The sequence below is a fragment of the Lactuca virosa genome, chromosome 6, assembly GCF_052849685.1.
Source record: "Lactuca virosa cultivar CGN04683 chromosome 6, Lactuca_virosa_CGN04683_v6, whole genome shotgun sequence".
In the NCBI taxonomy this organism is placed as follows: Eukaryota; Viridiplantae; Streptophyta; class Magnoliopsida; order Asterales; family Asteraceae; genus Lactuca; species Lactuca virosa.
This window is the reverse complement of record NC_136431.1, coordinates 183,206,564-183,278,652: the sequence shown is the minus strand read 5'-3', so window position 1 is coordinate 183,278,652 and position 72,089 is coordinate 183,206,564. Positions and strand designations below refer to the sequence as shown.

The following is a 72,089-nucleotide window of genomic DNA, read 5'->3' as shown; positions in this document are numbered from 1 at the left end:
AAAAACTATTAAATGAAATTGTACGTATTCTTTAAGATTGAAAGATTCAAAGTGTTATAATAAAAAATTATTCTTTAATAATGAGAACCACAAGAATGGAAATTGAATTCTGGAAGTATTTTAAAAAATCTTAATTTATATTTTAAATTTTGAAATTTGAAATTTGAATTTTATTAATTAATTGTATTTAGTTGCCTAAAATGTAGACAATTATTATTTATATCTCTTAATGAAATGTCATATTTTCCATTATAATTAACTAAGTGTAATAATGTAATAAACGCTAGTCTATATTAATATAGCGTACCTCAGATCACATCCTTTCATTCTTTTAAATCTAATGGTCACAATATAGTCATACATTAACAAAATACATGTGCTTCACATTTGATCCTATATATATATATATATATATATATATATATATATATATATATATATATCTTCTTTAATAAATAAAAATAATTTTGTCACATGTTATTCTCTCATGCATTATGTCACATGTTATTTAGTCATAATTTTAAGATATTTATTTTCCACTTGTTATTTATTTTATTTTTTATTTTTCAATATATCATTAATTTAATTTCCATAAATTAAACATACCATAATAATTATATTAATTTCAAATTTCAATTTTCAATTTTCAATTTTCAAACTTCAATTTTAATTTTAGATAAATTTACAGTTTAAACCTTCGTATTTAAAATTTTGTTATAATTAACATGTTTAATACACGGGTCTGATAACTAAACACATAATTTTTTTTGCATGTTTTTTTTCATAGTTTTGACTTATTTCAAATTTCAAATTCAAATAAACTTCCCATTTAATTATTCGTATTTAACATTTTGTTTTAATCAACCCGTATAATATACGGGTCTTACAACTACTATATATATATATATATATATATATATATATATATATATATATATATACACACACACACATAAACATTTTTACCATTTAATCTACACAAAATACAAACATTTTACTCTCAAAATGTTTTCTAATAACCTGAATGATCCCGACTCTTCCAATCCAATTACACTATTCGGTTATGATTCGTCATCACCACCATCTCACCGGCCACAAATCGATTCATGAATTTACTCTCAAAACCAAATGTTTGTAGATGGTGTTACAACGCAGTTTTATAGGGGTATGGGTGGAAGTCCATATTATCGGACGCATGACCAATGTAACTCAAAATGGGCTAATGTGAACAAACTCATAATGGATTGGAACAAAATTTACACAAACTTTGAAAAACAATGGGTTAGCGGGGAAATTATGTAAGTTTGTTGAAAAAAACGCACACGACATTCCAAGATGACATGCTAAAGCCTTTTAAATTCATGCATGTTTGGGATGTTGTCAAAAAAAGTATTAGGTGGAAGAAATTTGGAACATATGAAGACATTTCAAATCATCCAAAAAGAAGCAAAACATCTTCATATTCGAGCTCACAACATATGTCATCGGATAGTCACATCGGCGTCGATCTTAATGATGACAACAATGACATTGAAGAAATACATCCATCTCCTCGTCCTATGGGAAAGGACAAAGTAAAAGCTAAAGGAAAAGTAAAAGCGACATCTTCAAATTCGTCGGTCGAAACCGGACGGTCAACAAATTTGAAGAAATGATGGTGCAAATGGCACAATTGAATACAACTATCGAGAAACATATTGTCGAAACCGTCTGACTCATGGAAATATTTTTTTATTTTGAAAAAAAAATTGTTAATATGCAAAAACATCACCACACCCTATTTTAAAAAAGGCAAAAATGGCAAACGATTATGTGGTGCCTATGTGCATACTTTTTTGGTAGACAAAAACATCACTATACTCTGTCATTGTATCATGACAAGTGTGAAAAATTGAATTAGATTGAGTTATAGGGAAAAAGAGATCAATTTATTTTTTAATAAAATAATTGGGTTGGCTTGTCTACTAATGGTCATGTGGATAGTCCTATGTGAATATACGGTAAAAACTACCACACACAATTCTTGATTGTCGGTAATAATAATTTTGATTATGTAATTCATATATAAATTTTGCTTAAAGAACTATTAGTTCGTCTATTAATATTACCAAACAAATGATGCGATACTGAATTTATATTTTTATTTGTAATTTAAAAAATAATTAATATAGAATTATTTTAAGTTATTTTTACTATTAATCAAATACCTAAAAATGGACTTTTCTATAGCAAATGAATAATTATTTGTAAGAATACGCCACTGAAAACGTAAAAATGTCCAACCATTCCACGTTGAAAGTGATCGAATAACTATTTGTAGTTACTTAATTTAATAATCAATAAATTATATAAAAATTATGGCATCAAGAATATGCCACTTAAAACGTAAAAATGTCCAACCATTCCAACTTAGTATTGGAACTCATTTACTCATGAGCGACCGAAGACTATTCACAATTTATTGTTTTAATAGACAAATATATTACAATATTTTGTTTTCTATCAAACTTTTATTTATTATTTTATTGTCCAAAATCGACCACTCATATTAGTTTGTTTAACAAGAAATGAATTAAATCAACATAAATAATGTCGTGTTCATGAAAGATTAGATTATATTAGATACGTGAACTCATCATTCTATAAGAAGATATTATATATTTTAAATTGACCCATTACCAAAAAAAAAAAATCATTTTTTATCCATTTTCTTATAAATTAATCACATTTGACTATATGTTATTTTATACGCTAAAAAATGAGATGTTAGTAAGTAGTATGATCATCTCTAACCCTTAACATTATTTTTTTATACTATACATATAATTATAGCGTAAAAGATAGCGTAATACTAAAGTGCTCAAACTCATTACATTATATTTAACACTAAAAAGAATATTCTAGGTATAGTGTTCTTTATTCAACACTATATTTAATGTTACACTAAAATCCAACACTATATAAGTGTTAGGTATAGTGTACGGTTAGAGTGTTATAATGTAATTTATTATGTAAAAGTGGTTCCACGCTCCCTCATGTTACCACAATGCCCACATAGGCGTCACCTCACCATTTACCACAAAAGTGTGGTTTTTTACCACACTCAAGGACTGGTGTCGCACTTTTTTTTTAATAAATAAAAACTTTAGTTTTAATTAAAAAGATAGTATTTCATTAATTAAAAAAAAACATAACATCATATTAAAAAAATCCTAAAAACTTAGAAAAAATTATACAAATCTTAAACCTACAAACAAAAACACACACACACACACCAAACGATTAAAAAAAATCCTAGTTAGCATAACTTTTTTGACATCGGCTTTCATTACCAAATGTAACGCCTGGTTCATGGTATGTATTTAAAATCATAATTTAAGCACTTTTATAGAGAAATTCAGCGAGTTGGGAGCCCCAGACTCGTCAAGTAGAGATGATTTGGGAGGTGGGTTAAGAAACCTACTCGACAAGTTGGGAGGCCTCAACTCGACGAGTAGGCTGGCAGAAATGAAACCCTAACTTCCAGGGTTTTGTACCCTATTTAAAGGCCTTAATGTTTCATTGTGGCCTCCCTCATCGTCTCTTCAGTCCATAGAAAACCCTAATCGTGCCTCTTTCCCCATTTTGTGTGTGAGAGAGCCTAAAGAGTGTTCTTTGGTGCTTTTCTTGAAGGAGTGTGAAGTTGGTGGTGCAAGGTTGAAGGGAGAAGCTTTAGATCCAGGATTTCCAGTGTTGTTGCTACCATTTGGAGGTATAAAGTCGATACCTTGACTATTTATTTGCTAGATCTCTTCTTTGAGAAGTTTATGGCCTTTAGTAGCTTATTTTGGAGTCATTCATGGATTTGAACATGTTATGAAGTTATCACTTCAGATCTATACATTTAATGGCCTATTGAGACTTAAAGTTGCCAGCTTTATCAAGTCTTGGCCCTCCTCCATGCCCTAGGTCCCTTATGAAGCTTAGTTTTAGTGTTTTTAGCCTCTTGATACCATACATGGACGTAAAGTTAGCAACTTTACGTGGTATCTCAGCCCAAGGGGACCAGATCTATGGTTTGGAGGCATTAGACTCGCTTGGAAGTGACTGAATGAGTTAAGACTAAGGAAAACTCGACGATTTGTTTACCTAACTCGACGAGTTGGATCGCGGTCCCCCGACCTTTATGATTACTGAGCAAACTCGGCGAGTTGGCTAGGGTTTTCTCGGTTTTTCTGAAGACTGAAGGAACTCGACGAGCTTATGGATACACTCGATGATTTGGGTCAACATGGATTGTTGACCTTGACTTTGACCATGGTTGACCAAGTTTGACTTCTGGGGGCAGTTTGGGTATTTCGGGATTTTGATGGATTGATCACTTGGTGAATGTAGGCATTGAGTAGAGAGCTGATATACGGAATCAGGCCTTAGCAAGTTCTGTGCAGCTTTTGAGGTGAGTTACCTTCCTGTAGAAGTGGGTCGAAGGCACCGATGACAGCCCACTAGTAGTTGATTATAGTAGAGATGATTGTCTTTGTAATAATTGTCTGAAATGCCACTATTTGTTATGCTTTATGTGCTAGTATACTATGATATTATGTGATAGTGGTAGGAGGGGTGGATTAGACCCCATAACCGGTTGAGATAAACCAGAGGGTAGGTCGGGCACCCAGATATGCCTGACAGTATGGTTATGATATGTTATTATATGGTAGTGGTATGGGTGAAATAGAACCCGTAACTGGTTGGGATAAACCGGAGGGTAGGTAGGGCACCCTGGTATGCCTGGCAGGGTAGGTCGGGCACCCATATATGCCTAACAGGGGTAGGTCGTGCACCCCGGTATGCCTGACATGGGTAGGTTGAGCACCCAGGTATGCTCAGCAGGATAGGTCGGTCACCTAGATATGTATGACAGTATGTTTATTGTATGGTATGTGGTATGATAGGGGAACTCACTAAGCTTTGTGCTTACGGTTTTCAGTTTTGGTTTCAGGTACTTCTTCTTCGAAAGGAAAGGAGTCGGCATGATTGCAGCGCATGACACCATGATTTCCGCACATGAGATCTTTGGGAGTTATACTCTGATGTTGTTTTATTATGACATGTTTTGATTATTGACATATTGGTTTTGACATGGGATGACACTATGGATGTTTTAGACTATTGCTTTTATAATTAATTAAAAATGAAATTTTTGGTCTTGAATTTTGGGATGTTACACCAAAGCAATTTCAAGGTCCTCCCTGGTCAGCTGTTATGTGTTCATTGTTAGTTTTTTTAAGTCGCTTTCCCTTTGTTTCCGAACCTCTCTTTCGGAAGCAATTTGCAAAATTTTGTTCAGTCTATCTTTTATACCCTTCATATCGTCCCCGATGTCTTTCAAATCATTCGAATTCGATGATTTGCCTTTGCCTTTGTTTTTTGTTTTGTCACTTCCCATTAGTCGGGAAGGTGGTGAACTTTGGACCAGCTCATCTTCATTGAGGTTGAAACCAACACGACCATCAGATGTAGTGTGTTCGGATTCAGATGCTTTTGACCGTTTTGACCCACTCTCGATATGGCTGTCAGATGTTTTGTTTAATTGTCATTTTTTGTAGTCTTTGACGAGATTCCAAACTTCAACAAACTTGAAAGGCTTCTTTTTTTCTTTTTGGTAGACTTTTAAAGCCTTCTGTAAAATCACGACATCGCTTTCGTCGTTTCTCCATTGTCGTTTCATGTTGTTATGCAAAATCACTATACAACATGACTTCCTTGTTCATCTTCCCCCATTTTGAGTAAACTTGGTCTTTTGTATGATACTCGGGATGGTTCATTCCTTTGTGGAACATATGTTTAACTCGCATCCAAAAACAGTCGTGTTTTTGGTCTTTGCCCATCTTCGCATCTTCAAAGATATTGATCCATGCTTGTGGCAATACTAAACATTTGTCATCTTCCCAATTTTAGCCGACGCCTTTTGTTTTCTTTTAGTTGGTGCTCGAGTGGGTTGAGTTTCTTGAACGAATTCTGGTTTAGAATCAGAAATGGGTGTTTATGGTTGTGATTGTGTTTGTTGAACAAACTCGGGTTAGGACAAAAAATCAAATGGATTAAATTTTGGATCGGGTTGTGGTGCTCTTTGTGTTTGTGGTTGTGTTGGTCGTTGTGGAAAATATGGTATCATACCAACATAATAATTAAACGGGAGCGAATAAATCGGTTGATCCATCGTAGGTCTAGCCGGTGTAGTGTTTCTAGCGGATGTTTTTTGGTTGTTTAGGTTGTTGGAAGAAGACATTTTACAAAAATTTTGAAGTGAATTTGGTAAAAGATGGAGAGGATTGAGAGAGATTTGTTTAAAAAAAATAGAAGGTATACACACACACAAACACATATATTTGAATTTTGACCGTTCCCAACAGTCACATACCAATGGCCAATCAAAATACATGGGAATGTGTGTGTGTGTGTGGGGGGGGGGTCCCCTGTCTATGTGGCAAAAATTATGGCCTAGCCGCATCCATTCCCCATAGTCTAACCCTTACATCATGAGTTATTACCGTTAAAAAAATGTTATTGCCGTTAAAAGAAAAATAAAAGGTAAAAAGTCAACTATGAGTAATTAGGGTATCATCACTAAATTTTATAATTTTTAATAGATTGTCATATTAATGTTATAGGTTTATTATTTGATTTTTATAATACCATAAACTTTATAAATTCAATGATATGTAATTTTTTTAATATATTTTTTTCATATTAAACAATTTAATAACCATTAAATTCCAGGTATATTAAATATCAGTTTAACATCTTACTATGATCCATCAATTATATATTCTAACTATCTTAACAATTTCATTAAAATGAATTTGTTAATAAAAAAAATCATCTAAACAAAAGTATTTATCAACAATTTTAAACTTTACAAAATAATGCAACATGTGTTATGCTACCATTACTTACAAAAAGTTTGCATTATATTAAATGAGATAATGACTTAAAAGGGTAATATATTTTTTTATTTGTACATATTTGGTCACTGAGTTTTTTCTGTCCACATTTACCCCTTCAACTTGTTAAACTGTACACATTCAGTCCTTATGACCGGTTACTCCAGGTTAGCCGGGAAAAATGACTTAATAGGGTAATATATTTCTCATTTTGTACACATTTAGTCCTTATTATTTTTGTACACATTTAGTCCTTAATATTTTTTGTTTAGAAATACGTCCTTTTTGTTTTTGTACTCATTCAGTACTTATGAATGATTTCTTTAGTTTTTTCTCACGACATCTTACGTGGGACAATCATTGATGAGGTGTTTGGGGTTGTTGATGCTTATGTTCATTGCGATCACGACTGCTTAGTTGCGTAGGTCTTGTGGTTTGGCTTATGTCTTATGTTCTAATTGTCATAACTTCTTCATACGATATCAGATTTTAACAATTTTTATATCTACGTGATTGTTTTTTAAGTCTACTACAACTTTCGTTAAGATTACTCTCGTTAAAATGTAATATATTTTTACTTACGATTTTATAAAAAAAAACATCCATATATGCATTCATAAAAAGCGTATGGGTATAAAGATCATTAGTAAAAATATATTACTTTTTAACGGGAGTAATCTAAATGAAAGTTGTAGTAGACTAAAATACAAATGCATGGATAAAAATATCGTTAGAATCTGAAATCATATGAAGAAGTTATGACGTTTAGAACACATGACATAAACAACCAAGTAGTCGAGATCGCGATAGACATAAGCATCAAAAGCCCCATACACCTCATTAATGATTGTCCCACGTAAGATGTCGTGAAAAAAACCTTAAGAAATCATTCATAAGTATTGAATTAGTACAAAAACAAAAATGACTTATTTTGCAATATATATATATATATATATATATATATATATATATATATTAAGGACTAAATGTGTACAAAAATATTAAGGATTAAATGTGTACAAAGTGAGAAATATATTACCCTATTAAGTCATTTTTACCGGATAACCTGGAGTAGCCGGTAATAAGGACTGAATATGTACAGTTTAACAAGTTGAAGGGGTAAATGTGGATGAAAAAAACTCAGTGACCAAATATGTACAAATCGAAAAAATATATTACCCTTTTAAGTTACTAAATAAATTTGCAATACCAGAGTTGCCATGATTGATGTTGTTATGGCTTTGATTTTTTTTACTAAACTAGCGGAAAAACCCGGGCTTCGCCCCGAGCCGTTTTTGTGTTTTTTATAAAAAAAATGTAAAAGTTTTGAATGTAAGGACCAAAAGTGTCAAAATGGCTAAAGAATTAAAGGGGTTGGAATTAGCAAGTTTTTAGAAAAGGGACCAAAGTTGTCAATTCCTTAAAGTTTTGTGGCCAAACTTTGAATATGAAAAGGTTCCTAAAAAATATAAAATTTTTGATTGAAATGACCAAAAATGTCAAAATGGCTAAAAATGAGGGGCAAAGTTGACAAAAAAACATGCAAGTTTACTATTCATAAGGGAACAAAGTTTTAATATATATATATATATATATATATATATATATATATTGTAACGTCCGTAGATCCGGGCAAGTCAATTTAGAGATAATAAGGGTCGAAAACGACTTTTCGACAAAAGATCAAGTTGTAGAATACGTCTCAAGGTTTCCGTACATATAAAGAACGCCGAAATCCGAGTTATAACGAAGAAGTTATGACTCGTCGAAGTTTTACGGCAGAACCGGCATGGCACCGGTAGACGTAAATAGTGAATTTACGATAGAGCGACTTTTAGCCTTAGCGATCTAAACGAAAGTCGTAGAAAACGTTAAACCGAGAACATACAAAAAAAGTACGCCCAAATCTGACTTCGTATGAGGAAGTTATGAATTTTCTAAGATTTGGCATAGCAGTGCACGACCCGAAACTCGAATTTTAGATCGAACGGTTTTTGGCCTACGCGACCTAAAGGAGAATTGAAGATCTCATTAATAGGAACTCAACGGTAAAAAGACAGACGAAAACGGAGTCCGTGTGTAGAAGTTATGAATTTTACACGGACATTTAACAGTATAATCTCCTCGTACTGTTAAATTTATGATCGGTCGAGAATTACCGACAGAGTCAAAATGAAAGTTGTAGATCTTATTTTTAGCTACGCGTGGATATAAAGAACGTCAAAAACGGAGGTCGTATGTGAAAGTTACGAATTTTAGAAGTCGGAAGTGTGCTGTGCGAAAATGGGTAATGTGGCACAATCTTGGTCATTGCTTTCTCCCCAAGTCTTGCCACTAGATGGTGACATGTGGCACCAAGTTCAACCATTTTTCACCCTATAAATAGAACCTCTCCCACCCTCATTTTCTTCACATCTTTCTCATTCTTTCTTCTCTTTACTCTCTCTCTAGATACTCTCTCTAGCCCCGAAACCCCCCCCCCCCCCCGAAAAGCCTAGGGAACCTCCCTAGCACGAGGCGGAAGCCCCGGAGTGCTCGACGGCTCCAAGAAGAAGAGCTTTTCGGCTCGGGAATGCTGCTCCAATCAAAGCCCGGTTTTCTATAAACTCGTTGTAAGTGAGCTACGCCTACGCTATTTTTAATATATCGTTTATTTAATTATAGTAGCGTTATTAGGAACTTATAATAAGTACTTGGGCTTATATTATGGGTTATATAAGTATTGTTTAACGCTTATATAATAGTAATAATAGCTAGACTATTAATTAGTCTCGGAGAATAATAGACTAAACTCTAGTGGTAATAATACTAGGTTTCGTCGAAGGAAATTATTTTTAAGAAGCGAAGCGCTGTCTGAGTTCGGATTCACCACCTTTTCAAGTGAGTGCATAGTTACTTTCATCTTACACATAGATATGAAATATTTTAAATAAATTACGTGCTATGTGTGCATATTATCTGTATACTTGCTATCTATGCTGGATGAACGATTTTATACATGTTTTAAATGATTTAAACTGTATATATATATATATATATATATATATATATATATATATATATATATATTTACGAGAATATGTTGGGTAAAACATGGGTAGATGTAATAGATGGAATATGAGTTGGATGATGAGTTGAGAGGTGTTATAGACCACGAGGTAAGTGTGAGAGGTGGACGATGTGAGAAGCTTTTCCCAAATGATGGCCCCGTCATCTAGCAGGGTATGGATGACAACCACGGACTATTCTAGACAGTCTAGTGGAACACTGACAGGCTCGCAACCTGTAGGTGTTGTGAACGATGTGTTCACCGGTGTACTCTAAAAACTCATTGACATGTATTGCGAGTGGACTCTCGAAAACGATACTGTCAATAAACGAGATAACCCTAGCAGCTGTGCTCGAAGGACAATACTGGTAGCTGCGCCTCACATAGAATGTCACAATTCTGGCAGCTGCGCCTAAGTGATAGAACTAGCAGTTGTGCTTGACAGCTGTGTCATTCACAACGATGGACTTCGTGCCGATTCCTTAGGATGATCCTTAGGAATGAATGAACGAGGAATAATTGATTCTTAGGGTAGATCCTTAAGAGTAAAGAAGATAATGGGGATGGGTAATTGGGTTGATTGTTTGATGTTTAAACATAATAATTATATTATTGTGGGTTGAAAACCCTATGTACTCACCAGGTTTCCCAACCTGACCCACTCAGTTTATTTGTATCACAGGTGTCGATATGAAGTTACATTACACTGAGAGATTTAAAAGAGATGTAGATCACTAGTGTAAACGAATGTAAGTTCTGTTTATGCTTATGTTTCTGTATTAACGATGACATCCCAAATGTTTTAAAATGAATAAAAATACATTTCTTCGGAAATTCTTTGATAACGTATTTATCATGTTTTTCTGGGAACAAATTCCGCAAGATATTTATTAAAAGAAGTACTCTGATTTTTATAAAGCATAAACAAAATCGGTCTTTTCTGGCCATGAAAATGGGGATGTCACACACACACACACACATATATATATATATATATATATATATATATATATATATATATAGAGAGAGAGAGAGAGAGAGAGAGAGAGAGAGGAATGATCATTTGAGAACCTATAGTTTCCCGAGAACCCGAAAACTAAAAGTGGAGCGTTAGATCAAAAATTTTAATGGCCTTGATCAACGATGGCATATGTGTAATTATCAACAACTCCAATGGTATCTTAGACATTTTAGAAATAATTTGAGGGGTATATTGGGAATGAAATTTATTATTGCCTAATAATTAATAATTAGCTTAATTAATATAATTATTAAAAACCCATACTTTCTCTCTCTATTCCTCACCAGATCTATCTTTCTCTCACTATCTATCTCTCACGTCGTCACAAATCTACATCTTCGGTTAATCGGAGTACACTGCCATCGCCGATCTCATTTTGCTTTGCTCTGTCGATTAAAGACCTAAACGGAGTAGTGCCCCCTGTCGATCATACATCCGATCGAATATCCAATTGGATAAGACGATCATCTGTCGATTGAATATTTGTTTTCGGTGTTTCCCATCAACATCCTTCTTCTATGTTGTTGGATCCTACAATGATGCATCATCTCCTTCCCGACATACCGATAAGGTTTTATTTTAATTTTATCAAAATTTTCTTAATCGTTGAATAATGAATGTTTTACCCCTTGAAATTCGTGAACGATGTAAAATTTTAATATAATTTGATTTTGTTTATTTATAATGCCTTTTGATTTAATTTGATTCCATTCATCGGCAATGGCTTTTTATTTTAGTTTAATCAAAAGTGCTTAATCGATGGACAATTGTTATTGGATGATTTAGGATTTGGTTTAAATACTTGTTTTTTGGTTTTATTATAACAATTTTGTTTGATAATCTGCATTACTTGAAGCTAATGAATTCATATGATCGTAAAATTTTCATTAATGTTCCTCTTTTACTGTAAGCATGTAGATTAAATATATATTTTTTGTGTAAACACTATTCTTTTTTTGCATCCAAAACGTATATCTCTCAATCCCTCTTTAATCATGTTGTTGTTATTACCTTTGTATTGATATACAGGGCATGTATAGAGTTATCCATGTGATAATTGGAGTGTTGGTTGTATTTTGATGGAACTTTGCTCAGCAAGTAGAGTAAAAGCTTGGGTTTTATTTGATATAGACAAAATTGCAAGAATGGTCCCTGTGGTATGTCACAACTAGCAACTTTGGTCCAAAATGGGTTTGGCCCACAAGAATGGTCCAATAGTTTCGTTTTGTTGCGAGTTTGGTCCAATTTCCTATCAACTTTTTTAAAATGACGGATTTGCCCTTTATTATTTTATTTTCCATTTTTCTTTTATTACAACAATTAAAGAACAATTAAAAATAAAACAAAAATAATATACCCTCTCTCTCTCTCTCTCTCCACCGTATCCCCCCACAGTTTTTTTTCTTTTTACCCAAGAACAGTTCATCTTCTTCATCTCTTCCTTCTTAATCAAGACGGTTTGTGCATACCAGATTCCGGTGTTCTTGGATCTAATCTCCATGACTCCATCATCGCCTCTCAAAAATTCATAAAGCAGTGATGAAAACCCAGGAAATCGACTTCATGGATGTTTCTTAAAATTTCTGAAAAATATCAAGGGGTGAGTTTCTGAAAATCGACTCCATGGATGTTTCCAAGGTGGGTTTTTTTGGATATCTAATCTATGTCACCGCCGCTCAGGACATCGTCAATGTATCTCCATCTGATGGCCTTCATCAGCTGCCTAGCAGCCCCGTGAAGATCTGAAAGAGCACTGCCATAGTTGTCCTTTTCCGATTACCCCTCTCACCGTCGATCTGAAACCCTTGTCGGTGTTTCAAGGCCCTTCACCACCACCTGAAGCGATTTCTACTATGAAACCTAAACCTAAAATTACTGGTTGTAACCCACCATTGCTGTTCAGAAGAAAATCAAAGTTGTAAACCAAAATAACAACCCAAATCCAAAAACAAAATCTTAAACCAACTGTTTGTGAATATAAACAAATCGAGACAGTAAGATCAATATCAACACCAAAAGCAAAACAGTAACAGTCGAATTGGGTTTTAAGACCCTTTCTTAAAAACTCACAAGTGCTCCTAAAAAAACTCCTAATGAAGCGGTCGAGTTCTACGCACCTTCCTCTGCCTCCATCTTAAACCCAAAAAGAAACCACCAGTCGCCATCGCTACCTGCTCCATCTTGAAGAAAAGGTGAATTCTAACTCCTCCACCTTAGACAACAACCCTGCTTTCTCAGCGTTCCTCAAGACTTCGAAGAACAGCCTAACCCCAAACCACTCCTTTTTCCAACTTTAATCATACTTGTTCACCTGCAATTCACATAATCATACTCGAATTCTAAATCAAAAGGCGAAAACAATTTGAATCTAGTAGAAACATGCGATTGGGTATTTGGGGATTTAGGAATCGAGTAAAATGTGGGAGATCTGGGGGAGTTTGGTGAGGTTTTTGATGGATATGACGGATGGATTTGCAATCTGGATTTTAATTTAATTATGTTTGAGAGAGATAGAGAGAGAGAGAAAGAGAGAGAGAGAGATTTTATTTTTGTTTTATTTTTAATTGTTTTTTAATTGTTGTAATAAAAGAAAAATGGAAAATAAAATAATAAAGGGCAAATCCGTCATTTTAAAAAAGTTCATAGGAAATTGGACCAAACTCGCAACAAAACGAAAATTTTGGACCATCCTTGCGAGCCAAACTCATTTTGGACCAAAGTTGCTAGTTTTGACATACCACAAGGACCATTCTTGCAATTTTGTCTTTGATATATGATATAAAAAATTAATTTCCTAGGGAAGCAAATACGCTCAAAATCCGTTTCCTTCAAACTTAGATATTTTATGATGTTTTCCCCAAAAATCAATTGCATCACCGATTGATTTGAATCTCCCAATCAGAACCTTTGTTTACCATCGGTTGTTGCATCAGGTCTTCATTAGGTTTTATTAAAGAGTTCACTGATATGTGTTATTCTTCATCTAAATTTATACAGTGAAGATATCCTACAATCAATGAAGACTTCCAATCTAGTGACCTGTGAATTACTCCGATATGTTTAAAGGTTGAGAGTGAGAGAATGTGATGTTCAAAAATTGAAGATTTTAAAAGTATGTTAGTTTCTTCATTTTTATATATGAATTCTTCTTTGATTGTGACAGATACTGCTTATTTGTGTTTAAGTTTCTTAATCTAGAGATTTTCCTCCACCAGAAGTTGCCTAAACAAAGGTTTTTATTTTTCTGCATTTCTTCGGTTTTTTAGATCAGATTTCACATTTTCTTTTTTGCATTACAAAAATTAAGTTGACAATCTATATGCTTATTATATGCTTGTTCGTATACTGAGTTATTTATCAGATTCAATATAGTACGTGATATTAAAATTACTTAGAGTTTAGAAGGTTTCTTATTAAGAAGAACATTTTCGTGAAAATATAAAATTCTAGTGCTCTTTTCCTTCATGTATGGCCTTATGAATATTTTTATTCTCTTTAAAATGGACTGTTCTGGTGAAAATATAGTCAATTTGTATTTAAAGTGTCAGGTTTTCTGAAGTGCACGCAAGTTGCTCGATGAAAGTCCTGAACCAGATTTAGTTGCGTTGCTTTAATATCAAGGTATATTGGCTTAATACAAGTATACAACTTTGCATTCCTTTGTTCGTTTTATAATAATCCATGATATTTTCTTAGGATTTTACTGGAGTTCTAGCTGTAGTTGACCTTGCTTGTATATAAGATGCTATGAACAGACTCAATGGTGACTCCAAGAAGATCAACCCATTGGTAAGTAATATTCTAATTATCCACTTCACATATTTTTTAAAGCATCAACAGTTTTTAATTCATTCAAATCTTCATATTTCCCAGGTGCCGGTAGACCTTGTGATTGACCATTCAGTTCAAGTTGATGTTTCAAGAAGTGCAAATTTTGTTCAAGCAAACATGTACCTTGAATTTTAACACAACGATGAACGCTTTTCCTTTCTGAAATGGGGATAACATGCTTTTGACAACATCTTTTTCTAGTATTGTTCACCAGGTAAATATTTACACATTAAAACCACACCACAGATGAACCTTGCAAATAATCACTGTAATAAGCATAAAATGTTCAAAAATACAATGAAATGACAGTGAATATTGATAAATTGCAAATAATCATTGTAATTTCATGTTCAACGTCGTCATCGGAATTGAATTCTATTGCTATAGTTATTTGATTTTTTTGTGAAAACTTTGATGCTTGTTTATTTAACAAAACATGATTTCATCTAGTTAATTCATTCGTGTTTTTCTGATAAGTAAAATAACTTGGCAAATTGGCATTTGACAATTCTCTACACCGTGGCCTAAAATTTAATGGAACATACATTAATTTTGAATATAATATCTGAAGTTGATAGAAAACATTCGATTTCAAGGTCTATATATGAATTATATGTAACCTTGCGATTGAAATTTAGAATGGATTCAAAGGCTTATACCTTTGTTGAAATTAAGATATTAGTTTTTATAGATCTAGCGATGGCATATATGGCAGTATCTTCATTATGTTTGGGTGCTTTGTGATTTTTTAGGATAAATCACCCTTTTTCATCAACATAAAATAGAATAGACATATTGTTTGAGGTCAACATTTTAGAATCACTCATTTTCATTATAAAACTCCATATTTTTATATCATATGTTTTAGATGATGATCATATATTCATAATATCATCTCAAATGATCTTTTCTCAGGTATTTGTTAGAACATAAAGATTTATCACTTCATCATTATGTATAATGATTAACTTGAATTCTTTTTGTTCACGACATAACAACTTTTGAGCACTTGAATTACACAAAGAAAAAGTAATTTCTAAATTAATTTTTTTTGTTCTTTGTTTCCAGTAAATTCAACTTGGAATTCCTTTCCTGAAACCAGTTCAAAAGATTCCACCAATGTGGAATAGACTTTCATGGCCATGATTGCTTCCATCAAAGGTACTCAGTATTTTCATTTTTTCTTTTTTATTAAAGACCAAAATGCTCTCATTACATATATAGAAATAAATAAAAATAAAAAAATTTTGTTTTATGCATTTACAATAAACAAAATATAAATAAATATAAATAAAGATTTCATTTTTAGTATTGAATTCCATTCCGCCCAACCAAAATTTCACATTCCGGTTTCAATTCCAATTCCAATCTTGAATTTTCATATCTACATTTGTAGTATTCATATCATAACAATTTTCCAATCTTTAATTTACCTATTTACCACCCTTAAATTCACAAGTGAATGATATATATGTAATTTACATATGAATCACATGTAATTCACAAGTACATCACAAGTGATTCACACATGAATTACATGTGATTCACATGTAATTCACATGTAAATCACAAGTGAATCACATATGAGTTACATGTGATTCATATGTAATTTACATATGAATCACATGCAATTCACAAGTAAATCACAAGTGATTTCCATATGAATTACATGTAATTCACATGTAAATAAAAAATGAATCACATATGAGTTACATGTGATTCATATGTAATTTACATATGAATCACATGTAACTCATATGTGATTCATTTTTTACATATGAATCACATGTAATTCACAAGTAAATCATAAGTGATTCACATATGAATTACATGTGATTCACATGTAAATCACATGTAATTCACATGTAAATCACAAGTGAATCACATATGAGTTACATGTGATTCATATGTAATTTACATATGAATCACATGTAATTCACAAGTAAATCACAAGTGATTCACATATGAATTACATGTCATTCACTAATGATATACATGTGATTCACATGTAAATCACAAGTGATTCACATATGAATTACATGTCATTCACTAATGAATTACATGTGATTCACAAGTGAATCACATATGAGTTACATGTGATTCATATGTAATTTACATATGAATCATATGTAATTCACAAGTAAATCACAAGTGATTAACATATGAATTATATGTGATTCACATGTAAATCACATGTCATTCACATGTAAATCACGAGTGAATTACATATGAGTTACATATGAATTACAAATGATTCACATTGAATTAAATGTGATTCACATGTATATCACAAGTGAATCACATAAGAATTACATGTAAATCACATGTAATTCACATATGAATTACATGTGATTCACATGTAAATCACATGTAATTCACATATGATTCACATGTAAATCACAAGTGAATCACATATGATTCACATTAGTGTTCTTAGATTAATCAATTTTTTTTAATTTTCTTATAGATTTTGAAGAACCTGTGGAAAATATTGAAGAGGTGAAAAGTGAAAAATTGAAGAAAATATGGAAATCTTGATATGAAGAAATGATCATACTATAAATCTTTGTAGTTTTTATATTTTTTTATATTTTATTTTGTATTGAATAAAATAATTGTAGTATTATGTTTATAGATTGATTAATAAAAAATGAGGTTTTTTATGATTTAGTTACGAATATTATAGTATAAGAAATATGTATATATGCATTTGAAAAAATATGCATATATATATATATATATATATATATATATATATATATATATATATATATATATATATATATATACCTAAAACATTGATTTTTTTGTTAAAAAAAATTAGAGTTTTTTTTAAATATATTCTAGTTTTTTTTTTAATTTATTGATTCTTAAAAATTTTACTTTAAAAAAAATACAGTTTTTTAAAAAAATTGCAGTTTTTTGGAAAAAATTACAGTTTTTTTGAAAAAAAAAATGCAATTTTTTTTTTAAAAAATGCAACTTTTTTAAATAAAAATTGTTGTTTTTTTTTTAATTTTGCAGTTTTTTAAAAAAATATTTTTTTCATTTTTTTTAAATTCTTGTTTTCTGAAAAAAATTAAAAAAAATTCCATTTTATTTAAAAAAAATAAAAAATTATTATTTTTTTTTTAAATCCGAAATTTGATTTATTATGTTAATTTTTAAAACTTTTTATTAATATTTTCAATAACAAAAAAAAAATTAAACATTAAATGAGATCGGTAAGATGACGATCATGCCCTTAATGAGTTAATTTTGATCTAACGTTCCACCTTTAGTTCCCAGGTTCTCGGGAAACTATGAGTTCTCAACGGATCTCACCCATATATATATATATATATATATATATATATATATATATATATATATATATATATATATATATATATATCAAAAAGGATAATTTAACTATTTAATAAAAAAACAATTGTATCGTAAATCTTCTGTATTGGACAATGCAAGCACAACGGGAAGAAAATACATCGTGCCTCATCTTCGGTCACAAGTCACCTCCATGTTCGACCACTGCTCCAACCGGCCACTCCACCTTCGGCCACACCAGACGACAACAACTCCACCTCCTTCCACTCCTTCGGCCGACGATTTCATCTTAAGTTCGATTTTTTGACTCCATCTCAGCTTCGGTTTTTACACATTCAACTTCGAGTTATGCCTTTTTTGGTTTATTGAATACATATTTTTGAACTTTCATCTTCATATCTTCATTCTACCATGTTTTTATTTGATTAAGTAATAATTTTGTACTTTCTAGTCTGCGTTTGTGAGCTACGAGCGAATTTTTCATTGAAATTGCTTAGGTTAGATTTATGAATATATCGTGTGTTGGTTATAATAAGTAGAGGATTCTGATTTAATATTTTGCTTAGGTTAGATTTCAGAGTATTTTGATTTGGAATTTTGTTTACTAATGTTGTTTTCTTATTGCTTCAATGTTGATGGAGATGCATATACCCTTATGTTCTTGCAAAACAAGTAGTTTCGATGTCAAAATCAAATGTACATTCCTTGAGATCTTTTAATCAGGAGAATGGTATATTTGAGTTGATAACTCAAAGAGGAAGAATATGTATGTAGTTAATTTGGAGCAAAAAAGTTGCACATATGGTAAGTGGGAAGTATTTCAATATCATTGTTCTCATATCTTAAATGCATATAGCAAACTTTCTTTGAATAGTTGACAATATGTTAAATATTATTCAATTGTAAAGCATGTAGCAAACTTCCTTTGGTATATTGATGTGACTTTATATCTTTTTTTATATAGATATAGTGGGTTATCAAATTAAGTTATTCCGAATGTTTTTTTTTTTTTTGGAAAAAAACAATTGTTGGTTTTATACGTAAAATAATATACCTATGAATTGGTTTTAATTTAAGATGGTGTTTGTTGGTTTAGATTTAAAAAATTGTTTGTTGGTTTTTGTAAGCAACTATTGTTATTTTAGATTGAAAAAACTTATTGATTATAATGGTTTGTTTGTAAAAAAATGATATACATTATTAGCAAAATTTTACAAAAAAGACAAAAAAGTCATATTAAAAAATGTAAAAATAATTAAAAACTATAAATTTTAAAAATATATATAAAAATTTAAACTATATTTATATGTGGTAAATATTTTTGAAATTATATCTATCATATAATTTTTTTTTAAAACATCATTTTGTAAAAAACTCTTGTCATGTTATTCATTATGTTTATGCACGCCTCCAATTTGCCAAGCATATTTGCTACATCATGGACGCATCCATGATAAAGGAAACCGAATATGCTAAAAAGGGTGGACACTTATTACAAGGCTTAAAGACTTTACGAAATTTATTAAACATGTTTTACAAGATTGAGCTAAACAATGACTAATAAATCACTTAATTTCATGCACATGCCATAATGCGTACTGACATCTTATGCAAGTCTCGGTCACACAAGCAATATTCATTCGTAAATGCATCATTTAATTTGAAAAATACTATACATGAAACATCTGAAATGACTTGTACTCGCCTCCTTGTCATTCTTCACCACAAATGGTTGTTCTCTATCCTTGAAATCATTTTCGGTAGCATTCCTGTGTCTATGCAAAATAAATATGTAGTACAAAGCTAGGCTAAACAATTAAACAAAAAATAACACTAAATACGAGTTAGCATCCACACGACGTTACCATGCCGACAATATGACTTTATCACCGCGTACCTTGACTCTCAACATCCAAAGAACTTGAATTACATGTGTTTCCAAAAAAGAGAAATGAAATAAAAATAAAATTGTATTTTGTGTTCCTAAATGAGAGATAAATGAAAATAAAATTAAATATTTTATTCATTTCTCTCTAAATCCTTTCAAAGTGGAAGAAAAGTTTTTATTCCTTTTATTTCCACTTCATTTCTTTAATGAAACTCATAAACATCCATTTATTTTATTTTCTTCTCATTTTCATCAATTTCTTTTCTTTTTTCTCGTTAAATTGAACTCGGGAATATGGTGTTAGTGTTTGGGGGGCAAACTAGAAACTAAAAGATCTACTTTATTAGAAAATTTTCAACTTGGGTTTAGTTTGCAAAATTTAGGACTTGGCAGACTAGTTTCGCAAAATGACTTGTACATAAGCTTTAAGATACCTTAGTGAATTCAAATCTATTGAATATGAGTTAATATATGTAGTCTCTAAATCCTAATTTTATTCTAGTTGTGATTCTATAACTTTGATCGAATTGTGATTGAAATTAGTGATTCTAATGACGACTTACCATTGGAATGGAATGAAATGGTTTTCAAACAGAGTTAAAACTTCAAATATGAAACACCCCTCGTAGGGACTAGTAGTGATTTAGTAATTTCATGAAAATCCTTTTCTTATTTTTTAACCAATGCAAAATATATGGTCCCGATTACAAAACAAAGTTTAAAATATCAAGTTTTAAAGAACGAGGGTTTTCAAGTAAAATATCATAACATGAATTAACCAAATCATACATGCATAACCTTCAAAAATATCCAAACATACAATATGAGTCTTCAATCTCTAATTTGCAAGTACATGTCAAAATAATGGGCTAAGGCGTTAAGCTTTGGGAGCCTAGTGAGTAATACTATAATCTAACTATGAATGGAATTGAGAATGTCGTGACCCAATTCCTAAGATGGACTCCAAAATACATTTTCATTTTTTTATACTTTTTCATTGTATCATAAACCATCTCGAAAACATTTCAACACAGTAGCGGTAAAAGTATATATTTAGTATAAGTTCATAGATGAAACAATACATATGCAAATGCTACTAACCTAAAATCGATCCATTACTCTCTAATAAGTCCCTTTCAACTAAAAGTCTAATGGTCAGACAAATACCAAATAAGCTACCCATTTATGATCATTGTCTGTGGCTAGCCGCATCCTCTAAATTAGGGTTTAGGATAGACATGTGACCATTAAACATGCCTTTTATGGAATGAGGTTGCAAAGCTCATCCTTAAGCTTTTACTTCAACAAAGAGTGATGATTCTCCCATAAACCAAGATGCTAGATCCTTCAATAAGGAATTTCACCCTTTACTTGTAATGAGTCACACACTGTTGAAATATTTCACGCTGTAACAACCCGATTTCGTGGATGTGGAAACTTGAGGATTTAGTGCAAGTTGAAAGGCCTACTCGACGAGTTGGTTGGCCCCAACTCGTCGTGTAGGAGTTGATTAGGACACGTGGGTTAGGAAGCCTACTCGTCGAGTTGGAGGGATGGACTCGACGAGTTGAGGCTGTGTGTTGAAACCTTAATTTCTCGGATGTGCAACCTATTTAAAGGACCTTAAGTCCTTTACCCCGCCTCTCTTAACACCTTCCATGTCCAGAGAGTAACCCTAGCAAGCTAAGTGTGTGTGTGAGGCCAAAAGTGTGTTTTTGGAGCATTCCTTGAAGAGGCTTGAGGACCTAGAGGCTTGGAACGAGGGAAAGCTTGTAGATCCAACATCTACATCATGTTGGCATCTAGTGGGAGGTAAAAAGTCTCTACCTTGGCTTTCCATTCCTTATATCTCTTCTTATGTGAGTTTATGGGCTTTTTGGTGCAAAACGAGGGCCATTCTCGAGTTAAGCTTGCCCAGAGGGTATGCGTTTCAGATCTGGACTTCTCTAGGTCCCATGTGCATAAAGCTTCAAGCTTTATGAAGCTTTAACCCGTCTTCATGTCCTAAACCCCTTCTTGAGCTTAATTTTGGGTGATTTAGCCTTGGGAGGCCTTACATGATCGTAAAGTTAGCAACTTTACATGGTAACTCCATCCTAGGAGGTTGGATCTGGAGTTTGAATCATTGGAATCGACTAGAATGAGTGTAATGAGAAAGGGAATGAGGAACTCGACGAGTTGGGCATCCAACTCAAAGAGTTGAGTTGGGTTTTCCCGTTTTTGGTTTCAGAGTGAACTCGACGAGTTGATGAGACAACTCGACGAGTGGTTAGGGTTTTCCCCGGTCTTCTGGACTCGATGAGTTGGCTAGCAACTCGGCGAGTTGACTCGGGTTTTCGTGATTTTTGAGTACCGAGGACTCGACGAGTTCATGAGTTGCATTCGACGAGTTGAGTCAACATGGACTATTGACTTGAGTGTTGACTTTCATTGACTTTTAGGGTTGGGTCAAGTTGTGGACTTTGGAGAGTATGGAGGGGTAAAATGGTCTTTCACCCTTTTCGGAGATTTAGTAGAGGAGTTAGCTTAACGTTTTATATAATTGTTAAGTAGAGATGATTGTGATATGTGTAGGCGGAGTCTAGACCAGCAGTTCGAGTGTGGGATATATTGCTTTACTCCACGAGATGAGTCTTCTCACTATACTTACCCGAGTGGTAATCATTGTGCGACCGGAGGGTCTTATGTGCTTATACTGAGTTGTGTGATATCATGCATTTTGTCTTTGTGATTTATGTTGTATATTACTCCTGTGCCTTATTGAGTTATTTTGTTCTTGTGAGACCGGAGGGTCTTCACTGAGATACCGGACAGGAGGATCCGACCCAAGCTGTGAGACCAGAGGGTCTTCACTGAGACACATGACCGGAGGGTCCTTATCGAGATATAGCCATGAGAGGCTAATTATTTGCATGTGGTATTTCGGGGAACTCACTAAGCTTCATGCTTACCGTGTTGTGTGATATGTGTTTCAAGTATTTTTTAGGATCGCAGAAAGGTGCCGACTTGATTGTACACGCCAGCTAGAGATCATGATTTTGAGGATTTTGGGATTTTATAAAACATTGTTGACTTGTGTTTTGACAACTTATACATTTTGTGGTTTTTGGGAAAAGTGATATTGAGTTTATGTGATTTTAAAAATGAAAATTTTATTTGAAATTTTACAGTGTTACACACACTTTCTTCTGGTCAAACTTAACATGAATTCATTTTGGGTAAGTTTTGTATGTTTCTATTTTTTGCTGGGTATATTGTGTAACTTATGCAGGTTTGTCGGGTTTTAACGCGGTTCCTGGGTTGCTCCATGGAGCTTCTGCTGATTCGTTTATCCGATAGTATTTATTGTGTATTTGGAGCTCATTTGTGTAACTCACTCATGTCATCTCTCTGATAGAACTCTCTTGTTTTTAATTAGGGTTTGGTCATATCAGGGTTTGTACAGATTTAAGGATTGTTCTTTTGTGAAGTTCATTCTTCTATTTCTTGTGTTCATATTGATGGGTTTTAGGTACAACAAATAAACTAGAAAAACAATTCCTAAGTTCACATGCAACCTACTTTGGATCTATGTTTTAACTATTGAACATACAACTTTGAATTGCAAAAACTAGAACCCTAGAGGAGAGAGGTTAATTTCGAAATTAACAAACTAGGGTTTAGGGTTTACATACCTTTCAATTGTTATAGCAAACAATTGATATTCCCTTGATCTTGATCTTGATCTTCTTGGAAGCTTTAGCACCACAAGTGTAATGCCTCTAATGGAATCACACCCAATGACTAGCAAGAAGGAAAGTAGAAGAGAGAGGGGAGAGGGAGTATGCAAAATCTCGGCCTTAGGGTTTCTTCAAAAGAAAGAGTGACCAAAAACATGAACCAGGAGGCTCCTTATATAGCTGAGGGATCTAGGGTTTAAGGGAAACCCTAGTTATCCTTTGCTTAGGGCCTAAGCAAACCCAAGGGCCTTATCCAAGCCCCTATGGACGAAATTATTAGGGTTTCCCCTAAAGATTTCGTCCACCCTCTTCCAAGGGGGTTCTAGAGCCTTCCACTCAACTATTAGATAATTGCAAACTAGTCCCTGCACCTTATAATTAATTCTTTTAACCCCAAAATCAATTCTGATTAATTTCTGGCTAACAATTAATTAAACATAATGATTTCTAATTAATATATTAATCCATTAACATATTAATAAATCATTTATATATATATATTAATTTATTAATCTTATAAATTAATATCTCTCCTTTCATAATTTCCTTGTCCAGTTGCTAGGTTGAGGGCAACCCAAAAGGACTGTGCTGCTATCAATTCAAGTACATACCAATTATAGTTATGGGCTTAGACACCTAATCCAACAGTCTCCCACTTGGATAAGTCTGTAACTATAATTGCTAGTATGCCTTCTAAATTTGACCAACAAATTGTAGCTTCCAAAAAGCTGCTGCTGAACTCTGACCCAGTCAGTTACGTGTCCTAAGATAAGTGATCATATAACCCTTCGTTCTGCTTGATATCGCCAGACAAAAGACATGGAATGTAATCAATCTGTTTGTCCAGAATCTATGTTTCCCGATTCCTGATTTGTGATGATGTAGGACTTCTAATCGAACACATCAATTTAGTCCTGGCTGGGCCCAGCACATAAGTCAACACCAAATCATCGAGGGGCCCACATATATCGCTTTTCCTGTTAGGGCAAAAGGAACGAATAAACGTTGACTCATATGCTTGTATCTTTTACTCATCAAATTATGCATGACAATACGTTTTATAACACCAAGTTACTGATGCGTTTTCGTATCACCAATACACAACCGACTTGTAAATTACAACTCATATATCTTCGTTTCAAGATTATAAGATATTATCGTCTCAGTATTACTCGTGATGAATTCCATGAAGTAATACTCTGAGCGAGGGTTTATCCAATACTCAAATCTCAATTTCTGAGTACTCATGAACGTTGCAGCAATTCTATTGCCATGTCTATCCTTAGACAATCTGCAATCCAATTCATGACAGTCTTAATTCACTACTTACTTCCAAGAGTACGAGCGACTGTGGAGTTTGAATAATCTCATTATTCAGGAAGTAAAACATGCAAAATTGAAACACAATAATAAACAATTGACAAAAGGTAGTAGCCAAACTTATAAATAATACTTTATTATTTAATCACCAAAAGTCAATTACATTTACTTTGTTACAAGTTTCAAAAACTAATCTAACTACTAAAACTAATATCATCTTTCAGTCCTATGCTCCGAGCATGCTGAATATGCTTAGCCCTACTCAGACCCTTTGTGAGAGGATCTGTTGGGTTATCTTCACATGACACCCTCTTTACTATAAGATGGCCTTCTTCTACTCTATGTCTGATGAAATGGTACTTTCTGTCGATATGTCTGGTCTTACCATGATCTCTTGGTTCCTTTGTCAAGGCAACCGCTCCTTCATTATCACAGAACAGTTCCATAGGCTCCTGGATGGTTGGAACAACTCCGAGATCCCCGATGAAGTTCCTCAACCAAGCTGCTTCTTTCGACGCTTCACTTGCTGCTATGTACTCTGATTCACAAGTAGAATCAGCCACCGTATTTTGCTTGGAACTCTTCCAAGTAACTGCTCCTCCATTCAGTAAAAACACCCAGCCTGACTGAGAACGGAAGTTATCTCTATCCGTCTGAAAGCTGGCATCACTGTAACCATCTACTCTCAAAGTATTACTGCCACCAAGCACAAGGACCCAGTCCTTTGTCCTTCGCAAATACTTGAGTATATTCTTAACTGCTACCCAATGAGCTCTACCTGGGTTTCCCTGATAGCGACTGACCATGCTCAAAGCAAATGCCACATCAGGGCGAGTACATGTCATAACGTACATGATCGATCCGACAGCGGAAGCATAAGGTACACGACTCATGTCATCTATTTCAACATCTGTACTCGGGCATTGAGTCTTACTCAATTTGGTATTGCTCTGGATAGGTAGCTCTCCCTTCTTGGAGTTTTCCATACTAAACCTCTTTAGTACCTTATCCAAGTATGTGCTCTGACTAAGTCCAATTAGTCTCTTCTTTCTATCTCTCAATATTCTAATCCCAAGAATATAGGCAGCTTCTCCAAGGTCTTTCATGGCAAAACACTTTCCAAGCCAAGACTTAACTTCTTTCAAGGTTGGAACGTCGTTACCAATGAGTAATATGTCATCGACATATAACACCAGAAAAGTTACTATACTCCCACTAGCCTTGATATACACACAAAACTCATCTTCACTTCTAGAGAAACCAAACTCTTTGACTTTCTCATGGAAGCAAAGATTCCAACTGCGAGATGCTTGTTTCAATCCATAAATGGATTTCTCAAGCTTGCACACTCTATTGGGGAACTTTGCATCAACAAAACCCTCTGGCTGACTCATGTAAACATATTCAGCCAACTTCCCATTAAGGAAAGCAGTTTTGACATCCATTTGCCAGATTTCATAATCATGAAAGGCAGCTATGGCGAGCAATATCCTAATAGATTTAATCTTAGCCACTGGCGAGAAGGTCTCATCATAGTCAACCCCTGGGGTTTGAGTGAAACCTTTTGCAACCAGTCGAGCCTTGAATGTGTGCACATTTCCATCCATGTCTGTCTTCTTCTTGAAGATCCATTTGCACCCAACTGTCTTGCGACCTGGTGCACTATCAACCAAATTCCAAACTTGGTTGTCATACATGGACTTAATCTCGCTGTCCATTGCCTCTTTCCACTTGGAAGCCTCTGGGCCTGCCATTGCTTCCTTATAAGTGACTGGTTCATCTAAGTTTACCAGTGTTCTGTCACTTATGAATGTGTCACCATCTGAAGTAATATGAAAACCATACAACTCAGGTGGCACACTCACCCTAGTGGATCTTCTAAGAGGTAATGAGTTATCAATTGGTTCAACAGGAACTGTTTCCTCTGGTTGAGTGCTAGTGTCATCTAAGGTTCCCTCATTGGCTGACTCTTGAATTTCTTCAAGGTCAATAGTGCTCCCACTGTCCTCTTTGAATATGAGCTCTCTTTCAAGAAAGACTCCTCTTCGTGCTACAAAGACCACGTTCTCACTAGGCCTGTAGAACAAATATCCAAAAGACTGCTTTGGGTAACCAATGAAAACACATTTCTCACTTCTAGCTGCTAGCTTGTCGTGAGTCTCTCGTCTTACGAAAGCTTCACAACCCCAGACTTTAATATGTGCTAACGAGGGAACTTTCCCTGTCCACATTTCGTGAGGTGTTTTGGCAACCTTCTTTGTAGGGACAAGATTGAGGATGTGAGCGGCTGTCTCTAAGGCATACCCCCAGAAGTGAATAGGAAGCGAAGCCCGACTCATCATAGAACGAACCATGTCTAACAAGGTTCGATTGCGCCTCTCAGCTACACCATTTAACTGTGGTGTCCTAGGAGGAGTCAATTGTGAGACTATCCCACATTCTTTCAGATAGTCGTTAAACTCGATACTAAGATACTCCCCGCCTCTATCGGATCTAAGTATCTTTATCTTTCTGCCCAATTGATTTTCGACTTCATGCTTAAACTCTTTGAACTTTTCAAAAGTTTCTGACTTATGCTTGATCAAGTAGATATATCCATATCTGCTATAATCGTCAGTGAAAGTCACATAGAATCGATTAGCATCTCTTGTAGTTGATCTGAAGGGCCCACACACATCCGTGTGTATGAGATCCAACAGACCTTCACCTCTTTCACAAGACCCTGTGAATGGTGATTTTGTCATCTTTCCCAAAAGACAAGATTCACACATATCATCTGACTTTAGGTCAAATGATTCCAACACTCCATCCTTTTGGAGTTGGGCTATGCGTTTCTTGTTGATGTGTCCAAGACGACAATGCCACAAGCATGCCTTGTCTACACTATTAGACAAGTCAATATTAAGTACACTATTTCCTAGGCTATCAACACAAGTCACTGTTTCATACACACCATTACAAGGTAAAGCTTCAAACATAAAAACACCATTCTTATAAACAGAAATTGAACCATTCAAATCATTAAAAGAATATGTAAAACCTTGTCTGAACAATGCATGAAATGAAATAATGTTTCTCGTCATCTCAGACGAATAGCAACAATTTATTAAATCTAATCTAACATCATTACTAAGCAGAAGCTGATAAACTCCGATCTTGGTTACTGGTGAAGACTTTCTGTTTCCCATGATCAGGTTTATCCTTCCTCGCTCTATCTCCTCACTTTCCTTTAGGCCCTGCAAATCAGAACAGATATGAAAACCACATCCTGTATCAAGGACCCATGAACGAGAAGATAATGAGTTATTAGCAGAAATAGTGTAAATACCTGCCGAAGATGGCTTCACTTTGCCATCCTTGATATCTTGCAGATATTGTGGGCAAGATCTCTTCCAATGCCCCTTTTGGTTGCAGTAAAAGCAAACTGCCTCTTTTGGATCAGAAACATGGGGAGTGGAACCATTAGGCTTAGCCTTTGGGCCATTACTAGATGACCCAGCTTGAGCCTTGCTCTTCCAGTTTTGCTTGGGAGGACCTTTCCTCTTTTTCCCCTTTCCCTGTCCAATAGCCAAAACAGGGGCACTCGTAGGTGTGGAGGGTATACTTTTACCCTTCATCCCTGCCTCAGCTGTCTGCAACAAGTTGTGCAATTGGGCCAAGGTCTGCTCAGTATTGTTCAAATGGTAAGTTAGAATAAACTGACCATAACATTCAGGAAGTGAGTTCAAGACCATGTCAATGGCCAATTCCTCATCAAAGTGAATATTGAGCTTGACCAAACGCTCTATGTAGCGTTGCATTCTTTGCACATGTGACACTACCGACTCCCCATCCTTCATCTTGCAATCCATGAGTGACTTGACTACTTCGAACTTTTCTTGACGAGCTCGCTTATGGTACTTTTCCATAAGGTCCTTGTTCATCTCGAAAGGCCAGTAGTCCTCATAGTACCTCTGCAGTTCTGGGGACATAGTTGCCACCATGATGCATGCCACTTTGGTAGCATCATCGTAATGTTTCTTGTAGGCAGCAAGATCTTCAGGAGTAGCTTCATTCTCATCAAGCTCTTTGAGCTCCTTTTCAAGAACATATTCTTTGTTCTCGAAACGAAGAGCCATCTTGATGTTGCGCATCCAATCGTTATAGTTTGAGCCATCCATAACGACTTTGGAGCATATATTGAGCAAGGAGAAGTTCTGGTTGGAGGAGGATGAAGTAGAAGTGTTTCCAGGAGTAGACATCTGAAAAGAAAGAAAGTTTTAGTTAGATTTCAAGATACCTTAATAGAATAACCCAAAGATATAATATCAAGGTTAGGATCCAACTATGAAGATTCACAACTTAGAAATGGGATGCCGAGATCCAAGTGCAAACTTCATAAAGGTAGGCGAATGACGATTCACCAATTCCACCATTAGACGAAACAAACGAAGTGAAATTCCTAATTCTTTTGAGATACATTGAAACTATTCAATGGCATGTTTTAATCTCAGATTATGCTCTTCTATTTGTGACTGGGATGCCGAGGATCACAAACAAGATGTGAATAACCATGCAAATGTGCTTGGTAACCTCATTGTCTTTATCATTAACTATTGATGTGCTGGTAAACCACACACGCTCCATCAAAATGACAATTATGAGATACCCATTACTACTCTTTATTAGTGCCTTTTAGTGTGCTGGTTAACCACACACGCTCCACTAACGACCAATAAAGCATAATGTGCAATTTCATGGATTAGCATACTTTTCACATTTTTCCTAAAGTAACTAGAGTTGGGATTTTGAAAATAATGTTCTAGTACTTTCTTTAATATCATTATACTTTTAATGAGAAGTAGTTGTCCTATCAAATCCGTTCTGCTAACGACCCTCCACTAATCAAGGAAGCGGTGGGTGAGAGTGGACACCCATTCAACTACCATTTTATAGGCAGTTTCCTTATACCCCCTTATAGATTAGCTTCGTGAATGAGGCATACTAGCGATTTGACTGACCATATTCTTATACATATAATATTAAACCTTTAATTATAATATATATAAGGTGTGTTTTAAAACTTTTTAAAACTTCAAGGGTTTATATAAATTTCGAAATTTAAGCTATTAAATTCAAATTTAAATAAACCAATTAACTAGATTTAATATTTATCTATTAATTAACTATTAATCAAATTATTAAATCTTGTAAGGATTATCTAATTAAATTAATCAATTAATTTAATCCTAATCCTTATCCCTCTAATTTCGAAAAATAGGGTAAGGATAATTATCCAATTAATCTAATTAAGTAACAATTATCCAAAAACAAGAAACCCTAAAACTTCTAAGCAAATTTCGAAATTTACAAGGGAGGAGGCTAGGGTTTTCAAAACCCTAACCCTAATTTCGATTAGGGTTCTTTGGAGGCTAGGGTTTTCGAAAAAACCCTTTGATCCAAAACCCTAGAAATCGAAAATTTGGCCTTTAGGGTTTAATAGCTATAAACCCTAATTTGCAATTCAACAATTGTAGCAATTCAATTTAAAACAACAATGGCTCTGATACCACTGATGGGTTTTAGGTACAACAAATAAACTAGAAAAATAATTCCTAAGTTCACATGCAACCTACTTTGGATCTATGTTTTAACTATTGAACATACAACTTTGAATTGCAAAAACTAGAACCCTAGAGGAGAGAGGCTAATTTCGAAATTAACAAACTAGGGTTTAGGGTTTACATACCTTTCAATTGTTATAGCAAACAATTGATATTCCCTTGATCTTGATCTTGATCTTCTTGGAAGCTTTAGCACCACAAGTGTAATGCCTCTAATGGAATCACACCCAATGACTAGCAAAAAGGAAAGTAGAAGAGAGAGGGGAGAGGGAGTATGCAAAATCTCGGCCTTAGGGTTTCTTCAAAAGAAAGAGTGACCAAAAACATGAACCAGGAGGCTCCTTATATAGCTGAGGGATCTAGGGTTTAAGGGAAACCCTAGTTATCCTTTGCTTAGGGCCTAAGCAAACCCAAGGGCCTTATCCAAGCCCCTATGGACGAAATTATTAGGGTTTCCCCTAAAGATTTCGTCCACCCTCTTCCAAGGGGGTTCTAGAGCCTTCCACTCAACTATTAGATAATTGCAAACTAGTCCCTGCACCTTATAATTAATTCTTTTAACCCCAAAATCAATTCTGATTAATTTCTGGCTAACAATTAATTAAACATAATGATTTCTAATTAATATATTAATCCATTAACATATTAATAAATCATTTATATATATATATTAATTTATTAATCTTATAAATTAATATCTCTCCTTTCATAATTTCCTTGTCCAGTTGCTAGGTTGAGGGCAACCCAAAAGGACTGTGCTGCTATCAATTCAAGTACATACCAATTATAGTTATGGGCTTAGACACCTAATCCAACACATATGAGTGTGAGAGTTATGTAGTAATGTTTTCCTTTGTATGTTGAAGTATAATCGAACTGGTTTATAGTGAATAAACTGTTCAAGTTAGGAATCTCTCACGCTTTTACTTTCTTTACATGGTATATGAGCTCTTATGCTCTGATTCTTCTTCTCCGACGCTCATTGGTGGTTTTTCTCTCCGATCGTCGACATAAAAAGGTTTTTTTTTCTAATCCTTTGCTTGTTTCCTGTTAGTTCATTACAGTATATGTTCGATCTAGAGTTTCTCTTTGAAATCTATAGAATAATTACATAAACTATGATTTATTCGGCTATTCGTTTCGATCTAGGGTTTCCGCTTCTTTCTTCACAATCGAAACAGATATCTGAGGTTTTTTACTTAAGATCTTGGTACTGCGAGTTCTTTTGTGTTCTTGTAGTGTAATCGTTTGCTGCTTGTGGTGTATATTTCATCTGTTGGAGCTTCATCGGCTGGATTTTAGTCGATTAATCTCCTTGTCTGAAATAACTCTCTAGGGGTCGGATTTTATCATCGATAAACCCAAGTATGGAACGGACAAAGAGAGTCGACTCTTCATCGTGTCTGATCGTCGGCTCTGTGAGGATTTTATTGTTCCTTTTTTCATCTCTTTATGATATTTCTTTAGGAGATCTTAGTTGTCTTGTGTACACTAGTTATTTTTTGCTTTCTCCTATATTTGATTGCTGGTTGTTTTTCTTTGACTCTGTATTGGTTGTCATGGGCCCCAAGAAACATGGTGACCATCTGGACTTAAGATCAATATAAGTGTCTGTTTTGTTTTGTGCTCCGCCTGCCTGTTATCTGTGGTTCTTGTTTGTTGTTTGTGTTTAATTTGTTCTCATGGCTGGTCCTACTAAAACTCTTGGTGGAAGTGGAAAGGATGATCAAAATAACTTTGATGATCCTCTCTACGTTCATCCTTCTGATAATGTTTTCATAACTATTGTTACAATGAAATTAACTGGTAATGAAAACTTTAGGTTGTGGAAAAGTTCTATGTCTAGAGCTCTTAGGACCAGAAATAAACTTGGATTTGTTGATGGAACTTTAAAAAAGAATGACGTTGATGAAGCTAAAAATATCTAAATGGGATAGGTCTAATGTTGTTGTTTGTTCTTGGCTTCTGTCTTCTCTTTCTGATTCCATCTATCAAAGTCAAGCTTATTTCGATGTTGTTGAGGACGTTTGGAAAAATCTTTTTGAAACTTATTATAAATATGATGGATCTGTTGTTTTTAATATTCACCAACATATTAATTCTCTTAAACAAAATGGAATTTCGTTGTAAGATTACTTTAATAAGCTTGATTCCTTATGGAAGGAATTTGATGGTCTTACTAGTTTAACTGAGTGTACCTGTGAGGCGTCAATTAAACTCAAAGATCATTCTAATCTCATGAAACTAATGCAGTTTCTTAGTGGTCTTGATGACTCTTATAATCAAGTCAAGAGCCACATTTTACTCATGGAACCATTACCTAATGTCAAAACTGCTTTTTCGATAATCAAGCAACTGCTAGTGCTAATATGGCAGGTACTTACTTGTTTCAAGCTTTTAATTCTTCCATTAACTGTCAAAAGTGGATTTTTGATTCATGAGCCAATCAACATATGATTGCCTCTGAATCCCTTCTACATGACACTATGGATGTGTCTAAATTGGATCTTCTTGTTAGTCATCCTAATGGTACTTCTGCCAAAATTGAAAAAATTGGTAATATGAACTTGTCTGGTTCCTTAACTTTGGTTGATGTCTTTCTTGTTCCGGATTTTAATGTAAGTTTGTTATTTGATCATAAAGTATGCAAAGATAGTAACCGTGAGGTCATTTTTAATGAGCATAACTGTAAAATTCAAGGTTTACAATCAAAGGATATGGTGGGGAATGGTAGAGAATCTGGAGGTCTCTATTACCTAAATAGTGTGCCTTCAGGTAATTTTCTAGGATTAGTAGTGCTTCCTCTATTTGTTGTGTTTCTAAACTTACCTAGCATAACAGACTTGGTCACCCCTCTGATCAAGCTTTAGTTTCTTCAAAAAACAAACTTAAATTTGGCAATGAAGTTCTTCCTCCTTGTGATATATTTCATAAATCTAAGCAAACCAGAGCGTCCTTTCCTATTAGTTAACATGTCACATCTAAACTTGGTGAGTTAATTCATCTAGATGTATGGGGTCCTCATAGAGTGACCACCATAGAAGGATTTAGATATTTCTTGACCATTATGGATGACTTCACTAGAGCTACTTGGGTCTACTTGTTGAAGTCAAAGGATAAAGTTTATGATTGTGTTCTTGTTTTCTTTAACATTCTTTTTAATCAGTTTGAAGTTAAAATTAAAGTTGTTAGGTCAGATAATGGAACTGGATTTTTAAATCATAAAATGAGACAATTATTTGAGTCAAAAGGAATTTTACATCAAACTTCTTGTGTTCATACACCACAACAAAATGGAGTTGTGTAGAGAAAAAACAAACATATTTTAAATGTTGCTAGGTCTTGGATGTTTCAGTCTGGTTTACCTATTAAATACTGGGGAGAAGCTATTTTAACTTCTGTTTTTTATTAATAGAACACCTACATTTGTTTTAAAGGATGCTTCTCCTTATGAGCTTGTTTATAAAACTTCTCCTACTTTTGATAAACTTAGAGTATTTGGTTGTTTGTGCTTTACAACCAAATTGAATAATTTTGATAAATTTTCTAAGAGAGATGATAAATGTATATTTTTTGGTTATTCTTCTGATAAAAATGGCTATAGAGTTCTTAGTCTTGATTCAATTCTTACTTTTGTTTCCAGGGATGTGAAATTTTATGAATCTGTGTTTCCTTTCAAGCTAAAGTCTTCATCTTTGACTGATAAATCCAATGTCCCTTTATGTTCTAGTGATCTTTTTTCATATGATGAGTCATTGTATTCTAGTTCTCTTCTTGATAACACTAGTTTAGATGACTTGATAAGTGTCCATCACTTGGATGGTGCTAGTACAGATTACAACTTGGATAAGACTAGTCCCTTTGATGTCAGCAACCATACTGGCGAGGCACATGTGCCTCCTTCTGGTGAGACGTTTCCAAGTTCTTCTACTTTAACCGAGGAAAGTGGTCAAGTTAATACTATTCCTTTTGAGGGTCAGTCTACTAGGGTCACTAGGTTTGGACGTGATGTACACATGCCAGTTAGATTTAGTGACTATGTTGTGGAGGAAAGGCACAAATATGGAATTGAACGTTATTTTAACTATTATGTTCTTAATAATGGAAATCTATGTTTTGTTTCTAATCTTAATTAAACCACTGAACCCAAAACTTATAGTGAGGCTGCTTTAGATCTAAACTGGATAAAAGCAATGAATGAGGAAACAGAGGCCTGTTATAGGAATAATACTTGGGAAGTCACTGATCTTCCTAAAGGAAGAAAGGCTATTCGATGTCGTTAGATTTATAAAATCTAATATAAGTCTAATGGTGAAATAGGAAGGTATAAATCTAGGTTAGTAGCAAAAGGATACAGTCAAAGGGAAGGAATAGATTATGAGGAGACATTTTCTCATGTGGCTAAGATTGTCACTGTTAGAATTGTTTTATCCTTAACTATTCATCTTTCTAGGCCTTTGTATCAGCTTGACATAAATAATGTTTTTTATATGATGATTTGTCTAAAAGTGTTTATATGCAACTTCTTGAAGGATATTATTCTAAGGGTGATATCAGAGTTTGTAAGCTAATAAAATCTCTTTATGGGCTTAAACAAGCTCTTAGGAAGTGGAATGAAAAGTTATGTTATTCTCTTTCAACTTTTGGGTTTAAGCAAAGTATTAATGATTATTCATTGTTTGTCAGGAATTTTGAAAGTACTGTTGTGGTTTTGTTAGTTTATGTTGAGGACATCATTATCAATGTAAATTGGAATGTGGAATTGGAAAATGATAAGAAGTTTTTGAAATCATAGTTTTTGATTAAGGATTTAAGAGAACTAAAATATTTTTTGGGAATTGAAGTTATTAAGACTGATAAAGAAATTTATCTCAATCAAAGGAAGTATTGTTTAGAGTTGTTGCACGAATTTGGAATGCTTGCTTGTAAACCTGTTCAAACTCCCCTTAAAGCTAATTTGGTTATTAAGAGAGAATGTGATTTAGACAATTATGATTATGTGGTGAATATAACTGAATTCTGCCAATTAATAGGAAAATTGATTTATTAGACTATGACTCGTCCAAATATTTCATATGTTATTCAAAATTTAAGTCAATATATGCATAAACCATACAAGTCACATTTGAATATTGCATTTAGACTTTTGAGCTATCTAAAAGATAGTCCAGGTAAGGGTGTTCATATAACAAAGAATCGTTATCTTGATCTTATTGGTTTTGTGGATGCTGATTGAGCTAAATGCCTCTTCAGTCGAAGATTTGTAACTGGATATCTTGTTTATTTTAGTGGTTCTCTTGTGTCTTGGAAAAGCAAGAAACAAAGTATTGTTTCTCGTTCTGCCACTGAATCAGAGTATAGAGCTTTAGGATTTGTGACTTATGAAGTGATCCGGATTCTGAAGTTGTTATTTGATTTGGGCAAAAAAAATTTAACTCATGTGAATATTTTCTATGATAATGAGTCAGCCATTAAGTTGACGTTAAATCCTGTGTTTCACGAAAAACCAAATATTTTGAAGTCGGCCTTCATTTTGTTCGGGAAAAAAATTGGAAATGGTGTTTTAAAAGTAAATAAAATTGAATCCTTACGTCAAAATGCGGACAATCTGACCAAAACACTTGGAAGTGCTCAACATGAGTATATTTATGGTCGACTTGGTTTAGTTGATGCGTTTAAAGAATAAAGGTTTTTTTTGTATGAATTAATGTTCATTTTGTGTGTGTGTGTGTGTTGGGGGGGGGGGGGTTGAAATAATTCATACTTTCTTATGGTAAAACTTAACATTAATTTATTTTGGGTAAGTTTTGTATGTTTCTATTTTTTGTTGGGTATATTGTGTAACTTATGCAGGTTTGTCGGGTTTTAACGCGGGTCCTGGGTTGCTCCATGGAGCTTTTGCTGATTCGTTTACCCGATAGTATTTATTGTGTATTTGGAGCTCATTTGTGTAACTCACTCGTGTCATCTCTATGATAGAACTCTCTCGTTTGTAATTAGGGTTTGTACAGATTTAAAGATTGTTCTTCTGTGAAGTTCATTCTTCTGTTTCTTGTGTTCATATGAGTGTCAGAGTTATGTAGTGGACTTTTCCTTTGTATATTGATGTATAATCGAATTGGTTTATAGTGAATAAATTGTTCAAGTTGGGAATCTCTTGCGTTTTTACTTTCTTTACACACACATGCCATAAGGCTACGTAACATGCAAGTTATATAAGTATAACTGTATAAGTAACACTTTTAAAACATTTCAATAAATAGTTTTAAGGGACATGTATTCTAGATATATACTCACCTTAATCAATTCTAGGCTTATAATACATTCTTCCTTCTTCAAAAATTGGTTAAAAATTCAAACATCATCTATAGATAGTATTAAAAAAACCATAAATATTTGACCTATTAAGAAAACAAACACCCCTTAAATATGAAATTTCGAACTCTTATCATCGTTATATATTGTTTATTCAATTCTCTAAACTTTGCTTAGTGCACCTTGCCATTTTATTTGGAGCCTTTACCCTTCCCTACTTTTATTTATATCATAACACTCCATGTAAACTTAACATCACATATTATTTTCCACTTACAATTAAACATTATAAAATAAGCTCTCAAAATATTCTTCATGAAACAGACATCCCAATATCCCTTCCACCATCCTCTTTGAACATCCTCCAATTACCAATGAAAAAAAAACCCTAATTTGATTTGGTGTTTTTGACTAATTCAAGCATATGTAATGGAGGATTAAAAAAATTAAATCCAGAACACAAACTTATAAAATTAATAAAAAAGTAGGAGCACAATTCACACCATTGTGGCAATGTTTTCGTGCATCATATTATAATTAGAATGCTTATTTGATGTCTACATCAAACATAATATTGATAATAAACTCACGTGACCGGCAACTTCAATATTAGGTTGTATGTTATTATTTGATGAAAATACAAAATGTGTTTTTATTATTCAATTGAATTACTTATAAATGATAAAAAAAAACATAAAAAAAATAAGTCAAATCAAATCCTTTAACTTAACATTTTAAAACAAAGGTAGAATACATAAAAACACACATTATTTGTTACCTATTGATTTTTAACAAATTTATGGTAAGAACTTATTTCTCGATTCCATTTAAATGATGCAATAATTAAATACGTTATGGCTCATGATTTGACATAAATTTGACCTCTTATAACATATTAGAAGACAAAATTTGATAATAAAAAAAACCATATTATATTTCTATCTAGTTTTACATCTTGATAACAAATGACATGTAACACCTTTGTCGTGGGTCATAATTGTTATATCATTTAAACTAAACTAATTAATAGGATTATTTTTTAAATCAATAGGTAAAAAATATTATATTTCATTTTCTAGACAAACAGAAATGATATATTATTTAGCAAAGTGTATTTTTCTGTAAATTGCAGTTAAAATACTGATATTCTTGTTTATATTATCCAAATAATATTATATCATCTATTTCAAATTTTGTGAAATTTTAAAAACAGAATTTGTCCCTCTTTAGTCTTTACACACACAGTGATTACATGAGCAGAGTGTCACACATGGCGACAAAGGGCCCAACTTGCCCAATGGCTATCGCCCCTGTAACCTAATCCCCCTTTTAATCCATCCATTGACTCCCAAATTCCCAGTTCAGACGTTCCTTTACGCTTTAGGGTTTTTCTTCTCTCTCCAAAATTTCTTTTACAATCCTAAATTTTCAACTACTCGATTGCTTTTAAAGAAAATAATCGGAGACCGATTCAAATCTTAAGCAATCCTTCTTCGCCATCGGAAGTCAAGTCACAATTGATAATTCTCTTTTTCTCTTATGCAACTACAGTCAAAGTGCTCGTGGAACCCTAATTAAGCGCTTAGGGTTTCTGTATAACAAAGGATTTTGTTTGGTGTTGAAGTCGATTTGATCCAAAGGTGTGTTCATTTCATTTCCTCGCTTTGATTTATCGGTTTCAATTTTTGAAGTTGTCAAGTTGAAAAATTGGGAATTACGTGTGGAATTGAAATCGCCTGAGATTCTTAGGGTTTTTTGTGTTTGAAAATCGGATCAAAATGGATAATTCTGATTATTCGAGGAATCGGAACAATGAGCATTTAGGTGTTAACAAAATTGGGAAAGCGATCAGGAAAAGTCCATTACACCAACCAAGTTTCGCGAATCCGGCGAGACAACAACCTCAACCTCAAGTATACAACATCAACAAGAACGATTTTCAGAGTATTGTTCAGCAGCTCACCGGTTCACCTTCCCGGAATTCTCAGGAGCCACTTCCGAGACCTCCGCAGAACTCACCTAAACCACCTAGCATGCGGTTGCAAAGAATCCGGCCATCACCATTAGCTCCGCTTAATGTAAACCGCCCTAGAATGCCCATTCCCATTCATCATATGGGACAAGATCAGATGTCTCGCTCCCAGATGCCTCCGCTTCGTCCACCAAATGGTGCAGTGCTTGGCGCGCCTCCTTATAATGGTAATTATGCTAGACCTGCCCACCATGGTCAACAACGGCCACCACCAGGTATGCCACAACCACCACCCATGGCTTCCGGTGATCATACAGGGTGGGCAAACACCGCCGAGTCTCCTATCTCTGCTTATATGCGTTACCTTCAGCATTCCATCATAGATTCAACTCAAGGTCAAGGTCAAGGAAATCAACAACAACAACAACCCCCTCACCCTCAATACCAACAAAATCCTCAAGGTCAACATCAGCAACCGGGATTGCTTCCGTATCCACTTCCATCTCCTCGGATGAACAATGGAGCTCCTCCTCTTCCATCTCCCCGGATGAACGGACCTCCACCTCTTCCGTCACCAAGAATGAACATGAACGGTCCTCCACCACTTTTACCATCACCAACTTCTCAGTTTCTTCTTCCATCTCCATCTGGTTACTTAAACTTATTGTCTCCTCGATCACCATACCCTTTACTTTCTCCTGGTTATCAGCATCCTCCACCATTAACACCGAATTTTTCATTCTCACCCATGACTCAACCAGGAGTGTTAGGACCTGGACCACCACCTCCACCTTCTCCTGGCATGGGGTTTCCATCTCCAGGTTTTTTCTCAATTCAAAGTCCAAGATGGAGGGATTAGATAAGATAAGATGGATGATAACAGCAGAAAAATGCTAACTGTGTATGGATTCATCGTTACAGCAACTTAACTTAAGGTACACTGGCTGTGAAATAGTCTTTTTCTAAGTGTTTTTTTTGCTTTTTTTTTTCTTCTGTTTATAAACTTTGAATGTTTGTTTAGAATATATAGTTGGCTGTAAAAGAGTATTCATCTGTGTATTTCTTGAACAAGTTTTTTTCTAATTAGGTGTCCAGAATCTAGATGCTTGACCAGAAAATGTAGTCTGGTCATCAAACATTGAATTTGTCATGTAGGTTGTATGTTGGGAGATTCATTTCTGTTTTCAATACCATTAAAATGTACTCAAATTGCAGCTCATATTTTTTCTGTTTAATGTTTATGATTATACATTTATTTATTTATTTATATCATATGCTTTAATGGATTTGAAAACTACAAAGTTTTTATACTTTTTAGTTCGTTTAAGGATATGATGATTTCATATGGATTAATATCAGTTTGCTGGTGGTTGATGATGGTTTTGTAGTAATGGCTCCACTCACCATGGTGTTCAGAGTTGCATGTAGTCTTATGATGGAATTTGACAATTTGTGTTTGTTATCGGCATGATTCTAGAATTCTTGGGTCCACTCTATTGTAAAAAATTTGTATGCAAAATCCAAATTTACAAATTTGGATGACGAGAATGCTTGCTACTGACATGATTGTATGTTAATTGGTATGTGGAGCTTTGAGAGTAGCTCGAAAGAGAGTGTTAGGTTTGTTCTCTTGATAACGGAGTGATTCTGACATTTATTGGGTATGTTTGTTGTCCAGTTACAACGAACTAAGATTGTAATTCATGCTATTTTTTTTAGAACGGCGGAAATATATAAAAACTCTAGCAAGACACTATAGAAGAAAAAATTACGAAGTAGCTAATTGGGGATTACACAATCAATGATCCTAAAGCATATTACAATTCTTAGGCCTATTGCAAATAAAAATAAATAAAAAAGGGACACTATATCATCAAAAAGTGAATATCTCAGAGAAGTTCTTAGGCCTATTGCAAATAAAAATAAATAAAAAAAGGGACACTATATCATCAAAAAGTGAATATCTCATAGGCTTCTCTGCTCCAAAAACTAGATTGTTCCTAAAATTTCAAATAGACCAAAATATGACAATAACCACCGCATCGAAATACATCTTATTAACTTGTTAAGAGCTGACATACTAGAAGAATCAACCCACAAAATGAAATCAAAAACCATGAAAGTAGATGGTAACGAGAGTCCCCACCAAACAACAGTTTGTTAAGAGTTGACATACTAGAAGAATCAGCTCACAAGATGAAATCTGAAACCGTAGAAGTAGATGGTAACGAGAGTCCCCACCAAACATCAGCTTGTTAAGAGTTGACATACTAGAAGAACCAGCCCACAAAATGAAATCAAAAACTATGAAAGTAGATGGTAATGAGAGTCCCCACCAAACATCAGTTTGTTAAGAGTTGACATACTAGAAGAATAAGCCCACAAAATGAAATCAAAAATGGTGAAAGTAGATGGTAAAGAGAGTCCCCACCAAACAACAACTTGTTAAGAGCTGACATACTAGAAGAATCAGCCTACAAAATGAAATAAAAAACCGTGGAAGTAGATGGTAACGAGAGTCCCTACCAAACAACAGTTTGTTAAGAGCAGAAGAATCAGCTCACAAAATGAAATAAGAAACCATGAAAGTAGATGGTAACCAGAGTTCCCATCAAACACCAATTTGATGTTATAAAGTGGAAAGATTCGAGCAAGTAGTAAACAAATGACTAAAACTCCCGATACAATTACAAACAGAGCATAATCCAGACTTCAAGTCAATGTCTTTGTCTATTAAGTTCAACCTTGTAGAAATTGTCACTTCGAATATGCCATAAATTAGTTTAGTTGAAACTAAACAATTCCATCTTGTTGGGGACCAATAAATATAAGAATAATCGAATCCAAAAAATATCTAATCAAAGCAACAAGTAAAAGTAGAATCACCCGATGTCTCCAGCTCCCATAAATACCTATCTCTAGCAAAAGAAAAGGAATGCTCTCTAAGCCTAATAAGCAAAGCCTCCCATTGAGTATTTTCAACTATCCTCTCGAAACCTTCTAAAGGCTGAAAGAAACATATGCTCATAATTTCTGTTAACCACCAAGGCTAGAGATATGTATCTATGGGACGGAAACATTTTGTTGTTGGTTGCATGTTTATTCTAGTGGTAGGCTGTGGTGGATTACGAAGTATTTTTGGTTTTGGTTTTAAGGTAGTGAGTGTGGGCAACATGTTAAAGGGTACCCAAAAGTTGTCACCTCACATGTCATGTCATATATGGTGTTATAACAATAAGTAAGGAAATGAACATGTTATAACACCTACTAATTTCCATGTCATTATTTTTTTCGATTTATTTTTTATTTTTTCAATTTTATTTATTTATTTTATTTATTTTATTTTTTTTCAATTTCTTTTTTGTTTTTTTGATTTATGTTATAATATTTATAAACAAATATTATCTAACAAAACATGCTATTTAATTAAACCCTAAATTAAACATAACATTAAAAAACTAAAAATAACATTACACAAAAAAAAAAAAAAAACATCGAACGCCAAAAAATATGATAATCCTAATTTAAAAACATAAAAACGCTACGATTGTCCTAGTTCAAATATTTCTTCTCGGTCTTCTCCTTCATCTTCTGGAGCACTTGGTGGAGGGGTGTTCGGGTTTTGCTCCATAGCTTAGTTGAAATAAAGTGTGGTTGATTTTTATGTAAATAGAATAAGAAATAGAAGAACGGTGTAGTAATTTTTGTATATATATGAGTATTTATATGTGAAAAGGTAATAAGTAATTTTTTTAAATTTTTTTTTTTTGACTGTTCACAACGATTGATTTTGACCGAAAACATTGAAAATGACGAATGACGTGTTGCCAACTATTACCATGGCCACAGAAGACCCCTTAACGCAGAGTTGGGGCGGTGCCACATCGGCAATAACACTCTATGTCGAGTGGTCTGCAGAGTTGGTTGGGGTACACCATTCATCCCCTAATTCGATCATATTATACGGTTGGAAAAAAGGAGGATATTGTACTTTTAGTTGAAATCCCTATATGGTATGAGTTTGCTCTGTAAAGGAGCTCGAACTCGAAGTGCTCGCTGAAATATTATGATTAGGCTTCCGCTTAATCCGTTTGCCGTTTTAGGAAAAAAAAAACTTTTGTTGTTTCGAGTTGCAACCATTGAAAGCGGCAGGTGGTAGTGGTTTTTTGACTTCTTGTGAAGGGTTCTTATGATTTGGGGTGATACCAAAAGAAAACCATTATTTTTTGGTTGTATATGTGTGAGTGAGGGTCCGAGGGAGGGCCATTCCTTTTTTATTATTTAAATAGTATTAAAAAAAATGGTAAACCAATAATTTTACTTTAGTTGAATTTATTTTGGGACAATGGACACTTTTTTTTTTGCTAAAGACAAGGAACAGTTTTGCAATCTAATAAAAAGTCATTAAAGTTTATCAATATCATATCAATATCACTTTCCAACCATTTATCCTACAAAATACTAATCACACCACCACCCCATAACACTTGTGAATTTTTTACTATATGAGTGAGTGAGTGAGAGAGGTTATTGGGTATTAGGCTAGAATATATGGTGCCCATGTTGTCACATCAACATCAAGGTTCCTTTTTCTCTCCACCACTCCTAGAGAGGGATGGTGTTCTTTTCAACACAATGTTGTCTCAAGTAATGTTAATTCTTACAAAAGGATGTACCAAAAGTAAAATGGTGGAAAATGTTGTCCAAATTTGAAGGAATGAAAATGACATTTTAGAAAGTAGAAAGATGGAAAGTGTCATTGTACAAAGTAGATGGTGGAACTGGAAAGTACTAATATACAAAAGTCTAAGAACAAAACCTGCCAACATAAAAAAGTGTTATGGCCAAAATATAAAATAGGAAAGTCTTGTAGTAAAAATATGAAATAGAAAATTCTTGTGGAAAAAAATGCGAAACACAAAAAGTGTATTATTCCTAAAGACTTTTGTTTTAATATATATAATAATACTATAAATGATACTTGTAATTTGCATTTTCGTTTTATCAAAAATTTAAATTTAAGTTTAACAAATAATTTTTACCTTTTATTATGTATTTTCTGTTAATTTTTAGACAAAATTGCCAAAATGGTTCCTACATCACCACCCCAACTCCTTGGTTGGCCCCAACAAAGATTCCGATCGACAAAACTACTCTTTCATGATCAATATTAAAAAAAAATTGTAAACCCTTTTATTAAAACAACTAGGTTAAAACCCGTGGAACCCACGGGTGTTATTTTTAAATATAATTAAAATTTTAATTATGTAATAAAATAATATATCATTATTTTAGAAGACACATCGTATAAAATAAATTAATAAGTTGTAAGTAACAAAAACTTATGAAAATTGAAGACAACATTCGTTGATTGATCTGTAAGTAGCAAAAACTTATGAAAACTGAAGACATATCGTATAAAATAAATTAATAAGCTGAAATCATATCGTATAAAATAAATTAATAAGCTGAAATCATATAATATTATAGGTTAATAAAAAAATATGAGAAGTCATGTATTGTATATAAATGTAAATTAAGTGTAATACATGTAATATAAAATAAGAATTTTATAGTTATCCATGTTTTTTAAGTGATACGGTATTGATGTACTTCGAACGTTTGATATTGTATTCATTTTCTTCGATCTTTTATTTTCCAAATATAATTTTCTTTGTTTTCTCTTCTCTCTGGCTTGCAAGTGGTACATGTTATTGTTGTTTTCTGCATAAGAGATAATAGGATATGATATAAAATATATAATTAGGTAAATAATATGTTTATATAATGTTGAAGAAATAAACGTACCTTTGTAAGCATCAATAACTAATCCGGAAGAATATTAATTTCCAACGGACGAAGAATTTGGCAATTTATCTAATTTTTTATGTTAATACATGTGTATGTTATTAAAATATAATAAAAAAATTATGAAAAAAATATCTTTGTAAATTGAAGTATTAACAGTTATAGTGGCTCTAGATAGATGTGTTGATGTATTACACAAATTAATATTAATTGTATTATCTAAGTAGAAAGAATTTAATTTTCTAGACTTTTTAGAAGGAAACGAATGCATTGTATGTCTGCAAATTTAACATATAACTCGAATTAGTTTATAAATTAAGATGTCTAACAGATAACAATAAGTATTTCATAATGTTTATATGTAGAACAAATGTCATTTTTTTTTCACATATCGACAAATACGGAAAAATTACAGAGAACTAACATATAAACCTACATTATCGTAATATGTAATATCTAATTCCAATATTTTTTATAAAAGTTTGTAATATGGCCCATTAGTTATCGGATATATACATGTTCAAATTTTTTTATACAATTAAAAAAGATACATATTAAATCAAGATGTGTTTAGTTATGTTTAACTTATGTTTATAAAAAAAATACCAATTAAGTAAAAATACTCGGATGATTAAAAAAGCGTAAAGCTAAATTTTTGACGATTGTTGATAAATAAATTTGCATGGACAAACATAACCTATATTGTATAAAATAATTCTGAATGGATAATTTAGTTCCTTCACGACATTTCTATAGCCATATTAGGGATAAATTTCAGGTTTTAACATTTGGTTAATGATTTGAATATGGAAATATATCTAAATTTTATTCGTTTTGGGGCATATTTTCTAAGTTTAGGGGCTAAAGCAAAAATTCAGAGTATATGTAGACACCTAACGATTGTAATGCACAGTTTTTTCATGGGCTAACCTGCGAGGGCTCTGTTGCCACCATGGAAATGTTGGAAGAACAACGATATACACATAAAATTGCCCCAAAACAAATAAAGTTTCAAGAAAATATAGAGAAGGGGGAAGAGGATTGAATCAGTACATTGACAGATTGCTTGCTTCTTGATATTCTGTCTTGTTTACCCTCCACAAAATACGACATTACAACAGGTACACTCTCCAAGCCATGGAAACATCTTTGGAAATTGGTACCTACTCTCATTTTTAAACATTGAGATGTTCCTCTAAGTCAATGTCGTGAAAACCCTAACTAAAGGGGCGATTTTTTTTTTTTCATTGGTGGACAAAACCCTAAGTGAATTTTGCCAATTGAAGTTCAAGAAATTCGTAGTGTGTACCAGTTATAATACTCAATTTGGATTGTAAGTCGAAAATTGGCTTCATTATGCTATAAGTTGTGATGTTGAAGAGCTTAAATTGAAGTTTTGGTATACGGGATTGGAAGATAGGTTTCTGTTGGATAGTTTTCTTTCATCAGTTCATGTTTTACTGATCTGCCATTAGAAGTCTGCAAACTGAATCCAACTGGAGCGATTAGTTGTAAAAACCTTAGGAAATTGTGTATTTCCTATGGGAAATCGAAATAGTATTGATTGAAAACACCCAAAATTCACGGATTTGATTACTTAGAGCTAATTTTTTTTTCAAATATTTTTTTCAGATTCTCCACGAAAGAAAACAACCCATAGAGTGGAACACAAAAATGAAAATCGATGCTGGAGCAAGTGATGCCCTTTAAAGCAATATAATGATTTTTATCTAAGAATGACTCATAGAAAGAACGATATAACGATATACAGGTAGTGAAGTGATGGTGATTTGAAATTATTTCATTATCTACTGATTAAATGTATAATGAATAACGATGAGCAGATTTCTTTTAAAGGTTTTTGACTTACAGGTATTGAAGGGATGCCGATTAGAATCTTTATTTTTCTTCTGCTCCTGAGCTTGCTCTGGAATTGTGAAAGATTGGAATGTGAAGAATCAACGCAATATGGTGAGTATTAACCAATAAAATAGATAAAAATCTTTATAAAGTTTAAAGTATTACGATAAATAAGGTTGTGATCGGTTTTAAATGATAATGTTAAATATTGATTAACGAGTTTCCTTGTTTAAAATAAATGCAGAAAATAGATCAATAGATTTAAAATTCTTTTGAATTTTAAAAGATTATCGGATCTCCTTATTCAACGCATGAAGCAGTTGTGTATACAGAAGATATTAAATCGAACGGAAGGGCAATTTCGATATTTTAGTTTGCTGAAAAGAGCGGGAAAAAATAGATTGGTAGGGCTTAGAGAATGCCACGTGGCATTTGAAAGCTCTTATTTATTAGGATAGGGGATATTCTTAAACCTTTAAAAATCAACCCAAACTCGATCTCACACCCTCATACGCTAAAAAACAAGCGGCATTAGCGGGTACACTTCTAGCCATCGCGGGTCCAAACCCTTTATACAAACCTCCAACTCCTTCCGCTTTAACAATCTTCTTAAAAGCATCAATTGAACCCGAATATTTAGGGTTTCTATAATCATCAATTTGTATTGCACTCTTGATCACATCCGTAGGGTAAACTGAAACCCAAAATGCACCTCCGGCCAAACCTCCGGCGACTATCAGTGAACCACGGTCAAGGCCGGAGGTGTCGGTTCCTCCGGCGAAGTATTGTTTTAGGGCTTCGTAGACACCAAACATGGCGGCATTTCCCGGGACTTCCCGCCCCATTGTAGGGATTAAACCTTTGAAAAGACCTTTTATGCCGCCTTCGGATCTTAAAACTTGCTTTGCTACGTCCATTGGGCCGCTGTATTTTATAGCGGCAGTTACTGCCGCCCCTGGTCCGGTGACTGCTGCACCTTGGGCCTGCAGTCTGTGAAAATAGACTCCTATTTTCAATTCTTTCTATAATAAAGAAATTAATAATCAATGTACATTGTTAGTTCTTGTAAAAAGGACTAACCTGCACTTGATTAGCTCGGTAGGGGTGGCTAGAACAGCGACTGCAACTCCAGCCCCGGCTCCAGCCACCACCTGCTGGTTCACGGTTAGGGGTGCCCTGGGTTCAGACCGCAAGAGGGCTTCCATTTGACCCCTAACCGTGAACAGGACTGCATTTAATGCAGCAACAGTAGCAAGAGGGGCACCCATGCCTTTGTATAGACCTCGTGGTCCCTCTGCTGCTACTGTTTGTTTAACAGCATCTATGGCGCCTGAATATTTAGGGCGTTGACCGGGTGGTGGGACCGGTTGACTTTGGAGTTTGACCTTGATGGTGTCAAAAGGGTGTCCGACTATCAACTGTGATGCTCCTCCTAGTGTTCCTGCTGTTAAATCCTTTGCTACGTCTGTCATCTGCAAGTAAGAAGTATGATTTGATTTTCAATTTAGGAAAAGTAGTTGACTTTTCATGGTCAAATGGGATTTTGCATCGAAATGAAGGATTGGATTTGGATCTGATACATAAATTCAGCCATGGATTTAATTACAGGTCATTGTCTATCAACATATACCGAAGGAGACAACTCTAAACAGATAAAAGCAATTGAACGATTTAGTGAAAAGAATCAAAAGACTTGTGTTTAGGGATCGAAAGCGTACCTTTGAAGAATATCGGATGAACAGAAAAGAGAAGGAGCAATTAATCAGTTATTCTGAAGCCTCAAAGAATCAGATCTGAAATAGCAATAAGAAGTCAACATATGGATATTAAATCATTTATTGACAGACTGAACAGATGATTGAGAATTGAGATAGTCACCTAACATTTGGAGAAAAAACGGACATGACGATAGTCAAAACATGAGAGTATGGGCGTCCATTAAAGGAATTTAAAAGCATATAAAAAGCAAAGGATAGAAAATTACCAAGTGGGTATAAGAGTAATCAACGGCTGAATATCAGCATTAACGTATCTCGAAATCAACGATTAAAGCTATGGAATAATGAAAAGATTAGGGTTAGGAGTCAACTGAGGTTAAAAGCTTTCAGAGGTTATGAAAAGATGGGAAAGAATCTTGCGAAATGAGGAAAATTAGGGCTGGGTTTGGCATATGGGATCTGAATCAAATCTCACACTGGCTTACAAACAGGATGAATCCGAGAATTTGACGAATTCGTGATTCTCTACGATGAATCGCAATCGTCCCAATCTGGTGGGGAAGATACTGCGATCTTGTAGTCAACCACCCGTTCTTGACAGAATCGAATGTGCTGCACTTAATTTTTGGTGTGCCTATTATTCACATTACACGTTTCTCTCTTTGGTTTGTCAAAAGTATCAGGTTTAGTCCATGACATTTATTTATTGCATATATGATGTCTATTTAAATTTTTTGTAACAGGTTTGGTCCATTGTCCTAACCATAGTTAAGCCCCATAGTGTGCCTTGCACGTGAGAAGATTTTAGTATTTTAAACATGACGATGTTCTTGTCTCTCTCAACACACACCTCATGAAAAACATTCGATAGTGGTTGTTTCGACCCATAATGAAACCCTCTAGTTGCATCTATCGAAACCAAACAACCTCAACCACTTGGTTTATGAACAATGTTCAAATGGATTTCTTCATCGCATCTAGAATTGTTGCATTGAAAGATTCTGAAATGGCATCACAACACCCATTCTTTTCAAAATAAACACAACACCATGTTTTTGGTTGTATTTCCATGAAAAGATCATAAGGTGCTGTGTTTATCATCCTGATTTGCTTTAGTGTTGCTTTAATTTCTTTTGTAGTTGTGGGATTAGTTGTCCAAAAAAGTTCATATATTTGGACACTTTGTGAACCTTTTCTTGAAGTTGGCATATATGTGCTTAACACATTGTTTATGCTCACATTCTAACACTCTTTCCTTAACCCCTCAACTAGACCCTACACATTTAGTAGATTAAAAAAGTTAGTTAGATAAGGTTAGAACACACCTTATGTTGGTATGAAATTAGGGTTACTCCCTTTTTTATTTTCCATCTTCAAGTAGGAGGTCTAAAAACCACTTCCAATTTTACTTATTTTCAACTGCTACTACTTCCTAAACAAGAGGGTACATCCGGTTGTTAGAGTCCTTTCCAACCGCCGACAATAGCTCACCTCTGCAAATGCCTTTAAAAATAACCATTAATACCGATAACTCTTCTACATCCTTCAATCAACCATCATTTACACCCTCCCGACAAACATATATCTTTAGAAAATAACTAATCAAACACAATATCTACATTTATTGAAACCGTTAAACCTAGATTGGACCTTCAAATATCCTCACCATAACTCCTTAATTTTCATAATGTGAATTCAATCTCATTTAATTCATATTTCTTTGCATTTCTACACTGCCTAACACTAAAATTGATGTTGAATTTATTTACAACTTCAAATTTCATTTTTTTTAAAACTCAATTTGGGTTTTCAAAATGTAACGAATAATTGTTTGATTTCATATACATGAATATGTGAAAACTGACCTAAAACCGAAGGTCCTATCATAACCTAATTAATAATCTAGTTGAATCATATTTTTCATACCTAGGTTATGTCCAACCATATAATTGCTTAAGAATAACTTATGTTCTTTAGGGTTACAAAATCTCATACCAATGATGGATACTAATGTATCATATTTATGATTTTGATCACAATATTGATAAACTAGGGCTTTACTGTTGTCATCATCTCCTTTATCATTATCATCGGCTATATGTGGTCTTGAAATAAAACTTATGTTACTAAAAAAGGGATGAGAACACTTCTTCAATTCAACAACCTCACCATCCTCTTCGTTATCAACTAATAAGTCATCAAACAAGAATAACTCCATATCATCATCCTTAAAGTATTCACTTTTAGTACCTCCATCTTTTGCTTTGTCATCCTTAATCGGTTAATCCAGTCGTCGAGTAGTGGTTCATTGAAGTGTCATTGTATAGCTAATCCTTCACTCTTTAACATAAATAATGTCAAGAAACCTAACATAATAATCATCATCAGTGCTCTCAACCCATCACTAAATAGCAAAAAATTATCACTTTTTATAAAATAATCAATTAAATCGCAAGTGATTAAGCTCACATGCGATTTCAGCCTTCCCAACTGCTATCTTGCTATATTGGGCTATGAATTAGGCCCATTTTCGGCTCATGGGCCGACACTATATAAACCTCAAAATCTGGAGTAACCCTATTTTCACAATTTCAACTTCAAGAAATTCTCTCAACCCTCTCAATGACTCAAAATCAATATTCATCCGAAGACTTTATAAGTACATCGGAGGAAAGAGGAAAACACAAGTACATAAAAAAACAACAAAATCGACCATAAGAAATCGTAGGTGGCACTAGGTCATATGTGATTTCAAGAAAAAAAAGCCTTTTACATGGAAAAAAATCCCAGTACATGAGATGAAATCACATGTGGCATAACCACATGTGATTTCAATGGCTATTTTCTGAAAAAAAGAACTCTATTTTTTTGGCTTTTAAAAAAAAAAAATAAGTGTTTTGGGCTAAATGTGTAATTTAAAAAAAAAAACTCTATTTTATTGCCGTTCTCGATTGTGGTGGTGGGCTGCCACCGTGGCACACCGACGGTCTAAACACGGTCACTGTGAAATCAAGAAGAAAATAATATGCTTTACTGCCCTATATTCCGAGCTACATTGCAGAATTACAGAAATAGAGTTGCTTCTTGTTCATTCTGAGCGTATGTGTATTAGGATTGAATCAAATTTACGAATGCTATTTAACTGAAAATGCTACATTGAAGGGGACGGGAGCAATGATGTGTCCAACCTTTTCGAGTGAGATACAATATCAATCAATCAATCAATCAATCAATCTTCACATTAAATTTCATTTGAAAGAAAGATTATGAGGGTAAATGAAGTTATAATCTTCAAGCGACAAATCAATGTAAGTGATCAAGCATTGAATTTCCTCTTCAGCACGCTTCTTCCAAATTCTGCAAAAAATTAAACGCTACACGAACATTTTACCAATGTTTTTTTGCTAGTTTTGTTTTCAGAACCAAATACGCTCTCGCTGGAAAACTACAAGTAAAATTTGTGCTTATCTTGGTTGTGCTGCAACTGCAATGGAGATACCCACAAATTTCAATGGAAGTCTCCATCTTTTTCATTCTCAAATTCACCATTTGATCATCCAGGTTAAAGAAAGAGAAAATAATCCAAGTTTAATTTTTTAATCCTTGATTCTGTTTATATACTTATGAGTAGTTTTTCCCACCTATATAAATGTGTTGTTGTTGTATCTCTGTCACGTACTACATGAAACCGACCTTTCATTCATTTAAATACGTAATTTTCACCTTTTTGTTTGAGTTTCTGTTAGTGAAGTTATAAATACATACACATTTCAACATATATTGATATCCCCAAATTATTAGAGTCTTGATTTTGATTCTTAGAGCAATTTATTTGTGGAAGTATTCCATAATGGCCTTAATCGCAAGCAATCCAAGTGGATTTGTTAAGAGTGTATGTGGTGAGGATTCATGGGTATCAGTTAAAATTAATGGAGCTTCTTCTTCTTGTAAGAGGAAGAAAACCTTTGTAGCGTGTTATGATTATGGAGGAAAAAAGAGTTCCCAAAATGCCCCTGAAAAGTTGCAACCTTTGTGGGATGATGGTTATGGTAGAAATAGAAAAACCATGGATTTGATTAAGAGTGATGGAGGGCCACCTAGGTGGTTTTGTCCTGTTGCTTGTGGCATGCCTCTAAAAGATTCACCTGTTCTTTTGTATTTACCTGGTAATTTGTGTTAGGTTATAAAGTTACACAAATTCAAGAATATATACATGAATTATATTCATTCTTTAGTGTTGTTAAAACTTAAAAGATTGTTTAATGTTTTATTAATTGAATGTGATACTTTTTGTAGGAATTGAAGGGACTGGAACTGGCCTTGTGTTACATGAGAAATCTCTTGGAAAGTAAGTTGCAATTGATCTACATCTACTTATTGAGTTTGTTTTATTACCAAATATGCCCCTTGTAAGAAGATCTAGTATCTTATTGATATGCAACGATTTTAGAGTGATCTTTTTCCGAATTGAATCACAGGGTTTTTCATGTTCAATGCTTGCATATTACTTTTCATGATCGAACACCATTTGAAGGTTATCATCTTCTCTTGTATTTATATTATGTAAAACTTCAAGAAACAAGTAGAATGAGAGAGTAAATGACCATTTTACCCTTGTATTTGCATGAAGGTTTGATTAGAGTTGTGGAAGAAAGTGTGAAGATTGAGCATAATTTGTCTCCAAATAAGCCGATTTATTTGCTTGGAGAATCTTTTGGAGGAACATTAGCACTTGCAGTTGCAGCTCCTAATCCTACAATTGACTTAATACTCATTCTAGCAAACCCAGGTTATGCTTTTTGTTTTTTTTCCTAATTTCTTCTACTTTTTTTTTTTCAGTAATGTCAATTTCATATGCGTATTTTTTTTTATCCAATTCAACTATCTTTACAATTAATTACGAATTGTATATATGTCGGATAATAATACTTGGTTTTCCTTCCATTTCAGCAACTTCTTATGAGAGATCATCATTGTACCCTTTAGTAGGCTTGCTTATGGGTAGGTTACTATCAACTCAAGTCACAATAATCAAGTTAATGACTCCAAACACCCCCTAAATCTGCACTTGATCCTTTCTTCTAAATGAAACTTGGGAAGAAAAAATATTTGTTTTTATTGACTTTACTTCATCTGAACAATTATACATAGTTACATACACATATGTATAGGAAACAATATAGGATCCAAGCACCTACGAATCTCTCTCTCTCTCTCTCTCTCTCTCTCTCTCTCTCTCTCCCTCTCCATACTTACATACATATATATACACTACAAGGATCGAGCCCTATGCAGACAACAATTATGGACATTGTATTGACGACATGTCGTCGGTAAATGTTATACAGACGACATTTCGTCTGTAAAAATAGCTCCGTTGGTAAAAGTCGAAGATGTTGTCGGGACAGGAGTCATCGGTACAGAATAACCAATCCAAACGACATGTCGTCGTCAAAGGGTCGTCGGGATTAATTTTCCTGAAATAAGAAAAAGTTTTATTCGGACTCTATCCCGACGACTTGTTGTCGGAAAAGTGTGAGCAATACCGACGACTTGTCGTTGGGAAAAGTAGGTGCCAGCCAACTTCCGTTCTAGTAATACTGACGACTTATCGTCGGGATTGGTAAAACCGTTTTTACAGTTATAAAGCTATACCGACGACATGTCGTCGGTATAACCTTTTTTTTTCACAGGTTTTGTTCTATATACCAAATCTGTTTTTTTAAAACAAATCCAAAAAGGATATTTGCATAATAATATCAAACACTTAATAAACATAACATACCATTAAAATTAAAATTAAAATTAAAATTAAAATTCTACTACATTAAACCTAAATATCACATAATCATACATGTATACAATACATTCAATTCCAATTTTCATTTCATTTTAGACATACAATACCACTTTCATATTCCAATTTCATACAATTAAACATACAATACATCCAATTCAACTTCCAATTTCAAACAATTAAGCAATACATCCAATTTCATACAATCATACCTTATAGCACCTAACATTTTAGACGTTAAATTTCAATTTCATACAAATGTATACATCTAAATACAAAACCAAACATCATTCCTAATTTCATTTTCATGCCAATACACCACAATGAACATAAACAAATCATGCCTAACTTCATTTTCATTTTCATGTCAAAACACACTTTCATACCTCAAAATGCATATATATATATATCAACCAAACAAAATCAGAGAAAAATTATATATCATGGTGTATTGAAAGGAAAAAAATCACAAACTTCATTCACGTATTGTGGTGTGTTAACATGAAAAAAAAATCAAAAAACTTACCTTAAAATCGGTGGTGAAGATAGCTGAATCACCAGAAATCGTTTTCTTCGGCGGTGGTGAAGGTTGTTGCCGGCCAGCGGTGATGAAGGCTGTGATTTAGGGCTCCAACAACCGGAAATAAATCCCCTAAAATCGGAGTAAAAACTCAAGCTATTACAAATTAAGAAGAAATCAAGGACCAAGAACCTTACCTTTAGGTCGCCAATGAATCGGAGTGGCCGGAAATCGTCTGCGTCGCCAAAGCTTGAGAGGGAAAAGAAAGTGCAAGCAACTGGAAAATGAACGCAGGGTGCGACTTTTGTTACAGGAAACCTTATACCGACGACAAGTCGTCGGTATAGGTAAAACAAAACTACGTCGTTCCACTTTACGTCATTAAAAAAATAAATAAAATAAAAAGGGTTTTCCAGACGACATATCGTCTGGACAGATATTTCACGCCGATCGATCCCACTTTTTCCAGACGACATGTCCTTGTTATAGGATTACAAAACGACATCGTCTTTCTTTTCTGCGACACGAATTAAAAATAAATCGAAATTATTTTTTTAATACCCTATATACAGACGACATGTCATCTGCATAGGTTGACGAAAACAACGACGTCTTGATTTTCTGCGACAAGGAATATAAATAAATCGAAAATATTTTTTTAATATCCTATACCGACGGCATGTCGTCGTCATAGGTTTTCGACATACCGCCAATATTTTGCGCCTTCCCGCCGAGTCTATGCAGACGATGTGTTGTCGGCATAGCTTTTCTGGTCAAAGACATATGGTCAAAGTTGGAAAACGTTGTACCGACGACATATGTCGTCTGGATAGGTGTCGTCTGTAAACGTTGTTCTTCTTGTAGTGATACATGCATGCATGCATTCATACATGATACATACATACATATTGATTATGATTGAAAACTACTACTCCCTCCGTCCCAAAATTATTGTCCACGTTTGACTTTTTAAGTCTCTTTTGTTTAAATTTGACATTAAATAATTTACTTTTTGTTATATAATTTTTTATACAAGATATATGCATAGATTGTTTTTAAATGTATTTTTATTGTTATAAGTTTCATCAAAATTTTATAATACAAATAAAGTTATTTATGGTCAAAGTTTACATGGAAAGACTTCAAAAGTCAAACGTGGACAATAATTTTGGGACGGAGAGAGTATATGTTATAAAATACTCCTTAATTTTTAAATTAATCATCAATATTATCCGTTGTCTCTAAAATGTAGTATAATTCAATCGGTGACCAAGGCACCAAAAGGTTTCCTTATTGAACCTATTATTGTTTTCTAAATGTTCAATCTTGATTCATATCTTGGTGAATTTTCTAGTTTTGATAAGTGTATGTAATCACACATCTTTACTTTGCAATACATCATCTTTCTTTAATTTATTCCAAGATTTTTATTCAGGTGATTATGTAAAGATGGAAATGGTTAATATTCATATTGGGCAATTGCTTGGCAATCTTAATGGAGATATGAGTCATGTACTTGTTCCTTAACTTCGTTTATTGTTAGTTTCTTCAATTCGGTGTGCTATATTAATTCATTTTTGTCCAATTTTATCATCAAGGTTCTCATTTTTATACGTTTTCCTGATAGATGATGACAACAATAATACCAAAAGACACTCTTAAATGGAGGATAAAGCTACTTGAATCAGCTGCTGCCTATGCTAATTCCCGTTTACATGCTATTACAGCTCAAGTACTAGTTCTTGCTAGGTTAATTTCTTTCTTCTTTAACTAACTCAAATCATAGTTTATTTCTTGTTACTATATATATATATATATATATATATATATATATATATATATATATATATATATGGGCTAGGTTATTACGTGGATTGATAACTATTGTGCGGACGTGTGGACAATCATATTCTATGAGAATTACTAAAAGAATAAGTTGTTTAGTAATGTGAATACGTTCAACCTCACACAATTATTATTATTTCCATGCATTCTCACTAATTCTTATTCATTTTTGTTCTCACACATCGTTTTTCACTCATTTTCATTCTTACAGTATATGACTCAATAAACATCCTGAAAATATTCTGACAGAATGAGAAGAATAAAAAAAAATCTATAATAACCTTATAGACGATTTAATTGATGAGAATGCTTGATAATGACAATAGTTATGTAAGATTGAACGTATTAACATTATCAAACAACATATTTTATTTGTCATTCTCATAGGATATCACTGTCCACACGTCCGCACAATAGATGTCAATCAACATTTGAAACTAGCTCATATATATATATATATATATATATATATATATATATATATATATATATATATATATATATATATATATCACTAAGATAGTTGCATTCAGTGGCAAGGATAACCTCTTACCCAGTAAAAACGAGGCTCATAGGCTTTCAGGATTACTAAAGTGCTGCAACATACGTGTGTTTGAGGAAAATGGGCATGCAATCTTATTGGTATTAAGATCTATTATTATTATTATTATTATTATTATTTCAATTTTCTTGTGAAAAACAATGGCCATAGGACATATAATACAATAATGTGAGTGCCTTTTTGTTGGTGTAGGAGAGTGGTGTTAACGTGTTATCCACTATTAAAGCTTCTCAGATGTACAGATGTTGTTCAAAGTTTGATATTTTTAGGGACTTTTTGCCTCCAAGTATGACAGAGTTCAAAACTTTACCAATGGAGGCTTGGTAATCTAATAAAATTAACTTGTTTTCTTTTCTTTGCTCCTTAATTTTGTAGCTCTCATTTAATCTAATGAAAACTATATATTTGTTCTCACTTTGAGTTTTAAAAAGTTAGAAGTCGATATTATTTATAGGATAAGATCTAACTTTGGAGCTTTTTGTAGGTGGTTTCGCCTTTACATGGGTGCAACAATGTTCTCAACAATGGAGGATGGAAAGATAGTGAAAGGTCTTGCAGGGATTCCAGATGAAGGACCTGTATTAATAGTTGGTAATCACATGCTTTGGGGATTTGATTATTTTGTACTTGTCTCAGAGTTCATAAGAGAAAAGAAAATAGTGCTTCATGGTTTAGCCCATCCGGAGATTTTCCAATTAGGTGTTAAATATGAACATATTATGATGCCATGTGTTGATATAATGAAGCTGTTTGGTGGAATTCCTGTTTCTGGAAGAAATTTGTTCAAATTGTTAGAAAGAAAGTCGTACACATTACTTTATCCTGGTGGTGCAAGGGAGGTTTTTCATCGTAAGGTGTGTTACTTCAGCTCGTATTTCACTTAAAAAAAGCTTCATCATTTGTTTTTTTTATTGTTAAAATGATTAAATATATAATTGAACTTCTTTTACATCTTCGAATCATCATCTCATTTTATTGTATATTAAGATGGTTTGTGTAATGAAAACATGGACAACACAATTACATAGTTCAATGGGATAGTTGAATGAGATGACATGCCTAATTGGCATTTAATGGATTAAACTCCACCATTAAGGGATGCCATGTTGGCATTTAAAGGATATGGAGTTCAATTAGAAAAAAAGAAACCTTTTAATTATTAAAAATAGAACTTTCTAAAGTTCAATGCCATTGTAAGAAAATTTTGGTAGAGTTGTAGGAGAGTAGAGCAATCCATTAAACTCTAATGAGTTCAATGCATCGTAGATGACCTAATATATGCCTTAAAATATGTAAAGGAATGAACGTTTTTCTTCGAAATTTGAAAATCACTTTCTTTGTTATTAACAGGGTGAAGGTTACAAATTGTTTTGGCCTGATAAACAAGAATTTGTAAGAATGGCAGTGAAGTTTGGAGCCACCATTATCCCATTAGGATTTGTTGGGGAAGACGACATATTAGAAGTAAGAACACACTTCCATACTCTTTACAAAGTCACTTGATCTTTGAAATCAAACAAACTAGCTTTCAATTTCATTATCAAATTAACTTATATCATGTTAATCCTCACTACTTAATATTGTTAATATACTTTGTTTCCAGCTAATCATCGATTACAACGATATGAAAAGAATCCCCTTCTTCGACCAATTGATGAATGAATTCAATGAAGGGAGAATAAACTTGATGTAAATTCATTTGGAAATATCATATGATTTATGTGATTATCAGTGTACTCCTTAAAAGTGATTAATACTAATAATTCTATTTTCTTTGATACGAGGGAGGGGATGAGTGGAGAGATTGCTAAGCAACCGTTTCATACTCCCGTAGTTTTACCAAAGCTACCTGGTCGACTCTACTTTATGTTCGGGAAGCCTATACAAACAAAAGGAAAGGAAAATATATTAAATGACAAAGATTATTTGCAAGAATTATACATGCAGATAAAATGTGATGTTGAAAAGAATGTAACTTATTTGTTAAAGAAGCGTGAGGGCGATCCATATAGAAGTATTGTTCAGAGGCTCCTGTGGGAAATGAAATATGGGGATTTAGATCGAATTCCATCGTTTGATCCATGAACGTTAATTTATCTATGTGCCTTTTGTGTTTACTAGGATTATCAGTTTTACATTTTATATATACTAGGAGTGAGACCCATATATTACATGAGTTTATTTAAAAAAAGTTAAATATGAAATTTTAACAATTTGAGAAATTTGAATTTATAAGAAAAATGAGAAAATTTTTGAATTATTAAAATTAATGAGACTTTAACACATTGAATACATTACATATACAAACCTTTTCTAATAAATACCTTACATATTAAATATGAAATTTTAATTTAATAAAATGAAAAATACAATAAAATGACAAGTGGAAAATAGAAAATTCAAAAATTATAGAAAATGTCATATGTCCAAATGAAAGAGAAGAGGACATGTGACAAAAAGATTTTGATTTATTAGGGAGGATATATATATATATATATATATATATATATATATATATATATATATATATATATATATATATATATATATATTAAAACGCATGGCAAGTTTCAACAAAAAATTTTAGAATTTTAGGTTTCTGCCACTATTTTTTGGGGTTTCACAGTTTACATCTTTTCAATTTTTATCATTATAATTTCCACCCACAAGTATGTTCGATTGTCAATTTGGTCTCTTCCTTTTCCAATATTGTGGTTTCACCGTTTACATTCCTTCAATTTTTACTACTACAATCTCCACCCAGAAATATGTTCAATTGTCAATTTGGTCCCTTCCTTTTCCAACATTGTTCTATTTCAATATTTTTTCAAACATTGTTCTATTTCGATACTTTCAGTAAATTTTAGAATTTTAGGTTTCTGCCACCACTTTTTGGGGGTTTCATAGTTTATATCCCTTTAATTTTTACCACTACAATTTCCACCCACAAGTATGTTCAATTGTCAATTTGGACCCTTCCTTTTCTAATATTGTGGTTCCACAGTTTACATCCCTTCAATTTTTACTACTACAATCTCCATCCAGAAGTATGTTCAATTGTCAATTTGGTCCCTTTCTTTTCCTACATTGTTCTATTTCGATACTTTTTTTGCACATACTTTTTCTGCACAATATTTTCTGGTTATCACACATATGACGCTTCCTTGGTCAATGGGTAGTCAACCTACTGTACACTCTTGGAATTTATTGTTATATGTTTTTGGAAAATGTCATTTTTGTGCCAATATTTTTTAGAAAACTTTAAATTATTTCCAATCAATTTTCTTTTTTAAGAAACTTTAAATTATTTCCAACCCATGCGAAAAATGGCTCTTTCCTAGTTTATATAAATGTTTGTATGTTGTAATCTTCTTTTGTTTCACTGTGGGGGATGTGGATGTAAAAGCTGTTGCCCTTTGCTCATATAGCCATGAAAAAAGAAAATTCGTAAAACTATTTGGTTAGTTGAGGTATAACTCACCACAAGAAGCAGCAAATATATCCCGTCCGTAGCAGCGCCACCGAAATCGATAAGAAAATGAAGAATATTCCGATGATCCTTATAGGACGCAGAGGCGTTGGGAGGAAACTCCACCGACACAGCGTTCTCTTGTCGAATCCTTCACCCTCAACGAACATTGTAAACCATTTCTTTTATGAACGAAAAAAAGGGGGGAAATGAATTCATAATCTACCAGCGATAAATCAACATAGTGACAAACCACCATAAAGATATTAATTATGGAAAAAAAGAGCAAGCATCGAATTCCCCCTTTCAGTAGGCTTCCATAAAATCTTGCAAAATTAGTCGAAAGTTTGAAAATATTACGACGAAAATTGACCTCGTGTGACTGATTTTGGAAGCTTTGTTTTCAGTACCAACTTGTGCTTTTAGCTTGGCTGGGCTGCATTGGAGATACCAACAAACGGCAATGATAGTCTCCATCCTCTTTGACCTTAAATTCGCCATTCGATCATCCAGGTAAAACAAAATTTTAACCTTTCTTCTTTGTTCCTTGATTCTGTTTATATGAGTACGTTTTTCCCGCCTACATATGTGATTTTCAATCTCTCTGTCATTCATATTGGATGATACATGAAACGCACATTTCATTTTGTTCCCGAGCTCAATTAAACACGTAACTTGCACCCTTTTCTTAGGGTTTCTTGTTACTGAATTCATAATTATACAAATATCAACACATTAAAATCCCTAAAACTACTAGAATCATAAAATCATAGAGCAAGAGTCTTGATTTTGACTTTTTTGGCGCAATTTTCTTGTGGAAGTATTCCATAATGGCCTTACTTGTGAGCAATTCAAGTGTCTCATCATCATCACCCTTTTTGTCTCAAGACAAAACCCATAGGCTGCTTTCACGTGTTCTTGTTAGGAGTATAGTCAAGATCAATGGAGCTCCTTGTGTTAACAGAAAGAATACAGTTGTAGCACTAGCATCTTATGAAAATGGAGGAAAAAAGAGTGCCCAAAATGCCCCTGAGAAGTTGGAACCTTTGTGGGATGATGGTTATGGGACACAAACCATGAAAGATTACACTAAAATAGCCATTGATTTGAGTCGTTTAACTAGTAATGATGGTGGGCCACCTAGGTGGTTTTGCCCTGTTGCCTGTAACAGGCCTCTAAAAGATTCTCCTGTTCTTATGTATTTGCCTGGTAATTGGTATAAAATTATACAAATTACCGTTTTACCCCTGCAAGATATGCTTATATTTATTTACTTCCTAATTGGATGTGTAGGGTTGGAAGGAACTGGAACTGGCCTTGTTGTACATGAGAAAGCTCTTGGAAAGTGAGTTGAACTTGATCTTCATCTTCTCTTTGAACATTTTTTTCTTATAAACTTTTGTTTTATAGAATCTTTAATTGGAAGATGTAAATGTTTGCTTAAATTTTATACAATGACAGGGTTTTCCATGTTCAATGCTTGCATATTCCTTCTCATGATCGAACACCATTTGAAGGTTTGTATTTATATTATGTAAAACTTCATGAAACCAGTAGAATGAGAGAGTAAATGACTGTTTTACCCTTATATTTGCATGAAGGTTTGATTAAAATTGTGGAAGAAAGTGTAAAGATTGAACAAAATTTGTCCCCAAATAAGCCGATTTATTTGCTTGGAGAATCTTTTGGAGCAATATTAGCACTTGCAGTAGCTTCTCGTAACCCTACAATTGACTTAATACTCATTCTAGCAAACTCAGGTTAATTATTCTTTTTGTTTCTTTTCACAATTTCTTTTATTTTTCAGTAATTTCGATTTTTATAATAGTATATTTTATTCATTTCAGCAACTGCTTATGAGAGGTCATCACTGCATCCTTTAGTAGGGTTCATGAAGACTCTACCTGTGGAACATTATGGCTCATTTCCTTATCTCACAAGCTTCCTTTTAGGTTTTTTACTTATTGCAACTTAGAATTTGACTAAGATAATATAATGATAATTCTCTTTCTTTTATTTATTTTACAATTTTCTTTCAGGTGATTTTGTAAAGATGGCAATGGTTAACACTAATGGTCCAAACCATTTGCCTTCTTTTGGGCAATTGATTGGCAATCATACTGAAGATATCCCACTTCTTTCTGTAAGCACCACCTTCAACTTTATAAAATTTACCGAAAAGCCCTTCTAATAACTTCCACTTCCATTCTTGAATTTACTTCATATAGGCAATGACCACAATAATTCCAAGAGACACTCTTGATTGGAGGATTAAGCTTCTTGAATCAGCTGCTGGATATGCTAATTCTCGTCTTCATACTATTACAGCTCAAGTTCTAATTCTTGCTAGGTTCTTTTTATTTTTATTTTTATTTTTTGTAACTTCATAATTCAATTCTTGTTACTATATTTTTTATTAGTAATACAATATTTGCATTTCAGTGGAAAAGATAACCTCTTACCAAGTAAAGATGAGGCCCAAAGGCTTTCAAGATTATTGCCTCACTGTGATATACGTGTGTTTGAGGAAAATGGGCACACAATATTAATGGTATATATTAATTAAGATCTCTTTTTGCACTTTTCTTGTGGACAAAACTACCCCTTTTGGGTATATTTGGCAATGAGTAATGACAATGAGGAGGGTATTCATGTCTTTTGCACAGTCAAAGATATCGAAAGCAAGTCCCCACCTTTTTGGGTGGGACAAAAATTTGCAATCTTGTTGGAATATAATAAGATCTTTCTTTTTGCACTTTTCTTGTGGACAAAACTACCCCTTTTGGGTATATTTGGTAATGACAATAAGGAGGGCATTCACGTCTTTTGCACAGACAAGAGATCAAAATCAAGTCCCCACCTTTTTAGGTGGAACACAAATTTGCAATCTTGTTGGAATATAAAATGTAAATTGTTCTTTTTTGTGTTTTAACAAATATCAAAATCTTTCATTGCAGGAAAATGGTGTTAATGTGTTATCGGCTATAAAAGCTACTCAATTGTATCGACATTCTTCAAAGTTTGATATTTTTAGAGACTTTTTGCCTCCAAGTATGACAGAGTTCAAAACCTTACCCATGGAAGCTTGGTAATTTAATAAATTTAGAAACCAGTAGGAAATAAAAATATTAGTATATAATATATATTATGTGATTGAGTGTAGGTGGTATAGGCTTTATATGGGTGCATCAATGTTTTCAACAATGGAAGATGGAAAGATAGTGAGAGGTCTTTTAGGGGTTCCAGATGAAGGACCCGTATTAATAGTTGGTAATCACTTGTTATGGGGAGTTGATGTTTTTTCTATTGTTTTAGAGTTTTTGAGAGAAAAGAAAACCATGATCCATGGTTTAGCCCACCCTCAGATTTTTGAATTTGATAAAAAATATGAATATCTCATGATTCCATATTCGGATATTATGAAATTATTTGGTGCAATTCCGGTTTCTGGAAGAAACTTCTTCAAATTGTTAGCAAGAAATTCATACACGTTGCTTTATCCTGGTGGTGCTAGGGAGGCTCTCCATCGTAAGGTAATCAATCACCAATTCCATTCCACTCCTTTGTGATTCCATTCCGTTGTAGAATAATTTGATATATTAAAAACTATTAAAATAATGGTGAACAGGGTGAAGGCTGCAAATTGTTTTGGCCTGATAAACAAGAATTTGTAAGAATGGCAGTTAAGTTTGGAGCCACCATTGTTCCATTTGGAGTTGTTGGGGAAGATGACATGTCAGAAGTAAGAAGAACTATCTCATTCTCTTTACAAATTCACAAACTAATTTTTTTTTAGTATTACTTATTTCATCTTTAATTGTCTTACTAATTGATGTTGTTAATCTACTTTGTTTCCAGCTACTCATTGATTACAATGAAATGAAAAAAATCCCTTTCCTTGATCAAATGGTGAATGAATTCAATCAAGGGAGAACAAACTTGAGGTGAATTTTTACTATTATGTTTGTTTTCTAAATCTTAATCACTTTTTATATGTGAATGCATAATTGCTGATTATTATTATTATTTTTGTTATTTATGTATAGGGCGGGGATGGGTGGAGAGATTGCTAAACAACCGCTTCATTTTCCTATATTTTTACCAAAGTTGCCAGGTCGACTGTATGCTATGTTTGGGAAGCCTATACGAACAAAAGGAAAGGAAAATATGTTAGATGACAAAGATTATATTCAAGATTTATATTTGCAGATAAAATGTGATGTGGAAAAGAATATGGCTTATTTGTTTAAAAAACGTGATGATGATCCATATAGAAGTGTTATTCGAAGGTTCGTGTGGCAACAAATGAATAATGGGGACTTGGATCGAATTCCCTCTTTTGATCCATGAATGTTAAATTATCCATATGCCTTTTGTTTTACACAAGTGTTGATAATTGTTGTTATTCCATGATTATACATTCTATTATTTATATAAATATTTGTACATTGTATCTTTTGTTTGTATTTCATTAGAAATGTTTAGGTGTGAAGTTATTAAATTATTAAACAAATCCGTTTAACCTTTTTTGTACTAAATGACAAGTAATTACAAATCAATGTCAAACTACCAATAAAATACAATTTGATACATAAAGCAAACATGAATGAATGAATGTAACTAGGGTATTTGTTTAAATGGATCGGTTAAATGTTTAAATGCAATCTGTTCAATCAAATACATATTGATTTTGGTTTACAATATATGGACTTGAAAAGTACAAACTAAATTAAAATTCGATATAAACCTACCTAATTTTAATTCGGCTTGAACTTGATATCATTTATGTAGGTTTTGTTTTTCATTACCAGATTTCCAGTTTTGGATTCTTATCATACTTATTTCCCACCTACATGCATGATGTGTATCTCTATGTCATTCATATGGAATGATACATGAAAACACACATTTCATTTGGTTTTCTGAGTTCAGTTTCAGTACGTAACTTGCACCCTTTTCTTTTGTTTTCATTTACTAAGTTTAGAATTTTACATACATACGTAGCTTCCACTTAGGATAATAACAATCAAGATATGATATTCCTAAAATTCTTTAAATCATAGAGCAAAGTCTCGGTTTTGATTCTTGAAGCAGTTTTCCCTATGAAATCTTCCATCGCTTTACTTATGAACACTTCCATTGTTCCACTATCACCCCTTTTCACTCTAAATGAAAACCTTAGTCTGCGTTCTCATGTTCTTGTTAGGAGTGTAAGTAGTGAGGTATCATGGGCTTCAGTTAGCATCAATGGAGCTTCATCTGTTAACAAGAATGATACTGGGGATGAAGGAAAAACGAGTATGCAAAATGTTGTAGAAGAATTGGAACCTTTGTGGGATGATGGATATGGGACACAAACTGCAAAGGATTACGCCTATATAGCCATGGATTTGATTAAGAATGATGGAGGACCTCCAAGGTGGTTTTGCCCCATTGCATGTGGCATACCTCTAAAAGATTCGCCTATTCTTTTATATATTCCTGGTAATTTTGTAGTATTTGATAGCTACACAAATTTCAGAACATGTATGCTTCCTTGCTTTTATTGCTTAATAAAAAAAAAAAAATACTTCTATGCTTATAAATTGTGTGCTTAAAATTTAATGTCTTTAGGGATAGATGGAACTGGAACTGGCCTTGTTGTACATGAGAAAGCTCTTGGAAAGTGAGTAAAGCAAGTTTCTTTGAAGAAATTGATTACTATTTTTTACATGCATCAACTTTACAATTGTATTTTTTTTTTTTTCAACTTTGATGACAGGGTTTTTCATGTTCAATGCTTGCATATTCCTGTTCAGGATCGAACACCACTTGAAGGTTTAGCACCTTCTTTAGTGTTTATATTAATTGCTCATAACTTCATGAAGTTAGTCCATTTAGAAGCTATATAAAGTTGCTTTGCATGAAGGTTTGATTCAAATTGTGGAAGAAACTGTGAAGATTGAACATAATTTGTCCCCAAATAAGCCGATTTATTTGCTTGGAGAATCTTTTGGAGGAACCCTAGCACTTTCAGTCGCTGCTCGTAACCCTACAATTGACTTAATACTCATATTAGTAAACCCAGGTCTCTTTTTTTCCCCTATTTTCTTCTATTTTTCAGTAAATCCAATTTCATACATGTATTTCTTATTCAATTTGAATATTAATCTAACCATTTCAGCAACTTCATTTGAGAGGTCACAAGTACACCCTTTATTGCCACTCCTAAGAGCTCTACCTGAGAAACATTATGGGATGCTACCCTATGTCATACCCCCTCTTCTGGGTAGGTTACTGCTTGAATTAGGGTTTTCTCCAATTTAATAAATTGTATGTAACATTAGGGTTTTTGTTCTTGCATATATTCTCTTTTAATCATGCTAACATTTTCTTTTCAGGTGATTTTGTAAAGGTGGCAATGGTACGAATAGATGGTAATGGTGTAAATGATTTGTCATCTCTTTGGCAATTTCTTTACAATTTGACCAAAGATCTACCACTTCTTTCTGTAAGACTCACCTTCATGATCTCTTACTTCTTTAGCTCTTGTCATTGTTTTAGTTTTCAGTTTTGTTAACATTATGCAATATATGCCATTCTTAGCTTGTTCAATCTACTAAAGACTATGGAATGTAAATATAATACTTTTTTTTTTCTGATAGATAATGGCCAAAATATTACCACAAGACACTCTTAAATGGAGGTTAAAGCTAGTTGAATCAGCTGCTGCTTATGCTAATTCCCGCCTCCATGCTATTACAGCTCAAGTACTCGTGCTTGCTAGGTTTTTTTCTTCTTTAGCTAATAAGGGTAAATTTATAAAAAGTCAGGACTTAATGGGGAAAATCTCATTTCCATAACTTTCTGTATTAAGTCGTTCTTTTTGCAGTAAGTAAAAAGGAAACACAAACACCCATAGTTTACCCGATTAATTTCTGTTCTCATTAAGTCCATTAAGTAAAAAAGAAACAACACCCTGGTTTAAAAATTTGTGCTTTTAGATATTTCTTAATTCATAACATTGCTAAGATATTTTCATTTCAGTGGCAAGGATAACCTGGTGCCAAGTAAAAATGAAGCCCAAAGGCTTTCAAGATTCTTGAAGCACTGCAACGTACGTGTGTTTGAGGAAAATGGGCACACAATCCTATTGGTAATAAGATATCCTACTTTGACCAGTTTGACTGATTCCCTAGCGTCCACGTGGCAAAATAAAGCAGTAATGTGGGTCCCTTTTTGTCGGTGTAGGAGAATGGCGTTAATTTGCTGTCCACTATAAAGACTAGTAAGATGTATCGCCGTTTTTCTAAGCATGATGTTGTTAAGGACTTTTTGCCTCCTAGCATGAGAGAGTTCAAAAGCTCACCAATGGGGTCTTGGTAACTTAACAAATTTGACTTGTTTTATCTTCTTAGTTATACTCTTTTAATTGTAATCAAATGAAGACTATGTGTTCCCACTTTTGAATTTTATTCATACGAGCTTAACCAAATATTAAGCTACGATCCACTACAGGTGGCATCGCCTTTCCATGGGTGCAGCAATGTTCTCAACAATGGAGGATGGAAAAATAGTGAGAGGTCTTTCAGGGATTCCAGATGAAGGTCCCGTATTAATAGTTGGTAATCACATGCTATGTGGATTTGATATTTTTCCTATTATCTCCGAGTTTTTGAGAGAAAAAAAAGTCATGCTTCATGGTTTAGCTCACCCACAATTCTTTCAACTTGATGAAAAACAATTCATGATTCCATTTTTCGATATGTTGAACCTATTTGGTGCAATTCCAGTTTCTGGAAAAAATCTTTTTAAATTGTTAGCAACAAAATCTTATACACTACTTTACCCCGGTGGTCTACGCGAGGCTCTCCATCGTAAGGTACCAACTTATGCATGAAATAGCAACCTACTTTCATTTCTTTAATTTTTATTTATTTATTTATTTATTTTTTTGGTGAGTTAAAAAAGTTATATTGTGGTGAACAGGGTGAAGGTTACAAATTGTTTTGGCCTGAAAAACAAGAATTTGTAAGAATGGCAGTGAAGTTTGGAGCCACCATTGTTCCATTTGGAGTTGTTGGTGAAGATGACATATCACAAGTAACAACTTACAATTTCACTTCATACAACTTTTGATCAAATCAACTAGTTTTCAACTTTTTTATCTACTCTTTTTACTAGATAATCCTTGATTATAATGACATGAAGAGAAGCCCTTTTATTAATCAAATGCTCAATGATTTAAACCAAGGGAGAACAAACTTGAGGTGAATTTACTCGGTTTTTTCGGTCTACTTGAGGTGAATTTACTTGGTATTAGTTTTATTTCTTATTTGAGTATTATATTGTTTTGGTGATAGAGAGGGGATGGTTGGAGAGATAGCTAAGCAACCACTTCATCTTCCTATACTTTCACCCAAACTACCGGGTCGACTCTACTATTTATTTGGGAAGCCTATACGGACAAAAGGAAAGGAAAATATGTTGGATGACAAAGATTATTTGAGGGAATTGTACTTGAAAATACAATGTGAAGTTGAAAAGAATGTGGATTATTTGTTAATGAGGAGGGGGGAGGATCCTTATAGGGGTTTGGTTGAGAGGCTTGTGTGGGTAACAACTATTGGTTCTTTGGATCAAATCCCGTCATTTGAGCCATAATGTTAAGTTATATTGCTATATGTAACTTTTGTTTAGGAATGTATTTTATGTTGATTTTTAAACAATATTTAAGAATATTTATTCAAAATTTATATGTTAGCATTAGGAGTACTTGCGGAATGTGCTAAGAATCGGAGTAAAGTTCTTTATTGTGAATAAGTATGGTAAAAAAATGATCATCCGTCTGAAATGACCTTATTTTAAATTTCTAACTCACTTATAAATTTGATGAACATCTTCGAAATCCAAAATATTTTTTTTTTGTTCGAAGTCTACTCTTCTTAAATATATATTTTTTTGTTGGAAATGTTTATTTTGAAATATATTTTCTTGTCCGGAATTTACATTTTTCTAAGTTTAAAATGTACTTTTGATATGACACAAAACAAGTATGATACAAATAAAAGGACTTCGAAATGCAAATTTTCTAACTTGGTAGTCATTTTGGTAAATGGGAAAATTTGGTTATTATCTTAAATTTTGAATAATTATGTGGTTATTTTGTGAGGGTTCATTAAAATAACATGAATTGCTTGGTGGCATAACCCGACGACGATACATGTGGCCAAAAGCCGAGTTGTATCAATATGTCATGTCATTTCTAACTTATGTAGCATCATCAAAAACCATTTTCCTGGTTTTTGGTCCCACTCCCAATACATATGCATTCGAACTTTACATTCTCATTTTGAAATTACAATTTCTAAATTAGAATATAGCATAAAAACCGTTTGATTTTGATGTAATTAGTTATTTTGAAAACTCACTTATTGGTTTGATTTGGTTTAGGATCGAATTTGGAACCCTTTGTTATTCAAGCATTTGTAAGTTGTTCTCTTAGATGTTGAAATCGCTTGATTTCCTAATGAACTTGTTATCTTGACTATCGGAACGCAACACGACTTATTGTTGCTTCTAGAAAACTTGTGTCATGAATTACTTTCCAATAGTGTTTTTTGTTCATGAGTGTTTCTTATACATTAACGACATTAAACTTTAGTATGTGTGCTTTAACTTTATAGTAAAATGAGAAAAGGGAAAATGACTTATATGGGTATGAAAGTTTTAAAAACGTTCAAAAAAGACCATCAAAGTATTGTTTGTTTAAAAAACACCATCTAACTATATATTTGTATAAAAAACACCAACCAAGTTTAACATTTTGTCAAATCTAACCGGTTGGTAACCGGCATTTGGCGGTCAAAAAAATAAAAATAATAATTACCTGATCATTTTAACAAACTGAAATTATAAATGACATAGACATCTTTTTTTAGTCTTACGTGGATTAATTGGAAGGGAAAATCCATTTTCTCAGCTTTCTTTCTCAAAATCGGGAGGGAGTGAACACAGAACCCTCTCTAGGGTTCGTTTCTGCCCCTGTATACAGTTATTTTTGTTTAAATTGACTGATTTTAACAGTTGACGAATCTGCTCCTGCTTTGGGCTAATCACATATAAATCTTTTTTACGACCAAATTGCCCCTGTATACAGTTTTTTTTTTTTTTTTTTTTTTTTTGGTTAGAATTGACTGATTTTAACGGTCAATTAAGATGTTGTACAGAAACTGTTAGTATCCAAGACCATTTACATGCTGGTGCAAAAAGACGAATCTGCCCTTGATTGTGACCAAACTGCCCCTGTATACATATTTTTTATTACTAAAAACACTCCCTGTCCTAGAAAAATATGACACTTCTATACAAAAGCTAATACCAATTTTTCACTACAAATCAACTAATAAGAAAAGAAGTGGGGCAGCTCTCTAAAATGACCAAAATTTGAATTGCAGTGTCACAAATTGACAATTTTTTAAAACTATAATGAAATAATGATTTGTTTTGTAAAATATACAAAATCCGTTTGTTGTTGTGTGCAACTGATCCGCAAACATTTACATAATTCTCGTTAGTGTACTTTGCAAAGTGGTGCTGAAGTAATTTGGGCAACAAAAGTACATACAACTATATTAATATTCTCTAAATAATCATATATAATGAAATAATGGTTTGTTTTGTAAAATATACAACTCATACTGTATTTTTGATAAAAATAAATAAATAAATAAATAATGATTTTAAGATTTTTTTGTCCAAAATGCCCCTATATACTGTTTTTTTTGGTAAAAAATTAATGATGCAACAGTTTTTGACTAAAATACCCGTATATACTGTTTAACAGGTTTGACCCCATCCGAATTGTGATTCAGCTTAAAATTGAATGCCATTTTGACAATTTTATTTTAAGACCATTTACTGCTGGAAATCTGTCAAATTTGTTACATTTTGCTGCTATAAATAGTCAGAAAATAACTAAAAGTCTACAAAGATTCAAGGTAACAGTAAATAATACTGTCATTTCCAGCAGCAAATCTTCACTTGCAGGGACTAAACTTTGTCATTTTTAGCAGCAAACTTTATCAAGCAACAAAAAGAGGTTAATAAAGAATCTAAATGGCATTCCATTGTAACAGCATCAAAACAGGACCTGCACTCAAAACCCTCCAAAACAGCCCCTACACTCAATTGTAACAGCCCCTCTGTTGTGATTCCTTTAACTGTGACCAAATTGCCCCTCTGTTGTGATTCCTTTAGATTCAAGGTAGCATTGTTTTAAATGAAAAGATCATTTCTTAGCTTGTTTACATAAATTCTTTCTTAGCTTGTTTACATAAATTCATTTTCTGTCAATTCCTTTCAAGACAAAAAGAAGGAAAGCAGGAACTTGTAGTCATGCAAGTAATTTCATTATTTTTCTCATTAACGATTGTACTTCCTTTGCTATTTCTTGCATAATAATAAACAAATTCAAAGCTTTGTGGCTGAGGTTCATGTAACAGATCTTGCATAATAATAAACAGATTCAAAGAGGAGAGGAGCCATATGACCACCTGATGCCCTA

The 72,089-nt window shown here is 33.4% G+C and overlaps 5 protein-coding genes and 1 long non-coding RNA gene across 8 annotated transcripts; 5 read left to right on the top strand and 1 right to left on the bottom strand.

Moving 5' to 3' along the window:
- Window positions 1-11,261: 11,261 nt before the first annotated feature.
- On the top strand, window positions 11,262-17,376 carry LOC145120504 (uncharacterized). Its single transcript, XR_013714222.1, has 7 exons — window positions 11,262-11,564; window positions 13,991-14,105; window positions 14,536-14,614; window positions 14,690-14,782; window positions 14,867-15,038; window positions 15,893-15,985; window positions 17,292-17,376. It is a non-coding gene; the product is annotated as an uncharacterized LOC145120504 (long non-coding RNA).
- A 20,895-nt stretch (window positions 17,377-38,271) lies between these two features.
- Window positions 38,272-40,686, top strand: IKU1 (VQ motif-containing protein). 2 transcript variants are annotated; one of them, XM_079056095.1, is made up of 2 exons: window positions 38,272-39,900; window positions 40,354-40,686. In XM_079056095.1, exon 1 carries the CDS (start codon window positions 38,772-38,774, stop codon window positions 39,822-39,824), a length of 1,053 nt encoding a protein of 350 aa, XP_078912221.1. In that variant the 5' UTR covers window positions 38,272-38,771; the 3' UTR covers window positions 39,825-39,900; window positions 40,354-40,686. The 2 variants fall into 2 exon arrangements, with proteins under 2 accessions (XP_078912221.1, XP_078912222.1); XM_079056096.1 differs by having other exon boundaries at window positions 40,325-40,686.
- Window positions 40,687-47,044: 6,358 nt separating this feature from the next.
- On the bottom strand, window positions 47,045-48,975 carry LOC145119494 (mitochondrial carnitine/acylcarnitine carrier-like protein). 2 transcript variants are annotated; one of them, XM_079055159.1, is made up of 4 exons: window positions 48,512-48,975; window positions 48,352-48,426; window positions 47,714-48,105; window positions 47,045-47,623 (listed from the first exon to the last, which is right to left on the bottom strand). In XM_079055159.1, the coding sequence occupies exons 3-4, from the start codon at window positions 48,103-48,105 to the stop codon at window positions 47,116-47,118; spliced, it is 900 nt and encodes a 299-aa protein (XP_078911285.1). In that variant the 5' UTR covers window positions 48,352-48,426; window positions 48,512-48,975; the 3' UTR covers window positions 47,045-47,115. The 2 variants fall into 2 exon arrangements, with proteins under 2 accessions (XP_078911285.1, XP_078911284.1); XM_079055158.1 differs by having other exon boundaries at window positions 48,618-48,975.
- Window positions 48,976-52,090: 3,115 nt separating this feature from the next.
- Window positions 52,091-59,246, top strand: LOC145118548 (phytyl ester synthase 1, chloroplastic-like). The gene is made up of 13 exons (XM_079054240.1): window positions 52,091-52,517; window positions 52,648-52,699; window positions 52,830-52,885; window positions 52,982-53,140; window positions 53,302-53,352; window positions 56,104-56,180; window positions 56,296-56,417; window positions 57,047-57,155; window positions 57,268-57,398; window positions 57,560-57,929; window positions 58,426-58,539; window positions 58,679-58,764; window positions 58,860-59,246. Exons 1-13 carry the CDS (start codon window positions 52,202-52,204, stop codon window positions 59,158-59,160), a joined length of 1,944 nt encoding a protein of 647 aa, XP_078910366.1. The 5' UTR covers window positions 52,091-52,201; the 3' UTR covers window positions 59,161-59,246.
- A 1,842-nt stretch (window positions 59,247-61,088) lies between these two features.
- Window positions 61,089-64,999, top strand: LOC145118533 (phytyl ester synthase 1, chloroplastic-like). The gene is made up of 13 exons (XM_079054225.1): window positions 61,089-61,753; window positions 61,838-61,889; window positions 62,006-62,061; window positions 62,146-62,304; window positions 62,392-62,496; window positions 62,584-62,687; window positions 62,773-62,894; window positions 62,987-63,095; window positions 63,502-63,632; window positions 63,708-64,077; window positions 64,173-64,286; window positions 64,403-64,488; window positions 64,591-64,999. Exons 1-13 carry the CDS (start codon window positions 61,375-61,377, stop codon window positions 64,892-64,894), a joined length of 2,091 nt encoding a protein of 696 aa, XP_078910351.1. The 5' UTR covers window positions 61,089-61,374; the 3' UTR covers window positions 64,895-64,999.
- Window positions 65,000-65,570: 571 nt separating this feature from the next.
- LOC145120321 (phytyl ester synthase 1, chloroplastic-like) lies at window positions 65,571-69,221 on the top strand. Its single transcript, XM_079056152.1, has 13 exons — window positions 65,571-66,028; window positions 66,158-66,209; window positions 66,306-66,361; window positions 66,453-66,611; window positions 66,708-66,812; window positions 66,925-67,034; window positions 67,189-67,310; window positions 67,571-67,679; window positions 67,775-67,905; window positions 68,042-68,405; window positions 68,513-68,626; window positions 68,708-68,793; window positions 68,887-69,221. Exons 1-13 carry the CDS (start codon window positions 65,647-65,649, stop codon window positions 69,185-69,187), a joined length of 2,091 nt encoding a protein of 696 aa, XP_078912278.1. The 5' UTR covers window positions 65,571-65,646; the 3' UTR covers window positions 69,188-69,221.
- The last annotated feature ends 2,868 nt before the right edge of the window (window positions 69,222-72,089 follow it).

Bases quoted from the DNA above. Each gene is read 5' to 3' on its own strand.
- LOC145119494 (XM_079055159.1), bottom strand. From the start codon at position 48,105: ATGACAGACGTAGCAAAGGATTTAACAGCAGGAACACTAGGAGGAGCA. The intron at 47,624-47,713 runs GTTAGTCCTTTT...CTATTTTCACAG, and splicing joins ACCGAGCTAATCAAGTGCAG to ACTGCAGGCCCAAGGTGCAG.
- LOC145118548 (XM_079054240.1), top strand. From the start codon at position 52,202: ATGGCCTTAATCGCAAGCAATCCAAGTGGATTTGTTAAGAGTGTATGT. The intron at 52,518-52,647 runs GTAATTTGTGTT...TACTTTTTGTAG, and splicing joins TGTTCTTTTGTATTTACCTG to GAATTGAAGGGACTGGAACT. The intron at 53,353-56,103 runs GTAGGTTACTAT...ATTTTTATTCAG, and splicing joins TTTAGTAGGCTTGCTTATGG to GTGATTATGTAAAGATGGAA.
- LOC145120321 (XM_079056152.1), top strand. From the start codon at position 65,647: ATGAAATCTTCCATCGCTTTACTTATGAACACTTCCATTGTTCCACTA. The intron at 66,813-66,924 runs GTAGGTTACTGC...TTTTCTTTTCAG, and splicing joins TGTCATACCCCCTCTTCTGG to GTGATTTTGTAAAGGTGGCA. The intron at 68,794-68,886 runs GTGAATTTACTC...TTTTGGTGATAG, and splicing joins CAAGGGAGAACAAACTTGAG to AGAGGGGATGGTTGGAGAGA.
- LOC145118533 (XM_079054225.1), top strand. From the start codon at position 61,375: ATGGCCTTACTTGTGAGCAATTCAAGTGTCTCATCATCATCACCCTTT. The intron at 61,890-62,005 runs GTGAGTTGAACT...ATACAATGACAG, and splicing joins CATGAGAAAGCTCTTGGAAA to GGTTTTCCATGTTCAATGCT. The intron at 64,287-64,402 runs GTAAGAAGAACT...CTTTGTTTCCAG, and splicing joins GGGAAGATGACATGTCAGAA to CTACTCATTGATTACAATGA.
- IKU1 (XM_079056095.1), top strand. From the start codon at position 38,772: ATGGATAATTCTGATTATTCGAGGAATCGGAACAATGAGCATTTAGGT.